Below are 72,089 nucleotides of genomic sequence, written 5' to 3'. Positions count from 1 at the left end.
TCTAGCAAAGATCATAGAAGAGAAAGGAATTCAGAACATCACCAACATGATGTAAAAAAGAAAACCAAAGGGAGTAAATGCTTATAGCTCAAAATGGAATAAGTAGCCCAAGGCAACCAGGGATAATCCTCTAACTATAGGGGACGGTCTCCAAACTATCCGGAGACGATCACCGTGTGGTTAGGGAGCTTTCCCTCAGGTAGGGTGGATAAGTGACATAAAATATGGAGGTCTCCAACACTTTTTATTTCAGAGCCCCCCTAGTGTCGACCGAACACAAGCCCGATCCCTAAATCCTATCCTCGACTATAAAGCTCCCTAAGTCTTCACATTGACTATCCCTTTTAGCTTCCTAACAAGTCTGACAACCAAACTCATACCTTGTGGGCTTGCCTCCAACCCTTTATCCTCTACAAGATAGGGGATTCACGTGAGAATATAGAGACAAAACTACTAAAACAAACAATCCAGTCCACAAGGGGAAGCAAAAAGGGGAAAGAACTCATATGAGACTAGGTGAATATGTAAAAACCTCCTATAACACCCTACGAAAATCTCACATCGACAAAGTACACAAGAAATATTAGATTTATAAGAGGTGATCCACACCTTAATTAGCAAGACGCATTTTAGGGTGTCTGGGAGCCCTAGGAACAAAACCATGTTGGCCTTTTTAAGGCCTAAAGTGGATAATATTTTGCCAAGTCTGGGTTGGGTCATGATAGATGGTATATGATAACTCTATGAAATGAGAGTTATTATGGCAATTGTAGACTTAAATCAAGATTACTTAGAGAGAGTGTATGTTCATAATGGCATACCTTAGGTGGAATAACAATTGGTAAGTCTAACAAGCGACAGCTGAGGATGCAAAATAATTCTACCCAGTGCTTTAGGAATTATTGTAGCAACTAGTGTTGATTTAACAAAACAGTCAGCCCATAAAGAGAGTTTGATCATTCAGCTACCTCATTCCTATTAAATTCTTTTTACGCAATTAATTTAATTTACTTCAGTACTGCATTTATTTCTTTTTTGAAATAAAGAAAGTTTACACTATCATGGTTGTTGTAGCCTTTCTAGTAACATCAGTCCCTGTGGAAATGATCTTGAATATTCATCATTTTATTACTTGTTGTGTACACTTGCACATTAACATCAATAGCAATTGAGAAAAAAATAACCAACAGTACACAAGCAGTTCCACGTGTTCTCTTGAACAATGGTGGGACAAACCTCTGCGAGGACGCTGAATCCCTAAAGCGGGGTGCATGTAACACCTTAGGCAAATCTCACATCGACAAATAACAAGATAGATGTTAGGCTTATACGGGGTGATCCACACCTTAATTTGCAAGATGCATTTTGGGGTGTATAAGCGACCCAGGAACAAAACCTTGCTATCTTTTTTAAGGTCCAAAGTGGACAATATCTTGCCAGGTCTGGGTTGAGTCATGATAGATGGTATTAGAGCGGCTCCATGTGTCCTCTTAAACGATAGTGGGGCAAACCCCAGTGAGGATGCTGAGTCCCTAAGGGGAGTGCATATAACACCCTAGGCAAATCCCACATCAACAAAGTATGGGAGAGATATTGGGTTTATAAGGGGTGATCCACACCTTAATTGGCAAGACGCATTTTGGGTGTATAGGCACCGTAGGAACAAGACTGTGCTAGTCTTATTAAGGCACAAAGCGAACAATATCTTAGCAGGTCTAGGTTAGGTTATGACACCTCCTGACCCAAAAATGAACGTCACCTCCAATCACTGATTGTGTCAAACCAGTGGTGATCCCAAGAGTAGTCGAATGTGGCAATCCTAAATATATTGACATCCTTGCTGCAGGTCATTAAATAAGCCACGTCACCATCACAACAACCTCATTTCTAGAACATCCACAACAATAACCATGTCGAATGTTCTCTACCAAACTGCTTTCTCCAGAGTACATACACAAAAATCAACTCAATAAATAATGCCTAGACAACTGAACTAGGGCTACATAAAAAACATAACACACTATCTTAGCACGTCTAGGTTGGGTCATAACACCTCCTGACCTAAAAATGAACATCACCTCCAATCACTGATTGTGTCAAACCAGTTGTGATCCCAAGAGTAGTAGGATGTGCCAATCCTAAATATATTGACATCCTTACTGCAGGTCATTAAATAAGCCACGTCACCATCAAAACAACCTCATTTCTAGAACATCCACAACAATAACCATGTCAAATGTTCTCTACCAAACTGCTTTCTCCAGAGTACATACACGAAAATCAACTCAATAAATAATGCCTAGACAACTGAACTAGGGCTAAATAAAAAACATAACACACTATCTTAGCACGTCTAGGTTGGGTCATGACACCTCCTGACCCAAAAATGAGCGTCACCTCCAATCACTGATTGTGTCAAACTAGTTGATTAGTATTAAAAATTGTTTAATTATCAAGCGATAATATGTTATTTTATGCTTATGTTATAATTTATATTTGTGTTTATGTAATATATTATGAATTATTAATTATGTTTTAAATATATTTAATTTTGTGTATTTTTATGTGTTTATTAGGAAAATTATTAATTTCACGTACTTCGAGGCTCCAAACAGATAAACGGAGGTCAAATTTGGATTCCGGAGGTCCGAAAACCTTAAGATCAATCAAGATCGGCTTAAAATTGGGCTTGTGTAAAAAAAGTTGACTTTTCCTGTTGACCGAGCACTGATTGGATGATGAAATGAGCTTACAATAGATATGAGTGCATGGGATAATTGGCAATCTTGACTAAATCTCAACCGTTCATGATTCAATGGCCATGATTGTGCCACGTGGCAATGGTTGGTGAAGCAAGTTGGAGGATCCGAATCTTTGTATTCGGGTCGACCCGATCCACCCATTAACCCGCCAAATCTCAACCGTTCTTTGGGTAAATCGGACGAGTCAAATGATGCCATGTGTGATGTTGACTTTTGAAGTTTGACCAGCCATTGGATCTTGATCTAAGGGTTGTGAGGAGCACATGCATGAAGCCTATGATGGACCGCAAAGCACTGGATTATGAATTTATTTTTCTATAAATAGAGCCTCATTTTTATGTTTTAATCATCTCTCTACAACTCTCTTCTTCTCAAATTCTCTCCATCTCCTTGTAATCTTGATTTCCAGGTGTGTTTTTAATATTTTGTATAATTATTTTCATTAATAAAATTAGTTTTATTTCCAATTTTAGTTGTTTTTATTTCTTTTAATTATAAGTAATTCAATTTTACTACTTCTTTTTATTTTAATTATGCTTAACTAAATAATATTAGTTAGGGGAAGGTGAAACTCTTAAGAAATAAATATGATTTAATCAAATTCTATGTTTAATTTTATAAATTAAATTATTTTCTATTTAATTTTATACATGTTTTATATTTTGAAAATTTGATTTATTGTAGACAAACAAATGAATTTGGCACAATAAATTCTTAAGATCTTAATATAAGGCATGGTGAAATGGTATTTTGACTTATTGTAGACAAATTAAATTTTGGCACAATAAATACTTAATCCATCATAAAATTAAAGGGAAAATAATAATAATTTGTATAATTAATCTTTTGAGTAATAAATCTAAAACAAATTGGCAAAAAGAATTTATTAAGTTTTATTTATTTCTAAGAGTGGATCCATAACCCTAACTAGTTCAATTCCATAGTTTCATTTAAATTAAGTTGTTTATATTCAAGTTTTAATTTCAATTTTTAGATAAAATAAAATAAACTAATTAAATCTTTTCTCTGTGGATCGACCTCGGACTCACCGAGTTATAATACAACAAGACACTCTTATACTTGGGAGTTAAAATTTACTTTTAAGTTGTGTCAAGTTTTTGGCGCCGTTGCCGGGGAAAAGTTTTTTATTTGGTTTGTTTTTCCGTTTTTATTTTTCTCTTATATGTAAAATTTCGTTTGCCCCCTTTTCCTTTTCTTAAATTCTCTTTTGTCCCCATATCTTTCATAATTCTCGTTTCACCCCAACAGTTTCCGTTTCTAGCCCAATCTTCTGGTAATTACGTTCGGACCCCGATATCTTTCAATTGTTTCACTTTCATCCCAAATTGCTAATTCTAAACTTCTAAAAATTATAGTTTGACCATAAAATTAAAAATAATTTGCAATAGAATCCCTAGACGAAATTCCTCAACATAATCAAGACTTGGACATATTTGGACATACTTTGGACATATTTGGACATACTTTGAACATATTTGGACTTATTTTGGACCAAACTAACTTTAACTACTAACTCTAATTACTAACTCTTAACTTACTAACTGCTAACTCCTAACTTTTATTTAATTTCAGTTATTTAATTTTCTGCATTTATTTTATTTCGTATTTATTTTTTTATTTTTTTATTTTTTTGCTTTATTGGTGGGTTTAACCACCAAACTAACTACTAACCCTTAACTTTTATTTTCAGTTATTTAATTTTCAGTATTTATTTAATTTTGCATTTTTTATTTTTTTAATTGGTGGGTTCAACCACCATTTTTGTTATTTAATTTTCTTTTGTATACTTATATTATTTGCTTATTTATTTATTTTATTTTATTTTGTTATCAATTTGTGTAAATATTATCTTTATAACATAACCCTTGCATGAGACATTGGTCTCGATCTTCAAGTGGCAGGTTAATTCGTAGATCTCAATCTCCACCACCAATCATGGATGAGAATCAAGGCGAAAACGTTTTGGGCGAACCTAATCCTCAAATTGATCAGGGAGACAACCAATCTCAACATGGGCATGATCAGAATCAACCAAGGACTCTGAGAGACTACATGAATCCAACCAGAACCGGAGCACCGTCGTGTATAGTATTTCCTCCAGAAGCATCTCGATTCAATTTTAAACCAGGTATTATCCAACTTTTACCAACATTTCATGGTTTAGAATCTGAGAATCCGTACTTGCATCTAAGAGATTTTGAGGAAGTTTGTAATACATACACGGACCAAAATTGTAGCATGAACATAATTAGATTAAAGCTTTTTCCTTTTTCATTAAAAGATAAAGCTAAAACTTGGCTACAAAACCTTAGATCTGGATCAGTAAGAACTTGGAATAACATGCAAGAACAGTTTTTGAAAAAATTCTTTCCACCTCATAGAACAAATTCTTTTAAAAGGCAAATCACTTCTTTCACTCAAAAAAATGGAGAAACATTATACCAATGTTGGGATAGGTTTAAAGAGTTGCTTAACATATGCCCACATCATGGTTTTGAAACTTGGCGATTGGTCACTTATTTCTACGAAGGCTTAATACCCCAAAGTAGACAGGTTGTTGAAATGATGTGTAATGGTGAATTTAGGGATAAAAATCCTGAAGATGCACTAGATTACCTTGACCAATTAGCTGAAAATGCACAACATTGGGATACTGTTGGAACTTTTGAATTGACAAATAAGCAACAATCATCTCCATCTAGTGGAGGAATCCATAACCTTAGGGAAGATCATGATTTACAAGCAAAATTTGCATCCCTAGTTAGGAAAGTTGAAGCTTTGGAGCATAAAAAGAGTGATCAAGTAAAATCTGTTCAAGAAATTGCATGTAACATATGTAATTCGAATGATCATTTCACTCAAGAGTGTCCCACTTTGCCTGCACTTAAAGAATGTCTAAATGATCAAGCTAATGTTATTAACACTTTCAATAAACCAAACCCATATTCACAGACTTATAATCCTGGTTGGAAAAATCATCCGAATTTCAGTTGGAGGAATAATAATAATGCACAATCTTCACAAGCACCACCTCCACAAAATTTTCAAAATCCTCAGCCTTATGCACCATATGTTCCACCACCTTGGAAAAATCTGGAGGACACAATGCATTCATTCATCAGAAAGCAAGATGTTATTAACAATCAAAATGCACAAACTTTTTCTGATTTGAAAGATACTCTTGCTAAAATTGCTTCTGCACTCACCATTCAAGAAAAAGGAAAATTTCCAGCCCAACCACAACCAAATCCTAAAATTCAACAAAATCCACCCACAGACCAAGTCAAGTCAGTTATAACTCTTCGTAGTGGTAAGGTTGTTGATAGACCTATGCCTGAACCTTATGAAAATGATGAAAATTCAAAGGGTAAGGAAGGACTAAATGAACTTACACCTAGTGAAGAAATAACTAGTGTTCCACCTGAACCACCATTTCCGCATGCATTGAATAAACCAAAGAAATCAAACCACTCTTCTGAAATTTATGAAATCTTTAAGCAAGTGAAAGTTAACATTCCTCTATTAGATGCAATCAAGCAGGTTCCTTCATATGCCAAATTTTTAAAGGACTTGTGCACTGTTAAGAGGAAATTGAAGGTAAGAAAGAGTGCTTTCATGGCCGAACAGGTAAGTACAATTCTGTCTACTAATAATAAGTTGAAATATAAAGATCCTGGTTGTCCTACCATTTCTTGTATTATTGGTAACCACAGAATTGAGCATGCTTTACTAGATCTTGGTGCTAGTGTTAATTTGCTTCCATATTCAGTTTATCTTCAACTTAATCTTGGTGAGTTAAAATCAACTTCAACTACACTTTTGCTTGCCGATAGATCAGTTAAAGTACCAAAAGGAATAGTGGAAGATGTTTTAGTACAAGTTGATAAATTTATTTATCCTGTGGATTTTATTGTCTTGGAAACTGAACCTGTTGTGAATAATTACAAACCAATTCCTGTAATTTTAGGTCGACCATTTTTAGCAACTGCTAATGCTTTGATTAATTGTAGGAATGGTTTAATGAATTTATCCTTTGGGAATATGACTTTGGAATTGAATGTTTTCAACATGTGCAGGCAACCTAATGAAGAAAATGAGAATGAAGATGATACTGATGAACAAAAGGAATTGTTTGAATCTTGTATCGAGGAAAATATTCAAAAAGGGGATTTTTCTGAACTTTCTAATGTTTGTTTAGTTAATTCAATTGAGTCAAATAAGCAACTTAAACTTGATATTTCTAATATAAATTCGTTGCTTGATTCTATGCAGACTTCGCAAAATTATGATGACGAGCCAAAATTTGAGGAGCTTGGAAGTATTGAAAAGACAGAACAACAAGAAGCACCTAAAATGGAATTGAAACCTTTGCCTGAAGGATTGAAATATGCTTTTCTTGGAGAAGAACAAACTTATCCTGTTGTGATTTCTTCTACTTTAACAAGCGACCAAGAAGGTAAGTTACTAATTGTTCTTAAAAAGCATAAAAATGCAATAGGATGGACTTTAAATGACATTAAAGGCATTAATCCCTTAATCTGCACACATAGAATTAATTTGGAAGAAAATGCTAAAATATGTCAACAACCTCAAAGAAGATTAAACCCACACATGAAAGAGGTAGTCAAAACAGAAGTCCTTAAATTACTTGATGTGGGAATTATCTACCCTATTTCTGATAGTAAGTGGGTAAGTCCTACACAAGTAGTGCCTAAAAAATCTGGAATCACTGTTGTTAAAAATGAAAAAGGTGAATTAATTCCAACACGAATTACATCTAGTTGGCGCATGTGCATTGATTATAGAAAATTAAATGAAGCCACTAGAAAAGATCATTTTCCATTACCATTCCTTGACCAAATCTTAGAAAGAGTAGCAGGACATCCCTACTATTGTTTTTTAGATGGATATTCAGGTTATTATCAAATTCCTATAGCACTTGAGGACCAAGAAAAGACCACATTCACATGTCCTTTTGGAACATTTGCATTTAAAAGAATGCCATTCGGGCTTTGTAATGCTCCTGCAACATTTCAAAGATGTATGTTAAGCATTTTTTGTGATATGGTTGAACATTGTTTAGAGGTCTTTATGGATGATTTGACTGTGTTTGGGAATTCTTTTGATGATTGCCTTGATAATTTGGAGAAAGTTTTAAAAAGATGTGTTGAAAAAGAACTCGTGTTGAATTGGGAAAAATGTCACTACATGGTTACTTCTGGAATTGTTTTGGGTCATGTTGTTTCTATTAAAGGAATTGAAGTTGACAAAGCAAAAATCGAAGTCATATCTAAATTGCCACAACCAAAAACAGTTAGAGATGTGCGATCCTTTTTAGGACATGCAGGATTTTATAGGAGGTTTATAAAAAACTTTAGTGCCATATCTAAACCACTTTGTAACCTCTTATTAAAAGATGCACCGTTTGAATGGAATGATGATTGCCAAAAATCTTTTGAAAAAATAATTTGTCTTTTAACATCTGCACCTATTATGCAATCTCCTGATTGGTCTTTGCCATTTGAATTAATGTGTGATGCAAGTGATTTTGCTGTTGGTGCTGTTTTAGGACAAAGAAGGGATGGTAAGCCTTTTGTGATTTATTATGCGAGCAAGACTTTGGATAGTGCTCAAATGAATTATTCTACAACTGAAAAAGAATTACTTGCTGTGGTATTTGCATTAAACAAATTCCGTTCATATTTGCTTGGCTCTAAATCTGTTGTGTTTACTGACCATGCTGCTGTGAGATATTTGATGAGTAAACAGGATGCCAAACCGAGACTAATTCGTTGGATTTTGTTACTACAAGAATTTGACCTTACCATCAAAGATAAAAAGGGTGCTGAAAATGTTGTTGCTGATCATCTATCAAGACTCACATCCGAATTCTGCAATGATATAACACCCATAAATGATTCTTTCCCTGATGAATTTTTATTTTCTGTTACTTCAATGCCATGGTATGCTAATATTGTTAATTTTCTTGTTACAGGTAAAATGCCTTTGCAATGGAATGCTCAAGAGAAGAAGAAATTTTTTGTTGAAGTAAAGAAATTTTATTGGGATGATCCTTATTTGTTCAAATATTGCCCAGATCAAATTTTTCGGCGATGTATTCCTGATAATGAGGTAAGTAGTGTCATTAATTTTTGTCATTCTGAAGCATGTGGTGGTCACTTTTCTTCAAGAAAAACTACTGCTAAAATTTTGCAGTGTGGATTTTATTGGCCTACCATGTTTAAAGACACATATGAATTTTGCAAAAGTTGTGAAAAATGTCAAAAATTGGGATCAATTACAAAAAGAAACATGATGCCCTTAAATCCCATACTTGAAATTGAAATATTTGACTGTTGGGGAATTGATTTCATGGGTCCATTTCCATCATCTTTTGGATTTGTGTATATATTAGTTGCAGTTGATTATGTCTCAAAATGGATTGAAGCAATTTCTTGTCGAAATAATGACAGTAAAACTGTGATTAAATTTTTAAGAGAAAACATTTTAAGTCGATTTGGAATCCCTCGAGCCATTATCAGTGATGGAGGTAAGCATTTTTGTAATAAGTCATTTGAGTCTTTAATGAAGAAATATGGAATTACACATAAAATTGCTACCCCTTATCATCCTCAAACAAATGGTCAAGTTGAATTAGCAAATAGGGAGATAAAACGAATTTTGGAAAAAACGGTTAACCCAAACCGAAAAGATTGGTCTCTTAGACTTAATGATGCACTTTGGGCTTACCGCACTGCATTTAAAACATCATTAGGAATGTCACCCTATCGGTTAATTTATGGTAAACCTTGTCATTTACCTGTTGAACTTGAACATAAATCACTTTGGGCTATTAAAGCTTTTAATTCAAATTTGGTTGATGCTGGTAATGTGCGAAAATTGCAATTGAATGAACTTGAGGAATTAAGGAATGATGCATATGAAAATTCAAGAATTATTAAGGCAAGAACAAAAGCATTTCATGATAAAAGAATTTTTCGAAAAACATTTGAGATTGGTCAAAAAGTGTTGCTTTATAATTCTCGTCTTCATTTATTTCCAGGAAAGTTAAAGTCAAAATGGAGTGGCCCATTTGTTGTAAAAAATGTATATTCATATGGGGCCATAGAAATTGAGAATCCAAATAATGGTGTCACATTTAAAGTTAATGGTCAAAGATTAAAACCATATCTGGAACATCACCCACGTGACGAGGACACCGAAATTAATTTGGATGACCCACCAATTCTTGATTAAGTTTTTAATGATTTTTTTTTTTGTTTTACTATTATTTTACCGTTTCATTGTTTGACTTTTTTTTTCCTTAGATTGATGCACTGTACATAGTTTTTTTTTTTTTAACATTGTTTTTCTTGTGTAAGCGTGTTTGTTTGACAGTTGTACATTCTCTCATCAATTTTCATTTTACATCATGAGCACCTCAATGAGAAAATACCTGTTCGCACATCTTAAAAGATTTCGGCGTATAAAATTTCACTTAAGAGGCCTGATACAAAGCTGTAAATCACATCCACTTTGGGATCTGCAACCACCAGAATTCGTGTCCTATGTTGAGGATCTAGAGGGACAACTCAGAACAGTAGAGAGTGGCATATATGAATTTCAAATGGAGCTTGAGGTTAACTCAATGAGAGGACGAATGTAAGTTCATTTTCCTTTTATATTGTGTGCTTCTTTTTGCTTGCTTTCACGCTTGATTTGATTTTGCAGATTTGATTTTGGTGTGTTTTGATTTATTTTCCCGTATAAATGGCGGATAACGGTACTCCGTGACTTCTTAAGTCGGTATCTTCAGTTTCCCACAATAACTGAAACCCCAAAATCATACATGGAAGAAATACAACATAAACTCCATAAGCATTTTCCCTCTCTCCCTCAGAATGCCCTCAGGAAAATTTACAAAGCTCGTTGTGAACGACTGCGTTTGTTAATGATCAATGGCATTCCTTCTGACATTCGTTGGTTAATTGAAGCAAAGGTCCGATTAGCAGGTGAGTTTTCTGGTCAATTTGTTTCTTACATGCCTGGTTTTGGTAAAAGTACGTTTGCTAAGAAAAGGAGAGCTAAACGACTTGGCTCAAAATGTCATAACTGTGTGAGACTTGGTTGCAAACGACCAGATTGTAAATCTTTAGGAATGGTTTCTGATACTCGTGAAGATAAAATTAAATTCGTTAAAGATGGCATGAGTAAAGAATCGTTGGATGATATCTTACGATCTCTTGAGACGCATCGAAGCGGAATTGTGCAACGTGAGATTTACAATTTGTGGATACTATTCCAAAAACAAAGTGCACAGTTAAGTCTTGGGAATCTGACTCAAAAAGACCCTGTTTGCCAGTTTATAAGAAAACTGGATGGGAAGCCGATCCTCGACCCATAGAGGGCGTTCAAGCCGTTACTGGACGTAAAACCAGAGGAAGATGTGAGCCACAATCACAACTACTAGTAAATATCCTTTCACTTCACTGTTATTTTACTTTACTGTTATTTTATCATTTGCATTATTGCATTTAGCGATGTGATTTTGTATTTAATAAATATTTGGTTTTCTTTTACTGTTTGCTTTTTCTAATCATTACTTTCTTTTTACTGTTTGTTTTTGAATTATTGAGCCACGAGCTTTACTCGTCATTTGACAAATATTGCCAACCCATTTACAGCTGTTTCTCATTATTTATGTTACCAAGATCTTTAAATATGAGCTCATTTTTCAAACACTCACAACTTGTTTTTGAAAAATTAGTCCAATGGCATCATCTTCGAGTAAACAATTCAAAAATATTTGTGTGCTTTCTGGGTTTCACTATGGAAAGTACAAAGAGTTCGTTCAGGCAGCTGTAGATCTTGGTCGTGTCATAGCAGAGAGGAAACTGCATCTTGTATATGGAGGAGGTGAACGAGGGTTATCAAGACTTGTCTCAGAAGCTGTTTTTACCAGAGGAAGCCAAGTACTCGGCATTATCCCAAAACCCATGAAACCGCTAGTGTGCATGTCTGGCCCACCAATTGGAGAAGAATTAGTGGTATCAAGTATGCAAGAGAGAATATCTGAAATGATGAATCATGCTGATGCTTTTATTTTCTTGCCAGGAGATCTTGCAACTTTTGAGGCACTAATTACATTTGCATCTTGGGCCCACTTGAACATTCATCAAAAACCCATCGGTTTGTTAAATGTTAATAATTTTTATGACGGCTTGCTAACTTTTATTAACCATGCAATAAAGAATCATTTTGTTCCACATTCTGTAAAAAAACTCTTTATCTCTGCTTCTACTGCTAATGAGTTACTTGATCTTTTGCAAGCTTATACACCAGAGCCAGATCCACAGACTGTTGCACTGAATTGGTCGACTAATGACGGTAACGGTAACAGTAGCAGTAATAAGAAGTGCGATTTAGATTTAACTCTCCGTTTGTAAATATTTTCTGTTGTAGTGTTCATGTGATGTCTTCTACACTCTTTCTCTTTCCTTTTAAAACATTGAGGACAATGTCTTTTTCAGGTTGGGGGGAGGGAATAGTTGATAATTGTGGAATGTCTTAGTCCTGGTTATGTGTTTACAAAAAAAAAAAAAAAACAAAAAACAAAAAAAAATTTTTTTTTTTCTGTAAAGACTAACTTAGGACAAATTTGAGTCGAAGATGGCAGGATATAGAGAATGTAGTCTCTCTAGAAACGCATCTTCTTAATCTTAAGGGTGTTGTTAAAAAAAAAAATTGACTCTTTCTTCATCTTTGTTATTTGCTTTTAAGCTTCTGCATCCAGTTCAGGTGAGATCTCTTCTTCTTCTTCTTTTATTATTTTCTTTTATTTTTATTTTTTTGCATATCTGTAAAATTATAAAATGTTAAGATAATGTTTAGATTAGGTTGTGGGGTGGGGATAATTGACGTATATTTTAAATATGTGTGTTGTTTTTCTCTTTTCTCTTTTCTTTTCTTTGTTAAAAAAAAACCAAAAAAAAAAAAAATTTTGTTTTTTGTCTAGGATGGCCGTGTAAAGAGTCACGACTTTTGAGACGCATCCTAATAGTCTTGTTGTATTATATTTTGATTTTGAGATTCATAGTAAGTTGTTTTTGTTCCCTTTTCTTTGAATTACTCAAATTTGTGAACTCTCCACTTGGTTATTAAGTTATTTAATTGTTTACTCATTTAACAGGTATTATTGAATCATTCTTCACACACACACTATGACACATACTAGTGGGTTGTAAGTTAAAGTTTTACAGCATTTAGTTCTTTTGATTTATTAGGAATAGTATCTAAGGTAGTAGAAAGTGTATATTTCCAAAAACAAAAAAACAAAAAAACCAAAAAAAAAAAATCAAAAAAAAAGAAGAAGAAAAAATGTTTTTAATTTTGTTATATCTAGAAACCCGAGTAATTAAGTCCGTAGGGGTGTTTCAACACCTAGTGCCCTAAGGTCAACTGGTCTGGGAGTCACTGGCATAAAGCTCGCTACATGGGTAATAGATATATTGTTTGTTTATTAGAAACCCGAGTAATTAAGTCCGTAGGGGTGCTTCAACACCTAGTGCCCTAAGGCCAACTGGTCTGGGAGTCATTGACCTAAAGCTCGCTACACGGGTTAGAAATGTAATATAAAAAAAAAAATGTGTGAATAATCTATTGCCTAAAGATATAATTTCTAATGAATTTTAGAACGAAAATGTTGTTTTTCTTTTAATGAAGCCCCATAAGTATTGTGTTAATTACTTGAGCACAAAAGAAGGTTTGATGATATTCTGGATAATGAGTGAACATCAATGTGGTAAAGGAATTTGGGAGAGTTCATTTATTTGGTAATTTAGAGGATAGATGAACAACTATTAACTTGCATGTGAATTTTATAAATCTTAATATAACGCTTTAAATTGCTAGAGGGCTAGCAATAAGCTGGTTGGGGGGTGTGATTAGTATTAAAAATTGTTTAATTATCAAGCGATAATATGTTATTTTATGCTTATGTTATAATTTATATTTGTGTTTATGTAATATATTATGAATTATTAATTATGTTTTAAATATATTTAATTTTGTGTATTTTTATGTGTTTATTAGGAAAATTATTAATTTCACGTACTTCGAGGCTCCAAACAGATAAACGGAGGTCAAATTTGGATTCCGGAGGTCCGAAAACCTTAAGATCAATCAAGATCGGCTTAAAATTGGGCTTGTGTAAAAAAAGTTGACTTTTCCTGTTGACCGAGCACTGATTGGATGATGAAATGAGCTTACAATAGATATGAGTGCATGGGATAATTGGCAATCTTGACTAAATCTCAACCGTTCATGATTCAATGGCCATGATTGTGCCACGTGGCAATGGTTGGTGAAGCAAGTTGGAGGATCCGAATCTTTGTATTCGGGTCGACCCGATCCACCCATTAACCCGCCAAATCTCAACCGTTCTTTGGGTAAATCGGACGAGTCAAATGATGCCATGTGTGATGTTGACTTTTGAAGTTTGACCAGCCATTGGATCTTGATCTAAGGGTTGTGAGGAGCACATGCATGAAGCCTATGATGGACCGCAAAGCACTGGATTATGAATTTATTTTTCTATAAATAGAGCCTCATTTTTATGTTTTAATCATCTCTCTACAACTCTCTTCTTCTCAAATTCTCTCCATCTCCTTGTAATCTTGATTTCCAGGTGTGTTTTTAATATTTTGTATAATTATTTTCATTAATAAAATTAGTTTTATTTCCAATTTTAGTTGTTTTTATTTCTTTTAATTATAAGTAATTCAATTTTACTACTTCTTTTTATTTTAATTATGCTTAACTAAATAATATTAGTTAGGGGAAGGTGAAACTCTTAAGAAATAAATATGATTTAATCAAATTCTATGTTTAATTTTATAAATTAAATTATTTTCTATTTAATTTTATACATGTTTTATATTTTGAAAATTTGATTTATTGTAGACAAACAAATGAATTTGGCACAATAAATTCTTAAGATCTTAATATAAGGCATGGTGAAATGGTATTTTGACTTATTGTAGACAAATTAAATTTTGGCACAATAAATACTTAATCCATCATAAAATTAAAGGGAAAATAATAATAATTTGTATAATTAATCTTTTGAGTAATAAATCTAAAACAAATTGGCAAAAAGAATTTATTAAGTTTTATTTATTTCTAAGAGTGGATCCATAACCCTAACTAGTTCAATTCCATAGTTTCATTTAAATTAAGTTGTTTATATTCAAGTTTTAATTTCAATTTTTAGATAAAATAAAATAAACTAATTAAATCTTTTCTCTGTGGATCGACCTCGGACTCACCGAGTTATAATACAACAAGACACTCTTATACTTGGGAGTTAAAATTTACTTTTAAGTTGTGTCACTAGTGGTGATCCCAAGAGTAGTGGGATGTGGTAATCCTAAATATATTGACATCCTTGCTGCGGGTCATTAAATAAGCCACGTCACCATCACAACAACCTCATTTCTAGAACATCCACAATAATAACCATGTCGAATGTTCTGTACCAAACTGCTTTCTCCAGAGTACGTACACGAAAATCAACTCAATAAATAATGCCTAGACAACTGAACTAGGGCTACATAAAAAACATAACACACTCTCTTAAAAAATCCTTTAAGAGGTAATTAGAGCCCCATAAAAAGTGACTCGACTGTAATTGCAACCCCTCTACCATCCATCGGATTAGCCCTATCCTCGCCATTAAAAGGTCATCTTATTTGTAAACTCGCTAGAAGGTTGAGAAAATCTATAAAATTACACATTTTATCTAAATCAGCCTCATTTTTTAGAACCTAAAATATTGTATTTTTATAAACAAAATGTGTTGTCTTACATTACTTACTAATAATGATAATTTTAAAATAGATATTTTATTAAAATGGCAACTGATAAAAGCTAGCAAGCTAGAACTTTTAAACCTTCGTCTTACTATGATTCTTATTGTGTTAAGTGCTGGAGTTGGTGTTGCTACCTCTTTGGTTGTTCCTCATGCAAAAAAACTTGAGAAATTCACTAGCCAGGTTTAAAAGGTAACAACATGAAATGTTCTTTCACTTGACCATATTGAATCTTGTAAGTTCTTAAAGAAAGATGCTCCAATACTTAGAAAAAGTGAAGCTGACATCAAAATAATCAATGCAATTGATGTCTGAAATCATTCTAATTTCCTTTGTAAAAATTATAAGTTGAATGACTTCAATGATTCTTTGTACAATGTATATGCTAGAAAAAAGATAACTAATGAACTGTAGGAGTCATTAGAATATAAATATAAAATAGAGGATGATGACACTAAGAAATTTATCATAGGTCACTTCCAAGTTTATAAGATAGTGGACTATAAAACTGTTATGAGTCATGTTCAAGATTTGCAGATAACTTTGTTGGCAATTTATGCCGAGAGGATGGATTTGAGTGAAAATTTTCAAGTGGCTATTATCATTGAGAAGCTGCCTTCAACATGGAAAGGTTTCAAGAGTTATCTGCAGCATAAGAGAAAGGAAATGAATCTTGAAGATCTGATTATTAAAATTCAAGTTGAAGAAAACAATAAAATAATTATAAGAAATGCATCATTTTTATGGCTAAGACAAATATTATGGACTATAGTCAGAGTAACAAGAATAAGAAGGCCAACAAGAATAAGTTGGGTACAACAAGAGGAAAGCTAACAAGGACAAGCTAGTTCAAAAGGAGGAATATCTAAGAAACAAACCAAATTTCAAGAGAAATGCATCAACTGTGATAAAATGTGTTATAAAGCTTCATAATGCAGATTGCCGAAGAAGAGACTCTAATAAGCTAATTTGCTAAAGGGCATCCCACAAGATGTTTTAGACATTAATCTTTCTATGGTGTTTCTCGAAATGAATCTAATGGGTTCCAATCCAAGAGAATTGTGGATTCATATTAGTGCAACTAGACATGTATGCTCAGATAAGGAAATGCTCAGATAAGGAAATGTTTATTTTGTCTGAACCTGTCAGAAATGGTGAAAACGCTATATGTGGGAAATTCAGCCATGTTTAAGATAAAGCCCAAAGAAGGTGATTTTAAAGATGAATTCTGGAAAAGAGCTGACTCTAAACAATATTTTTTACATGCCAGAAATTAACAAGAATCTTGAGTCTATATTTTTAAACAAGAATGGATTCTAGATGGTGTTTGAGTTTAATAAAGTATTTTTGCCTCAGAATGGGATGTATATGGGAAAGAGATATGTATTAGATAGGTTGATAAAGCTTGATTTAATGGTTATGAAGCCAAAGAATAATAAAGCTAGTTCTTCTGCTTATTTTCATGAGTCTTTTAATCTATGGCCTAGTCAACTAGGACATGTTAATTATATAATGCCTTATGTAAGTTAACTAACATAAATTATATACCCATTTTCTAAGTTAATATGAAATATAATTATGAATCTTGTGTTGAGGTAAAACTAACAAAGTCATCATAATTCCTTGGTCGAGATCCATCATAATTTTTCCCATAGGTTTAAATTTAAGTGATCTCAATGACTTGTTTTTTAATGTGGTATATAATTCAATTATTCTAGTTTCTAACTTTGAGCAAATCGCCTTGATCAGAACAAGTCAAGTATTCCAACTATGCTAGTTTCTGACCTTGAGTAAATCATCTTAATTGGGATAAGTCAGGTGCTCCACCTATGTTTTTTATGTGTTCAAATAGTATAAATCTCTAACGTTGTATTCAATTGAATCAAATATCTTAAAATTCTACAAATGACAAATAATTTATGACAATAAAACACTAATTCATATGGTGATAACAGACCAATCATCCATGTAGGACAAGCTAAATCATTTAATCACTTTAAAAAGAGGATTTATGATAAGTAATCTATCCTCATGCTTTCTAAGGAGATAATGAAATCTTTTAAAAGGATAACTTACTAGGGTGTAACTCTAAGGTCCCTAGAAAATAGTCACACAATATTTACAGACATATAAGATAAGATTACAAGCAAGCAAAGTAAGTTAGAACAAAGTTCTTGATAGCATGCTTCAGGTGATATTTCTTGAGCATTGACGTATTCCATGTGAATTTGCAGGTCTATCCATAAAAATCAATTCTTGCTGCTCAAGATCTCTTTCATGCATTTCCTCGCTCAGCTCTTTAGGGCTCCATTCCCTTGAGTCATTGACGTCAGATATGGAGTCGGTGATGACCTCAATCTAGTTAGTTTGAGATGAAATTTTTTCATCATCTTAAGTATGTTTTAGTGACAAAAAAATCTTTCGCAGAAAAAATTAATAATTATTTCAGGTTTTTAGCAATGACTTTTTCATTGTTAAAGAGGCAATTTAGAGATAAAGTTCATTTTTGTCTCGAAAACATTAACTTTTTGCGACGAAATTTAGTACTATTGCAATGATTATCTTTGTCGCCATAAGTTATTTTTTTGCGACGACGTTGTTCTATGTAGCTACAAGATATTTGTCATCAAATCCTAATTTTTGCAACTAAACAACTTTCGCCATTGAAGATTTAGTGGTAAATGATTTCATCACTATAAAATGTCCAATTTCGCCAGATATACTTATAGCAATGAAATTATTAGTTCATTACTAAATGTGTATTTTTAGCAACAAACTTGAGAGTTCATAGCTAAATGTTTATTTTCAGTGACCAAATTATATGTTCGTTGCTAAAAATATTCCTTTGAAAATTCAACATAAAGTCCAAATTTTAGACCTTTTGTGACGAAATGTAAATTTCATCACTAAATGTGTAGCGATGAAATTAAAAATTCATCAGTAAATGGGTTTTTTTACTAATGAAAATTATAAATTCATCGTTGAAAATATTCGTTTAAAGATTTAAAGCAATTAACTTTTCACCAAAGTTTTAGACCTTTAGTGACTAAATTTAGTTTTCGTTGTCAAATGTGTATTTTAGCTATGAAATTATGAGTTCATTGCTAAAAGTTATTGGTTTAAGATCTAAAACAATTAAATTTCCACCAAAATTTTAGACCTTTAGTGATATTTATAATTTCATCACTAAATGTGTATTTTTAGCTACAAATTTTAAAATTTATCCTGAATAACATGAAATTTTAAAAAATAAAAGGCAAATTATTTTCTGTCAAAATTAAGCGTTTTTAGCAACAAATTATTCATCGCTAAAAGTTATATTTGCAACACATAAATTATGAACTCTTTATGCTTTAGGCGAGGATTGTATTTGTCGTTAAAAAAGAGACATTTAGCGACGAAATTAATTTTGAGCTAAAAACCATTTCGTCGCTAAAAACCAATAATGACGCTCATGTTGTGACAAAATAGCGACGAAAATTGTTTCGTTGCTATAGCCTTTAACGATGAAAAATTTATGTTTTAGAAACAATTTTTTTCCTCTTGAAAACCCTTTTTTGTTGTAGTGCTTCAAATTTCTCTTGTATGCTCTTTTAAATACCCCAAAAGTTCTCATTAATTACTTATATTACTTTCAAAACCGAAAATTTGAAGAGAAATTTTAAATTTAACAAATGCGTATTCAAAGTAATAAAATTGTTCAAAATAGATTTTAGAATTTTGTTGAACAAATTTTATTTTACTCACAAGTGCACGAATCTATCATAGAATAGATTTATGGTAACGATTATCGATACCACGAGAAGATAAATTTAGTTATGCGTAGGGTTAATTTTCTAAGTTGTAAGTGACTTGGCTATAGATGATTTTTCTTTTTTGTGTAGTACTAAGATTTAAAATAAAAAGATGAAAATAATTCAAATAAAACGATTGAGTCTCTAGATTCACCATGGGCTTAATATTTTTTTTTAGTTCCAATTAATTTATGAGGGGATATTTACACTCCTTATAAGCCCCACTCCAATAAATATAGTATCAAGCGCTTAGTACACTAAAGGGTAATGATTTTCTGCTAAGTATAATGTCAATAACATATTGTGTCAGATGATAATAATCTTTCTGTTGACAACGTGAAAAAATTATGCACTAAATAACTTAGATGTACTCTCTGTTAATACTAAGTCAAGACGATCCATAAATACTAAATCAGGTTTTCTTTCTAATAGATATGATATAAAGTGCTCATTGTGCCAGATAGTAATGATCTTTCACTAGGGAGTCAGTATACCGTGCAAAATTTAGACAAAATACACTGTCTGTCAACAATGAGTCAAAACAACAACATAAATTAGGGAGAAAAAAAATTACCAAAATACACTATCTATCAACAATGAGTCAAAACAACCACATAAATCAGAGAGAGAGAAAATAAACTTACCAAATTAAGCACATGGATCATGTTGAGGCTTCACCTTTAACCTAGACTTGAAATTAAATTGACCACTTATATTTGAACTAGGGGTAAAATGGTAATTTTATTAAAGTATGTAGAAAATATATGATAGAGTGAGAATTACACAAGTCGAGCTCAAATTTGGATTCAAAGATGTCAAATTAAGGGGAGCCCCCTATTTATAGATACAATGAGTAAATTATTGCCATCGGATGAAAACAATTCGGCGCTTAAGATTGCGTCTCATGACAAGCTCTGATTGGCTGGAACACATCATCTGGTCCAATAATATGCTACCACATCATCGCCCAATGCCAAGTTAGCATTCTTGGTACAATAGGATACTGCCACGTTATCGGTCAATACCACATCAGCATTTTTTGGTCCAATAGGATGTTGCCATGTTATCAGTCAATGCCACATTATCAATCAATGCCACTTCAGTTGGTCCACCAAATCATAAAATTATGATTTTGCCCTTTATGCCCTTCCTAAGGTTTTTAGCTATTATCAGTGCAAAAATTTTATTGGTTTTGCTATCCGATTTCTTGTTAATTATGAAATGACCAAAATACCCATAAAATACTCAAATTATAACAAAATACACACAATCAAAGTTTAAAGGATTTAAATACATGAAAGTGAAAATATTAGTGAGATTTGGACCGTAAAATAATAATTTTTCCCTTTGTAAATATGTATTCTTCAGCACTCAACAAATGTAAATAGTCACACTCACAAGAAAAGTAATAAAAGCATAAAATGAGTGTGAATAAATTATGGAAAAACTAAGGATTTATTTGAAAGGGTAGGGCTATTTAAATCTATCAAATTCCTCTCTAAATCAATTTTTAAAAAATATATTCATTATTGAAATTTAAAAATTTTAAAATCTCAACTAATCACGTTCTCTTTCTACTCTCAATTGCATATTCTCTTTCTACTCTCAATTATGCAAACTAAACACTTCACTCTCTTTTAATTTTTTTTCTTTGTTTGGAACCTTTATTTGTACATCCTGAACTGTATTTATGCTTTCTATGTACACGAATTTTTTTCTTGACATTCATTAACTTTGTGTTTGATAAAAAATAATTTCTTGATATTTGTTATCTTTTATGAATTATAAAAATTTATTGATATTCATTTTTAAATGGTGGGTTTTATTCCTCGTAGTTAACAATACTGATTTTTTGCAGCAAAAGTATATATGTAAATGAATTGATAAAAATTTGTGAAATTGAGAAGAGAGAAAAGATAAGATTAATTAAGTAATTTATAAAAAATTATTTAGATAATAAAATTTTTAATTAATGGAGAATGTGCAGAAGAAATTGATGGGTTGAACACCCACCACCCTATTTAAAAATGGGTTAATTACCTCTAAATGACACATGTTTTGACAATTTTTTTTTAAAAAAAGGACACTTGTTTTGAAAATACTTGAACGAGTGACATTTCGTTAACTTTTACCATTAACTTTAATCGGTCTAGGGTAAAATTGAAAATAAATAATTTTCTTTTTCATAAAGTTAAAGAGATAAGAAAAATGTTAGATTTATATAATACTTTATAATTCATAAGAGATTGTTTTTTTATGTTCACAAATCAACGTAATTCAACAAGAAAATTTGTTTTAGAAAAAATTATTTGATTTAACCCAAAAATGCCTTGTTAATTGGACTTAGATTTAATTTTTTTATATATTTTTTATTTAAAAAATTAAAAATAAGTAAGTAGGAGCAGAAATATTATTTTATAATTAATTTACTATTTTTACTAAAATTAATGGCAGAAATTAAGAGAATGTCACTTGGTCAAATATTTTTAAAAATATCATCTTTTTAAATTTTGTCAAAACACGCGTCACTTATACTAATTCACCCTTTAAAAATTAGCGCAAAACAAGAAAAATATAAAAGGGCGATAAGACGAGTTAAAACACTTGCTACAGCTACTCCAACGTTTTCTTCTTTTCAAGTTGAGGGGACTATCCCCAAATCCAATACAACGCGACAAACACTGCTCCGTTTCAATTCTCTGTCTTGTTGGGTCCTTTGCGTTAAGATTCTGGTACGTTTTTAATTATTTAGCTAGTTAAATTAGATTATGCATATGGGTTTTTATGATCATTGTATTTTGTCATTTATTTACTATCAAGAATCCTACGTGTTTTTTTAGATTATCTCTAAACGTGACATAACTTTATTTTTGTTGGTGGGTTTTGAATTTTGATCAGTTCGAACCAGTTATTATGAATTGATGAGACGACGATGATGGGTTTTGGGCCTTACGGTAATGGAGGAGGATCTTCATCCTCATCATCCAATTTATCTGCTTTGGCTCCACCTTTTACGGTTGATCGTTCTGTATCGAAACCACTTGTTGATTTGACTGAACCACCCTTGAATTGGCTTAATACTCACCCTTTAAATTTCGATTCTGTACATTCCTCAAATGCTTATGGTTACTCTTTTAACCCACCATCTACTGCACATATACCGCCTCCTGAGAACCCTATCCCTATTACTTCGGCAAGTTCTTTCTTGTATGGTCAGAGTTCTGATGCCATACCTAGTGCTAATCTTGTTGAAGCAAATCCTTATTATCCATCTTATGTTTCACCCACTAAATATACCTATGATGACTATGCACAAAGCTTGTCTAGTTTGTGGGATTCGAGAGAGTGGGAATTCAGTAGAAAGCTTGAACTTGGTGAGAGTTTCTGCTCCAAGGAGATGAATGTGCCTGATTTATCCATTTACCAGGATTATGCTGATCAAGGTCATCTCTTCCATCCTACTTAAACATATAATTACATTCATAGATGTCGTAGCTGTTCTTGTGTGTGTTATTTATGATAGTTTTTCTTATTGTTTTTTGTATTATGTCTTCGAGTATAACTTTTATTTGGTCCTCTCTTGGCACAATTATTATGATTTGATGGATATGGTTTGGGTCAAAACTCCTGAATTAGTGACTGGTTGAGTTTATTTGTTTGAGTAGCAGTTTTGCGGCTAGATTTTGTGCGGTTCCAAATTCGTGGTCACCTCTCATCTCTGATCAGAGGGTTACAGTAAAGATAGAAACCTTATGCTACTTCAATCGCATGTGCTGAGGTTTCTGTAGTCAAGGAGATTTTATGCTGCTGTTAAATGAGCTAATTTGCATTCACCGTCTTTTCCCCCTTAATGAATTTTTGATGAATTATGGTGGCTAGAGTATACCAATTTATTTCTGTAAAACCCTACAAGATTTTTAAGGCCGGACACCATGGTAGATACAGTACATCTTATGTCATACTCATTTATATGCAGTAGCTCTATGTCCCTTTTTATGCGTACGTATTCTATACAAGTCCCCTCCCAATGAGGGACCCCTCATTGGAAAATTAATATATATATATATAATATAATATATATATATATATATATGTTGATTATATTAGGCTGGATTATTAATTACTTTTTCATTCTTCATTACTTGGAAAATTATGGGTTAATATTTCCTCTTTTTCCATTCTTCAATTTCGTTGCAGTGCTGCATACTTTATGTGTTTGACATTTTCTGGAATTAATGTTAGTTCTTGAATTGTTAAAATTGGAGGAAACTAGTAACGAAATGGAGGGTTTCACTATTCTGAGGTTTTTATTTTTTAATTTGTGGAAATATTGGCAGGAGCTCATTCATCCAAGGGCCTCAACACATTTGAACAAAAGAACAATAACCTTGATATGCTTGGCAGTGAACAGCACCAGGGATCCATTAACAGAGAACAGTTAGATTATAAATCCTTCACAGGACAAATTTCAGAGTTCATGCCTGTTGAGTATTCAAGAAAATCAGTTCATGGATCCACTTCCTTGTTTCCCGAAACCTATTCTCTGACATCCTATGAACAAGGTCGATCTTGGAGCCATCAGACACCATATGGTGCTTCATGTGAGAAAGGTGCGAAACAACATGGTATTAGTCCAAATGATATATCCTCAGTCAAGAAGTCTTCTCCGGTGCACGTCGTTAAATCACAAGCTGTTTTTACCAGTCTGTCACCTCCAAGTACAGTTTCATTTAACAATCTGGAAAACAGCAGTGGTGTAATTGCCAGCAATGATAATCTCTCTAACATGAAGGAATTTTATCCCCTCCACAGCTCTGAGGGCAAAGTTCACTTTGATGCTGGCCAAGTCAGCTTCCATCTGGAGAGAGGTAGTCATATCTTTCCAAAGTTACCCTTTGAAAAGAAAGAAAAACTTTCAAGCAATGTAAGTGTGATTAAGGATCCGTTGAAGGAAAAGCCTGGACTTCAAATTCCTGATATTGGTCCTGGTAGCGTCAGTTTGATGCTTGCAAATAATAGAGCCATTAACTGTTCTGAGGGTTCTTCTGAGAGTTTAGATCACTATAACCCTGCTGTGGATTCGCCGTGCTGGAAAGGAGCACCTGATTATCATTCTCCAGTCGAAAGTTCTGGGCCAGTTACTCTGCAGCATATAAATAAAATAGAAGCATGCAGTGGTTCCAACTCCATTGGACCTACTGATAACTCTGGAAAAGTCTCCCCTCAGAAACCAAGTGATTATTCATTTTACCAGGAACATGGCTATCTGGAAAATGATCCAGAATCTTCTCCAAAGAGATCTTCCCGTGCTAATTTGTTATTTGAGGAACACGGATATGATCGTGATTTGAAAACTGGATTCTATCAAATGAAATCGAGTTATGGCCTTGGGGTTCAGTTTTCTGATTGCATAGACAAACCAAGACAAGACTATGTCCATGCCAACAATTCGGCAGATGAGTTCAAGTTTAGGCCTTTTCACCAAGTGCAATATGACAGTGTAGAAAATAAACTGACTTTTGAGAGAAAGTGTGAATTGGGTTCTGGTGTTGCAGACGTTGGGTTAAGTATCAACGGTACCTCTGAAGGTTGTTCATCTCATGTGCCGCTCCATGCTACAGAGCATGTCTTGAGTTCACCTTCTTCTGTAGAAGCTGTGCCTGCTAGGCTTAACAAATTGCATGGTGAACAATTAGCACCACAGATGTGTGTCCGGACATTGATTAGCACAATGCATAACCTATCAGAATTACTTCTGTTTCATTGTTCAAATGACATGTGTGGACTGAAGGAACATGACTTTGAGGCCCTTAAGCTAGTGGTCAATAATCTTGATAAGTGTATATCAAAGAGAATGGGACCTGAGGCTCCAATACAAGAATCATTGTTAACCCAGAAAAGTTCTGAGTTCATCAGAGAGTTTCCTGAGCTTCATGAGGTATGCTGTTTTTTCAGTTAAGTTTTGTTTTTTTATTATCAAAACTAGTTTAGACTTCTGATAAGTAGTATCAGTTGCAAATTCAGTGGATTATTTTTGTTTCTTACGGGTAATTTTTATGGTGAGACATGAGGGCTTGCTCGGCTTGCAGAAACACCGCAGCACGAGTATAAGCAGGAACCACAAAGCATTTGCCCAAACTATAACAGAAGTTTGAATATAACCAATTAGAAGTTGTCTTGCCCTAATATTATGATGCCTCATTATAAAAATGACTTGCGGAAATGTGAAAATGGTCCAAACCATTTTATCCATTTGAGAAATCAGAAACTGTTTTAGACCTCAGCGTTTTAGATCAAGCCATCTGGTTTTTTCAACATCTTAGACCTGAAACATTTGCCTGAGTAAGCTTCTACATTTTTCCCCTGCCAGTATCATTAAACAATCATCCTGTAGCCACAGAAACGTAGTGAAAATGCCCACTGAAAGGCAGTGGATAACATGTATGAGTTATACTATTCGCTTGAGAGATTTAAATGCCATACTCTTAGTGGTGTATATGTATCTATTCTCAGAATTTCTTGATCCTTACTGCATGAATTAGGTCATCTTTACTTTTGTGTATGCACACATAGACATACATATTTCAATGCTTTTTGGTGTGTGTACATATGTGTACTTTTGTATTCTGTTTTTCAAGTTGAACTACCATTAGGATAGTCTTTAATAAGTTCATGTTTCTTGAATTAATGATGTGCAAAAATGTGTCTTTGATTGAGAGCTCGTTTCAAATTTGGAAAAATTCCCTTTTTATTAATTAAATAACAGCATCAGTTAGATTGACTTATGTTTGAATACATGCAACAAGATGATTATATTTGGCTACTCATGATGCGGCATAAAAGAATTTAGGTACCATTGTTGGCTTTTCTCTGTAAGCTTAAATTATTGGGGTTACTAGTAGTTCAACAATGAAAGCTGAATAAGCTGTTTTTCAGGGTGTGACTGTGAGCAGCCCCAAAGAGACAAAGGCGGCATTTTCTGTTTTGAATCAGCCCAACTATCAGCATGTGCAGGAACAAAGGAGTCCTGATATTGCGGCTGGTAAGAAAAGTGAGAAATGTTCAGACTTCACTTCTCAAGGGGGTCATGCAGAGAGAGTGAAAGATGATGACATGACACAGGTACACAAGGATGATGCAGAGAGAGTGAAAGATGATAACATGACCCAGGTATTTATTATTACTTGTTCTTGTTCTTCTTTTGGACCATTATTTGTCAAGCTTAATAATTTTTTCTTCAGCGGATGAATGAACAGAAAATAAGAAAGATTAAAGAGTAGTCATGCTTTGTTTTTGTCATGGATTTAATGGTTTATGGTTTTTAGGCCATAAAGAAGGTTCTTAGTGATAATTTTGTTGAAGAGGAAGATGAGAAGCTACAAGTACTCCTGTATAGGAATCTGTGGCTTGAGGCAGAAGCTGCATTGTGTTCCATCAATTACAAGGCTCGCTTTAATCGAATGAAAATTGAGTTGGAGAATTGCAAGTTGCTTAAAGCTAAAGGTTGAATCTCTCTTAACTTTACTGAATCAATCAATTGCTCTTGCCCTTACAATAATTTGTTTGCTTCAGATTTCTCAGAAAATACCTCTGAGCTGGAGAAATTATCACAGACCACATTTTCTCCTGATCTACATGCAGTTAACAAATTGCCACCTCAGGTTAAGGATGATTCAACACAAGATGTTTCTGTTCATGATTTTCCTATTGCAAACATAAGCAGTCATCCAGATGATGTTGTGGCGAGATCTCAGATTCTAAAATGCCAGGAGTCTGAATCTCATGCAAACCAAAGGCCTACTGCAGACGAGGTTGACAATTTTTTATTTGAAGCTAGAAATGATCAAACACCTCCTACATCCACCTGTAGTTTGTCTAATGCAACCTCTACCAGCAAAGCTGATGATGTTGAGGCTTCGGTCATTGCTAGATTTCATATTCTCAAAAACCGGATTGAGAATTCAAGTTGCTCCAATATGGGAGATCAAATACTTCCTCAAGTTGCATTCAAGTTGTTTGAAAATGGAACTTCGGATGTAAACACGGGACCTGAGTTGCACCGAAACTCTTCTAACCATATGCAAGATAAATTAACAGTGAAGGAGTTCCATCTAAATGATGCCGTGATTCAATCTCCTAGGTTGAACAAGCTAGGGAATCAGCTTCCTGCATCGTGTTATGATAGCTCATCCTTGGACTGGGAACATGTGTCGAAGGAGGAGCTGCCGGCACAAAACTGTTAAACCTTGCATATGATCAGAAACCTTAAGTAGATCGTTATTATATGTAGTTCATGTTTGCTGCCCTATTATGTGTGGATTTGTTGTTAATCTTTGAGAATTTGGATGCTGCCGAACTTCTGAACTTATGGTAATCTGGTCGATCTGTGCATTTGGCTGTCTTTTTGTTTTATTTTTTGTGCCAACTGTGGAACAGCGGGTGCTCGTACATCATCAGGATATTCAACTTAGTCAACCAACTTTTTTGTGGATATTTCCGTAGGCATTCCCAAATGTTGTCCTAGAATCGATGATGCCCTCACGTTCCTCAATTTTAACCTCCAATATCCTCTTAATCGTCAATGTCACACTAAATAGTAAATTCCCTCAGAAGTGAGGTGAGAACAAGACATAAAATTGGACAAAATTTTCCATAGATCATAGTACTTTTGCACTACATGGTACATGCTTATTTGCATTAATTCATTGTCCTGCCGTAAATCATGTCATTGCGCTAATTTCTTTTGAAAATAATACGTGATTCCAAAATAAATGTCTAGAGCATGAACATGGAGACATACTGCTGACATAGCATTAAATTAGCAAAAAGTAAAAGGACATTGTTTTGCCTCTTTTCTTTTAGTTTTCTAAAAAGAAACAAAGATAATGACGTTGTTTTTACTTTTGTATATGTAAGGTTATATCAATGATATGTCTCCATATTATTAGTAGAAAATTTATTGTACATTATTAGGGGTGGGCATTGGGTTTGATTTAGGCATATTTGGAGTACTGATATAGAGACATACCGCTGAAGTAACTTAGAAGAAAATGCAGCAACATGACATCAATAAGACAATAACTTCATTATTTTAACTCTGCAAGTCGGAGTTATGTCAAATGTGCGTTGACCTAAAGCGCGCAACACTACCTTGTATTTTCTGTTGTATAAAAATGGGTTGCTACAAATAAATTGAAATGTGCAGCGATACAATGGTTTGCATCTTTTATTATAATTATATTTCTTCAATTACAATTTGACGTAGCTTCTATTCAAAGTGGTCACATTTTTAATTTTAGCGACAATCTAATCCCCTTCCCAACTATGTGAATAGAATTTAAATTACAGACCTCTTATTTTATAAGAGATTTTACCAACTCAACTAGTTGGTACCCACTTAATAAAAGTGATATTTTTATCAACACAAGAAATTTCACCAACCAATTGACCCACCTAGTAAAAGTAATTTTGAGTTACAGTTTGTACTAATCTCACACCCGTCAAATAAAAAGTGATTTTTTTATTACCTTTTTAAGAAGTAGGAGAGTAGGCAAAATTCAAATGATTCAAAATTAGGTGACCGGTTAAATAAAATTGCATGAAAACCACTTAGTTAAACGCCCTTAAAGCAAATAAGAGGTGATTTTAATTACAATGACATAAACTTGTATCATATGTATATATTACTTTCCCCAATCATAATTAAATGGCTCTATATATTTCGACGTTATATTTCAACCGTTTCAAGTTTATATAGTACACAATATAGTATCTACCCTGCAGCGCATTTTGTATCCAAGCTTTTCCCTAGATGGACCAAAAGGGAACATATACGAATTAATCACACCATGTAAATTGCTAACCAATTACCAATTACGAACATATAGAAATTATCTCTAACTGGAAAATATCATTGGATTTCTCTTTTTCAAATCAATTAAAGAATTTTTTTTAATATTATTATATACTATGTAAATTACATATAAGTTTATAAAAATAGAACATTTTACCTTAGAATTAAGAAGAGGGGGCGTCAACCAACCCAACCAAAGATTATTAATAAATCACTTGAGATTGATTTATTTCATATTATTACAATTATTTTTTCAATTTTATTTTCATCTAACTAAATAAATGCAAATATGTGGAAGTAAACACCGTAAATTGTCTTGATCACAATGATAATACTGGTTATATACAAGCTTCCAATTAAATTTTTCATGTCTGTTAGACTTAACTTAAATACTAATAATAGATCCGTAATTTACTATCGTAGTTATTTGATAAGTAGGTTTTTTGTTCAAAAATCAATGCCCATGCACCTTACAACTTATATTAATTTTTTTTTTGTTACATAAATCAATTAACAAATACTACATACTATATGTTTCGTTCTCATACGTGAATGTGTCAAACAGTTAACTAAGAGAATTGCTTTTTGTGATGCACTGAACATGACTATCACATCATAACATTTTGATTTCTATCAATCACTTACAAATATCTAGGCCAAATATTATTCTAGTCCTTAGAATTTGAGCAAATTATTGAGTTACTCTATGTATTAAAAAATGTATATCCAGAAGCTATTTATCTTCATTAAAATCTACTTAACTATGTATCATCTATTTTTTACTAATTGCATTCATTTTTTTAATTTTAAATTATATAAGACATAATTCTTTATTTTATTATTGAAAAATTAGTTTAATAGCTAGAGGCAGATCCAAGATCTTATATAAAACTGAGCCAAACCAAATTTTTAGCATATATAATATGAATGAGAAAATATACACTTACGATTAAGAGGTTAGACGCTAGGAGAAGATTCCCATCAAAATGTATTACACATGAGTTAAAATTGATAGGAGTTTATTTAAAAAATAAGAGAGAGCCTATAATAAATTACGGGCTATTCTGTAATTTTTAGACTGACAGGTACATAAATATTTTATATAACGTTAGAAACTCTTTTGCAAAATATTGAAGGTGTTTCAGTTAATTTTTATAGATAAAAGGGCTTAAATGTGAAGGACTAAGCATTTTCCCAATTATCTCTATATATTTATGTTAATTACAAGCATTAAGCTTAACAAACATTAGAGAAATGGGTCCAATACAAGTATTCATTATATTAGTAATGGTTTTGCTTTGCGCAACTAGTGTAGTGTCTTAGCTTCAAATTGGCTTTTATAGATATTCATGTGGCCCAGCCGAGTTTACTGTTAAAGATGATGTTAGAAAAGCGTTCATGAAAGATAAAGGAGTAGCTGCCGGCCTCTGGAGAATGCATTTTCGTGATTGCTTTGTTAGGGCAAGTATATATACATACAAATTAAAATTATCTTGTCTTCCCTCGTTTTGGTTAATTAAATTAATTATTTTGTTCTCTATTGATAATGTGAGTGCAGAGTGGAGGACTTGGTTATGATGTTCCCGCAGGAAGAAGAGATGGGAGAGCTTCAAAGGCCTCCGAGGCAACAACGAATTTACCTTCGCCAGCATTTAATGCGAAACAACTCACTCAAAGCTTTGCAGCTAAGGGCTTAACACAAGAAGATATGGTTGTACTATCCCGGTAATTGTTAATTTTTTATTCTTATTAATTAAATGCTAATTAATTATTTTCGAAGTAAATTGAGCATTTTAAAAACGATACACGTATTGCATGCACGAGCACACACCATAGGGCGCTCTCAGTGCAGTTCCTTCACTGACAGCTTATACAATTTCAATGGAAACCCATGTGTGCAGTTGACTTGAAGAGGAAGTGTCCAAAAGGTAACAATAACTCAAACTTGGTGGTACCAATGAACCCAGCTAGTCCAAGCATCAAGACAACCATGTCAGTCACCATGTTGATATTCTATGCAACCGAGGGCTCTTTACTTCAGACCAAACTCTGCTTACTGACGCAGCAACATCGTATCGAATTAAAAACAATATGGGGAAACAAATTTGCTGCTGCTATGGTCAGGATGGGCCCAATAGGTGTTGTAACTGGTCAAGCTGGAGAAATTCGAGCCAATTGTAGGGTTATCAACAGCAAGAACGCATAGCCTAACACACGCATATCTATAGCGAAAAATAAAGATTGGATTACAATATTTATTAATAGCAAGATCAATTTGTGATGATAAATCGTCTCATCTCAGATGCTTACAGCCTGATTAGGATGATGATGGAGTGGGTATTTAAATCTAAATGGATCGCTGAAATGGCTTTCTAGCCCACTAAAATGTTATCAAATTTATATATATACTGGAAAAATCAAGGTTCGGTTACAGTATTATAATAGCTAGATCAATTAGTAATCTTAAATCGTCTCATCTATATATGTTGCTCACAAAACGTCCATGGATCTAATCATATAAAAATTAGTCTTCTAATTGGCATTTTGTATTTTGATGAGAATCGGTTGGTATATAACAAAATTGTAACCATAAGGCATGCAAGAATTTTTCTTTTTTCTAATTTTTTTCTAATAAATGCGTGAGTTTAATTAAAAGACATGCCAACTTGTTGTTTCAATATCTTTTTCTCTCTATTTTCCAAAAAAAAAAAAAAAATTTCTTTCACACTACTTTCTTCAAATATTCTACCAAACATTAAATTCAATTTTATTTCATAATTCTTTTTTTTTTCAAAAATTAAATAGGTGGTCAAAGTCTAAATCAAATCATTTTTTTATTCCCCAACTTTCTCAATATTTGAACTAAGATAACCAACTAACTAAAATTACTAAAAACTACTCAACCAAAGCTATGGATGTAATTTTATAGTTCTAAAATGCACTGCTAGAAAGTGATAATTTTTTAGAATGCAGCTATGTTAAATACTTATTGAGAGAGTTTTACCGTCTTAGTGGTCCTTCCCGACTTGAATCTGAATTAGTTAAGACCCAATATGATCTTTCGAATACCAAATGATTTAATATACCGAAAAAAAAAGTGATCATTTTCGAACAATATATAAGAGAAACCACAATTATTCACCCTATGACACTGGGATTTAATTTGATCAACGTTATAGGGATTACTTCACATAATACCACTACGGTTTACCTACCAACACCTATAAGCAGAGGCCATTATTCGCTGTTACTATAACAACTTTCATGCCATTCGAAAACCCCAATAGATTTGCTGCAATTACTTTCAAACAACAGCCATTCACCACAATTATTCAATTTTGATAAAGAAAAGTTCTTTCTTGATTAAGCTTGTCATAAAACCTTATCTTCACCCACAACTAGCTCGAAACGGCCTCCGTTATGTTAACATGAATATGTTAATAATATTGATTTTGATGATAACAAATTTTATATGGTTTTTGACAAAAATATTGGAGCTATTTCTTAATAAACGAGAGCCCTTTTAATCATTGCCTTATTTCTTCATCAAAGATGGATTTTCAAATTAGAAAGAGATTCTCTACAAAAACTCGTTTAAAATTGCAATTCTGGTTATAAACGGTGAACCGTTTATTTAAAACGGTTAACCGATTAAAGGCAGAGAGCAACACATTTCCTAAACCTCTAACCGTTTATGAAAAACGGAAAACACAAAAGATGGGAAGGTTACTGGAAATTAACGGTAAACCGTTTTCTTTTAAACGGTTAACCGATTAGCACCAGAGAGCAACATATTGCCTAAGCTCTAGCCGTTTATGAATAACGGAAAACACCAAAGATGGGAAGGCTACTGGAACCTAACGGTGAACCGTTTATTTTAAAACGGTTAACCGATAACGTCCAGAATCACTGATTAACCAAAACTGATAAGGTTAAATTGTTTTGCAGGTTACTAGAGACAAACGGCGAACCGTTTATTGTAAACGGTCAACCGATAATATCTAGAGAAGCCACTTCACGCAAGTCCTTAACCGTTTAGTGTAAACGGATAACCAATGTTTATCTTGCAGGTCTCTGGAAGTTAACGGCGAAAGGTTAATCCTAAACGGCAAACCGTTTATTTGAAAATTGGTCCAACGGTAACTTTGACCAGCCTAAACGGTTAACCGTTAATGGTTAACGGCGAACCGTTTTCTGTCCGACAGTTTGTAACGACTAGATTTTCAGCTCCAAGTATAAGTAAGCTCATTCAAATTCAAAGAAGCTTGATCACAACACAACCATTTGAGCTAATATTCGAGAATACAATCTTCATAGAGTTTAGAACACATTCTTGCTTCATCTATTCACATATTAAGCATCATTGTGTAATCTTATATATTGTGAGAGGCAAAATAGTTTGTAATCTTTTACGTTGAGTGATTGTAAGTGTTGGGATACACTTGGGTTAAGAGATTGGGGATAATCTCTTGTTGTAAAGGTCCATTGACACCTTGGAAGTCAAGTGTAAGCATTTGAAGCCTTGGAGGCTTGCTTAGTGGAATCCTCAAGCCTGGAAAGCTTGGAGGCGTGGACGTAGGCGAGGTTGGCCGAACCACGTAAAAATCTCGGTGTTTGAATCCCTCTTCCCTTATCTTTTTATATTGTGATCATCTTAATTGTCATTGCTTTGAATTTGATTTATAATTGCATTAAGATTTTCTTTAATAAATTGAATAATTTTTTAGAATCCCAATTCATCCCCCCTCTTGGGTTGCATACTTGTATTTCACGTTATGTCCCTACCATAATCATAGCATCCTTCTTATTAATTCATTAAGAGAAAACTAGGAGTAGACGATGAAAAAAGACTATCATAGAGGGAGATGGATGACAATTTCATGCCACACTAATGATTGGATACACACGTTAATCTTATTCTTGAATTACAAATAAAAATACAGATCTACAGACCTGACGAAGCCCAAGTCACAAACTCAGCTTGTTAGGCGTATTCCTAGAACATTCAGGAATGTAACACAGTGGCAGCTCCGCAGCAGCTCAACAGATTGTAGCTGAAGCTCGGCAAGCACAAATAGTTAGTTATCATTAACGTCTTTGAGTGTAAGGCAGCATGGCGTTTGTTTTAAATTGCACAGTTGTCACTCTATTATTGGTTAGATGTTAGATTTGTATTAGCTGAGTTAATTTTATCAGTGTAATATAAATACCATACATTATAATCATTTTCAGCACGTTACAAAATACAAAATTTTCCTTCTTGCGTTCAATGTTTTCTTTGTTTTTTTCTATTTGAAGACACATCATTACAAGCTTTAACATGGTATCAGAGCCATACAACATGGTAAGTTCAATATTACAACTTCATCCTGTTTATCCTTTAGCTTTATGCAACCTATCAAGCTGGATCGAATGAACTATCTTGTGTTCAAGACACAAGTTCTTGCATCAATCATCAGGAATGATCTTGAAGGTTTCATTAATGATGATAAGCCTTGTCCTACTCAATTTCTATCAGAATTGATTGGAGAATCAAGCAAATCTGAGGTCATAACTAGAAGGCCAACTGAAAATCCAGAGTATATTGTGTGGAAGAAGACTGATAAGTTGCTTCAGATCTGAATGTGTTAGGAAATTGGTGGGTGAAGCAGACACGCAGCTAAAGTAAAATTGTAAGAAAATAAAGAACAAGCACAAAAGAATGGACACCAGAAATTACGTGGTTCGGCTTTTAGCCTACGTCCACGGGCGAAAACAGAAGGAAATATTTTACTAGTGAAATAAGGATTACAAGTATTGTAATATTTTGGCTCACAACCCAAAACCCCAATACACCCAATCTCTCACTCACTAGACTCTCTGCTCTGCAAGAATTATTTCTCACAACTCTCGACTCTCTCTAAATTACTCTCTGAATAATGGAATTGGATGCTCAATGAAATGGGAAGCTCTCCCTTTTATAGCCAAAAAATGGCTATTAAATTAATAATAATTTTTCCTTGTGAAAACCGTGTTCTTCATTTTCTTCTTTAAACTGCTTCTTTTTCCATTTCCTTTTCAAGCATTTCGCCCAGCCCATTTTTTCTTCTTCAAACCTTCTAGATGCTGCAGCTTCTTCAAACCTTCTAGATGCTGCAGCCAATAATTTTGACATTCTCCCACTTGGAGATTAGATTGAAAAACAATCAATCTCCACACCATCCTATCTGCTTCGCCATAATCATGTTGCCTACGTTTCTGCTAGGCCACAGGAGGATCTACTCCAGACAAACTTATCAGTATTTATCGGCTTGGTCAAAACATCTGCTAGGTTCTCCTTCGTATGGATTTTCTGTAAATCCACACTTCCATCTTCCACTACTTCTCGAACGAAGTGATACTGAACTCCTATGTGCTTTGTCCTGGAATGAAAAGCTGGATTCCTTGCAATGTGCAAGGCACTCTGACTGTCACAAAACACAGGAATTTTCTGTTGTTTGTGCCCGAGCTCCTCCAATAATCTTTGTATCCAGATAGCTTCCTTGCAAGCTTGTGTAGCTGCCATGTATTCTGCTTCTGTTGTAGATAAAGCCACAACGGTCTGCAGTTTCGAAACCCAGCTTACAGCTGCTCCCGCAAGTGTAAACACATAACCAGTAGTGGATTTCCTTTTATCAAGGTCTCCTGCAAAATCTGAATCCACATAGCCTCTGACAGTAAACTCTGATCCTTCATAACATAATGCAACATTTGAGGTTCCTCTGATGTATCTCAGAATCCTCTTCATAGCTATCCAATGCTCTCCACCAGGATTCGCCATGTATCGACTGACTGCTCCCACTGCTTGTGCAATGTCCGGTCTTGTGCATATCATAGCGAACATCAAACTTCCCACTGTTGATGCATACGGTACTCGAGACATCTCCTTCCTCTCCGCTTCATTGCTAGGACACATACTTGAGGATAATTTGAAATTAACAGGAAGTGGGGTAGAAATTGACTTACAATCTTGCATGTTGAAGCGCCGCAAGATTTTCTTCAAGTAATTTTTCTGAGAAAGCCAAATCTTCCTGTTATTTCTGTCTCGGTGAATTTGCATCCCTAGAATCTTGTTTTGCTGGTCCCAAGTCCTTCATTTCAAACTCCCTAGCCAACTGTGCCTTCAATTCTTGGATTCGATCTTTGTTGGGACCTGCTACCAACATGTCATCCACATACAACAGCAAAATGATGAAATCATTATCTTCAAACCTCTTGTAATATGCACAATGGTCTGAACTGAGTCTGTTGTATCCAAGGCTCATAATGAAGGAATCAAATCTCTTATACCAACACCTCGGCGCCTGTTTGAGACCGTATAGAGATTTGTTCAACCTGCAAACCAAGTTCTCCTTTCCTGTTTCTGTAAAACCTTCTGGTTGGAGCATATATATTTCTTCTTCAAGTTCTCCATGAAGAAATGCAGTTTTCACATCTAACTGCTCTAGATGTAAGTCAAATGTAGCACACATTGCCAAGACTACTCTGACTGTTGTGAGTCGAACCACCGGAGAAAATATCTCGTTGAAGTCAATACCTTCTTTCTGAGCATATCCTTTCACTACCAGTCTCGCACGATACCGCTCCACTTGGTCATTGCCATCACGTTTGATCTTGTAGACCCATTTGTTTCCAATGGCTTTTCTTCCACGTGGTAGTGGTACAAGTTCCCATGTCTTGTTCTTGTGTAGAGCTTCAATTTCTTCTTGCATTGCTGTCATCCACAAAGCAACATCTGAGCTGTTTAAAGCTTCATGAAAAGTTGAAGGCTCTCCATCCTCTGTTAGAAGACAGTATGCAACGTTGATCTCTGTGACATACTCCGAGTGCCACGTTGGCGGTCGTCTCTCACGAGTTGACCGACGAACTTCTGGAGCCTCGGACTCAACTGGTTCTTGTTCCTCGTGCTCTGATGCTACTTCAGAAGAATCTGAATCTTCTGGATTATTTTCGACATATACCGGCACAGTCTCTGACTTTTCTTTTACAGTGCCATCATCTTCATCTTTTCTTTGCAGTTGATCTTCTACAAAAATAACATCTCTGCTGATGACGATCTTGTGGGCAGTGGGGTCCCACAGACGATACCCCTTTACTCCATCAGCATACCCCAAGAAGATACATCTTCTAGATTTTGCATCCAGCTTTGTTCTTTCTTGGGCATTGTACATCACGTACACAGGACATCCAAATGCATGTAGGTAGGAATAATCAGCTGGCTTTCCAGTCCACATCTCCATCGCTGTCTTCAACCCAATAGCTGTAGATGGCGACCGATTTACTATATAACAGGCAGTTTTGGCTGCTTCTGCCCAGAATGAATTGGGTAGACCAGCAGTCCTCAACATAGCTCTTATTCTTTCTGTAAGAGTTCTGTTCATCCGTTCTGCCACTCCATTTTGTTGAGGAGTGTATGCCACCGTGAACTGTCTCTGAATACCTTCTTGCTTACAGAAAGCAAGAAACTCGCCGTCTGTATATTCTCCACCATTATCTGTCCTCAAGCACTTGATCTTTTTACCAGATTCAAGTTCCACCCGCGCTTTGTATTCTTTAAACACTGGAAATACATCTGACTTTTTCTTAATTGGATACACCCAACATCTTCTGGAATAATCATCAATGAAAGTCACCATGTACTTTGCACCTCCCATGGATATATCCGGTGATTCCCAGACATCAGAATGAATCAAGTCTAGAATATATTTACTTCTAGCAATAGATCTACTGAATTTTAATCTATGCTGCTTACTTGTAACACAATGCTCGCAAAATGGTAAACTTACCGATTTGAGCCCCGGAAGTAATTTTCGCTCAGAGAGAATCTTCAAACCTTGTTCCGACATGTGGCCAAGTTTGAGATGCCACATCATCGTTGACTCTTCTCCATTTGATGCGACACACGCATCAGCCTCCTGTAGTGTTTCTCCTTTAAGCATAAATAGATTAGCACTGATCTTTTCTGCCTTCATCAATACAAGCGCGCCTTTAACAATCTTCATAATTCCATTCTCCACATGAGTTTTGCACCCATGATTGTCTATTTGTCCCAAAGACAATAGATTTTTCTTTAGGCCGTTGACATGTCGTACCTCCCCAATTGTGCGAATTGTACCATCAAACATTTTTATTTTGATAGTACCAATACCAGCGATCTCCAAGGCATGATCGTTACCCATATATACAGATCCTCCTGAGATAGGTTCATATGTGTGGAACCATTCTCTCCTAGAGGTCATGTGCCAGGTAGCTCCTGAGTCTATAAGCCAGACATCAGAAAGTCGTTTTCTGCCTTCTGAAACAGTTGTTGCCTCACTGTAGAGAATTTCGCCATCATCCGAGGTACTTGCTACACACCCCTGAGCATTTGATGACTCAGGTTCTTTGCCCTCTCTTTTCTTCTGGTTACTCCAACACTCCTTTTTGACGTGCCCTTTCTTGCCACAGTTGTAGCATTTAACATTCTTCTTACTTCTGGATTTTGATCTACCATGATTTTGACTCCCACTGGGGCCACGTTCTGTTGATCTTCCTCTCGTCACCGATAGCGCCTCCGCTTGCTGCGAACTTGCTTGTCTGTTTTCCTTGTTTTTTCACCTGCTCTCCTCATTTAATACGGAGGCTGCAACATCGTCGAAAACTAGACCCTCCACTGGATTGTTGTTCGTCAGGTTGATGATGAGTTGATCATACGAATCTGGTAGACTTTGAAGTAGAAGCTCTGCACGTTCATTTTCCTCTATATTATGACCCAACGTTGTGAGTTGTGAAAATAGAGTCTTCAATGTGTTGATGTGGTCGGTCACCATTGTAGATTCCGCCATTCGAAGAGTATAGAGTTTCCTCTTCAAGAAGATTTTATTGTGTAGTGACTTGGCCTCGTACAATTTTGTGAGAGTATCCCATATTTCCTTCGCCGTATTTTTCTCTGCCACACTAGATAATACTCCATCCGCAAGTGCCAAGTGTAGATCAGAAATGGCGTTACCGTCTACCTCGTTCCACTTGTCATCAGTTATCTCCATGGGCCTTTCTCCAATTGCTACCAAGCAATTATTTTTCCTCAATACAGCTTTCATCTTCATTTTCCACAACGAAAAATTATTTCCGTTAAACTTCTCAATTTCATACTTTGCCGCCATTTTATTGATAAATACTGTACACAAGCTAGTGTACCACCTTGAATAGTTGTGAGTATGTGTGAGAATGCACACCAGGAAAGTTCCCAGGAAAGACTGGAGGGGTTACAATGGTCCCACTTAAAACCCAGACTCCTTAAGCTCTTATCGCCTTTGTGACAGAACTTTCCTAGACATGTACAGAATCACACAGTTGCTTTACTCACACCACTATTCCCTGCTTTGCACCGCAAAATTCTTGGATCGCTTCCACCGTTTCACGTGAATAGTACCGTATACATGAATAGTACCGTACACCGTATACGTGAATAGTGTCGTACTCCGTATACGTGAATAGTGCCGTACTCCGTATACGTGAATAGTATCGTATGCCGTATACGTGCATAGTGCCGTACACCGTATACGTGAATACGTGAACAATTCCTGACTCCAAAAATACAACCAATAGCTCTGATACCACTGTTAGGAAATTGGTGGGTGAAGCAGACACGCAGCTAAAGTAAAATTGTAAGAAAATAAAGAACAAGCACAAAAGAATGGACACCAGAAATTACGTGGTTCGGCTTTTAGCCTACGTCCACGGGCGAAAACAGAAGGAAATATTTTACTAGTGAAATAAGGATTACAAGTATTGTAATATTTTGGCTCACAACCCAAAACCCCAATACACCCAATCTCTCACTCACTAGACTCTCTGCTCTGCAAGAATTATTTCTCACAACTCTCGACTCTCTCTAAATTACTCTCTGAATAATGGAATTGGATGCTCAATGAAATGGGAAGCTCTCCCTTTTATAGCCAAAAAATGGCTATTAAATTAATAATAATTTTTCCTTGTGAAAACCGTGTTCTTCATTTTCTTCTTTAAACTGCTTCTTTTTCCATTTCCTTTTCAAGCATTTCGGCCAGCCCATTTTTTCTTCTTCAAACCTTCTAGATGCTGCAGCTTCTTCAAACCTTCTAGATGCTGCAGCCAATAATTTTGACAGAATGTTTTCATCAATGGTGGACAATGTGCTGATGATGGTGATAAGCTATTAGACTTCACAGGATCTTTGGAAAAGACTTGCAGAAATCTTCATGTCTCAATTCAAAGCTCATTACATGCCTCTGATGTTGCAGATTCAAACTATAAAAAAAGGATCACTCTGGATTGTGGTTACGTCAATAAGATGAAGAAGATTTTAGATAGCTTAGACATTAGAGGTAATGAATTTTCATCAAATAAATTTATTATGCACATTCTTGCTAAATTGGATGATTCCTATATGTCATTTGTTACAAATTATTAACTAGGCTTGGGAAGGAAAAAAAAAATTACTATTGAGGAATTGTTTTCTATGCTGCCAAGTCATGAAATTAGACTTGAAATGAGCAAAGAAAAAATTTGATAATGCATGACATTAGTGCAAATTATGCACAGAAAGCACAGAACTACAATAAGCATTAGTAGAAAAATGGCCTTTGCTGAAACTATTTTGGTGTCGGGAACATGTTTTATTGACATTAAATTTTAGTGTTAGGATACCTAAGCCAATGTCATACCGACACTAGAAAAAATCTGAGCTTCTACGTTACTATGGTATCAAAAAAATTTTGATTCTTGAACATCACACACATAATGATTATAAGAAATTGAATGAATTTTGGCTCTACGGCGTCAACCAAGTACTGATGCTATAGTATTACACTAATAACAATACTATGGTGTCAATGTTTATTGGAGATATATATATAATAAAATGAAAATTACAAAATTTGCAATTGGCATTTGATTTGAAATATTTATTGAATAATATAAAAGCTTGTTACGTTGTTTAGAACTACACCATTGAAACATAAAGCCAAATAATTATTTTAGACTTATAAGAAGCTTATAATTTACAGCAGAAGCTAAAAGCATCAATCGTCAGCATTACAAGTCTTTGAAGTTTGCAACTAACTGTCTAACTTTGACTGCACAACCTTTGCAAGCATTCCGTGACCAACAAATTCCATGAGGTACAAATAAGTATAAGCTTACGAGGCTGCATTAAGAAGAATTAAGTGAGCATCTTGTGTTTTGAAAAGTAAACTAAAAATGAAGAAAATTAAATACCTAAAGTCAATCTTGGGGCAATGTCTAAAACAATTTAAATTTGGCATTAAGAAAATAATAGAAAATTTAAAGTACCTTTAGTCAAAAGACTCAAGAATTTACAGAGTGATTTGAGTTCTGAGAATGGCCAATATCACCTACATAAATAATAAATTTTTAGCCGAAGAGTAATCATGCATTTGCACAAGTGTTTTCAAACAAACTTAAAATGTATCCAACAGCCGATCATCGTATGCACTATATCGTGCACTTCTTTGTAACTTCACCATCTGGAACAATGGAAAGAGCTGATTAAGTGTTCATGGATTGATTAAAGCAACGTGAATGGCATGATGATTAAATAATTAATTATGTAAGCCTCATCAGCAAGACAGACAGCTAAGTTCGCTTGAGCATCAGCTTAGAGTTCAGGTTCTTCCAAATGTGCGAAGAAAATGTTAGAAACTTGTGCAGAAAAAGGAAAAAGCAGCAGCAAGAACCTTTATAACTAATACATGTGAATCTATCAGAGGAATAAAGACATTATCTTGTACTAATCGATAAGAACCATTAGGCACAAAAACTATAGTCATCCTTAGAACATGAGCCATCTGGATGGAAAGAAATTTATTAGCATCTTAGTCTTGGCCTCTCCACATAGTTCAGCCATGCCGTGGTGTTTGGTCTTCCATAAACCAACAACTTGCATCAAGAAGCAACCTGTTTAAGAAAGGCTAGGAAAAAAAGAAAAGAACAACTAGATAACAGTCAGGATATGATGAAATGTTGCCATCAATGATCCAATCATAAAGTCCAATTTTTTTAAAAACTTTTTATGAAGGAAAAAAAACTGCATACAGACAAGTTTGGAGTCTCCTCGGACATGGATATTGAAAAATCCTTTTTCAAGAGCATATTTTAATCCCAAAATCAAGCCTCGATATTCAGCAACATTATGTGTTACTTTGCCCACACCCTCTCGCAATTTACAAATCTGTTCAAAAAAGCAAGTTAAATAAATAAATATGTTAAAGAAATGAACTGGTTCACAATAATAACCTGACTGCATACCAAACTTCCATCATCAGCACGCAGTACAGCAGCTACACCAACCGGTCCAGGATTTCCATTTGATGTTCATCAAATTCAATAACACAGGAACACTGCAAATAAATAACCAATGTAACTAGATACTGTATTGGACAGCCCTCCATCAAAGGAATCGTCATAACGCAAGCATCAACTTGGTACAAAAAATAAAAGACATTTTCAAAAATACTCCACATTTTAGCTAAATTTACTCTAGCAACTGTAGGATGGTAACACCCAGTTGAGTACAAAGAATGGGCCAGCAGCTAGAAAAGGACTTGCAATAAAGTCACTCTAGCAAATGTAATATATTTAACTTTATGTAAAAATGAAATAATACTTACACGACAAGATGTCAAGATGTTGCTTGGGCCTCAGCATCATGATCCAACCTAACATGCTTTCTCAAAGAATCAGCTAAAACGGACATTGAATCAAATTCATGTTGCATCATATTTAGAATAATATGAAAGAAAAATAAATAAATATGTCTAAGAAAAAGCTCACCAATATGTTCTCCAAAGCATGAAAAGGTTATTCACCAGTATTGGGTAAATGCAGGATGAAGGTGTGTTTTAGGATATAGTCTTACACTTTAGCATTTAACATAAAGTGGCTACTTTTGCAAGTAGAGAAAGATGGCCAAGCAATTACACTCATCTATCCAATAGTCTTTTCATAAGACTAGCCAATGGTATCTATATTTTATTCTGAGGCATAAGATGTAACTACAGATTGCAGGCATAAGAAAAACAGCAAACAGAGCAAGGATATTACTGTATGTTTTGCATTATAAACCATGAGCAATTCACGACAACATTTAGATAAAACTCAATCATTCAAAGAAAAAAAGGAGATACAGCTGAAATATTTACCAAGCCTCTACCTACATAAGCAATTGATTGTGCTATTCTTCAACAAGGATGTACTAGTTCAGAAAATACTAGTGTCTACCAGCTTACCCCAATCTCTGGTCCGATCGTATCCTGTGGTCTCTTTTTAGTTATTGGGTCCTAAAACAAAAAAGTTTCAGTCACCAATCTCAATATTCTTTGATGCTACAAGATTGACAGGAAGTTCTTAACTGAGAAAATGAAGTTGTTAGATGCAGAAACAAAGGGAATATTAGCCTAGTAACAAAAAATAAGAGATAACATGTTTATGACAGAAAACCAAAATAATGTTCATGAGAGGAGAAGATAAAATATCTAAAGTTTAAAAATATTTATTAGCAAATCAAAGAAAATACAGTAAAATCATGTGTTACCTCTTTAAAAAGTTCAAGTTACAATACAATAATGAGATAGAAATAAAATAAATTCAAGAAACCCCGTAAAGACAACAAATTTCCAATAATCATTCAATCTTAAAAGATATTCAAATATTACAAAAAGCTAAGTAGAGAGTTACTATTATGGAAAAGATGGATCATTCGGACAAATAATGTCTAACTACAGCAGTCACACAAAGAAATTAAGGTCTCTTTTTTAATAAAGTGGGAATTCTCAGAAGCCTCTCTTTAACAATCAAATTTTCAGAAGAAAAAAGGGGAAAAAACTTACAAGAAATGAAATCTAGTTGGAAAACACAAAAACTCTATTATTATAGGCACCATTTTACACACACTAACTACATCCCATATCCCATTTGCAGAAACGGAAAATATAAAATGAAAAGTGCAATCTGGGTTTAAGTACCAAAGCGTTAAAGGCTTCCACATGATTCACACTGGTACAACTTTGCATGTGCCACGTCGTTCGCAACGTGCTGTCAAGAGGAACTCAAAATATCATGCATGAGGTCACGTTTGCATGCATGCATGGAGTCACGTTCGCATGCAAGCATGCAATGCCCACGTAGCTAAGTTCTTGTTCCATTATGGCCAAGCAATCGGGAGTGATAATAACCACGTGCAGGAACGTGTCACGGTTTATGTTGTTTTTTTCTTTCCTTTATGGTAGTATATAGACCATTAATTTCGGTTATAGTTGCTGAAGTTGGGTAGTGGAATGATTTGTATTTATGCTCTTTGAAATCAATTAAAGAAATATGTTGAATATTTCCAATTGAATTTTCAGTGTGGTTTGTTCTCACCCTAAGAGAATATTTTTGCTATCCTTTGCTATCGTTAACGAACCTTTGACTAGGACCCATCAGTGGTATCAGAGCTTCGTTACAATGACATCCAACAAAGAAAGAATCGAGGCTTTAGAGGCTAGACTTGGTGAAGTTCAAGATGGAATGCTACGACTTGAATTTGGTATCAATGATAGGATGCAGCATTTGGACGAAGATATCAAAAAACTATCTGAGGTTTTGCTTTCAACAAAAGAGTAAGCTCAAGGGGCCCCTTACAACAACAATAATGGACGAGAAGGATCCTCTCATTTATACCATGAGGACAATGACAGTCTCAAACAAGTTTTCTCTTCCAAAATGGCAAAATTGGAATTCCCATGATACTCTGGAGAAGATCCGACTGAATGGTTCAACCGAGTAGCTCAATTCTTTGAATTTCAAGGCACAACAGATAACCAAAAGGTACCTCTCGCTACTTTCCACCTTGAAGGAGAAGCTAACGAATAGTGGCAATGGTTGTGTCGAGCTTATCGGGAGGAAAGCTGCGTGGTGACATGGGAATTATTTAAAGAGGAGTTGTGGGCTTGTTTTGGACCCACAGACTGTGAAGATTTTGATGAAGCTCTATCAAAGATTAGACAAATCGAATCCCTTCGTGATTACCAAAAAGAGTTCAAGAGGCTGGGTAATTGGGTTGATAGTTGGTTGCAGAAGGCACTCGTAGGATCATTCATGGGTGGTTTACAGTCAGAAATTTCAGAAGCTATTCGTATGTTTAAGCCTAAGACTTCGAAGGAGGCAATTAGCTTGGCTCGAATGAAAGATGAACAACTACAGCAGGAAAATAGGTTCTTATGGCCATCGCCATCCCCTCGTACCCCACCGGCTCTACCAACACCAACAGCTTTGCCCATGAAGAGACTGGCGTGGGAGGAGATGCAAAGAAGACACGCGCAAGGACTTTGTTTTAATTGCAATGACAAATTTACTACAGGACATAAGTGCCAAGTCCCACGATTACTATTGCTGGAGGGCCATATAGAAACCAATGAAGAAGTTACGGTTGAAAATTTGATAAAGAACCAACAGGAGGAGTGGAATGCACCAGAAATTTCTTTACATGCGCTCACTAGTTGGTCTACCCCACGTACCATCCGGATTAAGGCTCAGATTGGCCATCACCAATTAAAAGTGCTCATTGACAGTGGTTCCACACACAATTTCCTCAGTGAGAAAATGGCAGAGATACTACAGCTACCAATTACTCCAACGAAACCGTTTGTTGTAAGAGTTGCTAATGGCAATAATCTCAAGTGCCAAGGAAGGTTCGAGCATGTGCGGGCTTCTCTTTACATTAACCATTTACTCTCTACCCCTTACAGGGCTTGATCTCGTGCTCGGAATAGAGTGGCTTGAAAAACTTGAGCCTGTGATATGTAATTGGCAAAAGATGACCATGGACTTTCAATGGAAAAACAAAGGACGTATGCTGCAAGGGTCAGATTGTCAAGCCATCCAATCTGCATCATTAAAGACAATTTCAAATGAAGTCAGACAAGGAAGTTCAACATTTGGTATCTATTTATAATCTATAAATGGGGTGGCCATGCACATCATGCAATCGGATATGCAGAGGGTACTGGAAGCTTATGAAGATATTTTTAAAGAAACCACAACACTATTTTCATTTCGTGAAGTGGATTATTGTATTCCCCTCAAGGATGGAATTGAGCCCATCAATGTAAGGCCCTACAGGTATGCCCATTTTCAAAAGAATGAGATTGAAAAACAAGTTCAAGATATGCTTAAATTGGGGCTTATTAAACCTAGCAATGGTACTTTCTCTTCACCTGTTTTACTAGTTAAAAACAAAATAGATGGCACTCGGCAATTTTGTATTGATTATAGGGCACTAAATGATGTGACTATTAAAGATTGATTTCCTATTCCCACTATTGATGATATGCTTGATGAGCTCTTTTGGGATACTTACTTTACTAAATTATATTTAAGGGTAGGATACCATCAAGGGTGAACCCAAGTGACATTCACAAAATGGCATTTCGTACACATAATGGACATTATGAATATACGTTAATGCCTTTTAGCCTTTGTAATGCCCCTTCCACTTTTCAGGCTATTATGAATTACATTTTTTGCCCATACCTTCGAAAATTCATATTAGTATTCTTTGATGACATATTGGTTTATAGTCCCAATTGGAGCATACATGTTGAACATGTTATATATGAAGACTTTTGAAATATTACGAGAGCACAAGTTGTTTATTAAAGGTATCAAGTGTGTTTTTGGGCAATAAGAACCGAAGTATCTTAGCCATGTAGTGACTAGCCGAGGGGTCAAGGTGGATTAAGAAAAAATTGTTGTAATGATTTAATTGGCCACAACCTAATGATTTTTCAAAATTACACGGGTTCTTGGGTCTTACAAGCTACTATTGAAAGTTCGTACGAGATTATGGGCTCATTACACATTCTCTCATTAACTTGCTAAAAAGGGGACAGTTCAGCTAGAACAATGAAACCAAAGATGCCTTTCTCAAGCTCAAGCATGCCATGACCACCACTTCCATTTTGGCAATGCCAAATGTCAACGAGCCATTTATAATAGAAACTAACGCCTCTGGAGATGGAATTAGTGTAGTACTCACCCAACAAGGTCACCCAATTGCCTTTATGAGTCAGGCCCTAAGAATTACTAAACGCTCTTGGTCTATTTATGCTAAAGAAATGTTAGCAAATTTTCAAGCAGTGCGTACTTGGTGGCCATATTTACTTCGTAGGAAGTTTTTCATTTAGACAGACCAACGTAGTCTCAAGTATTTAATGGAGCAACGGATTGGGACCACAAAGCAACAAAAGTGGGTGGCCAAGCTCTTGGGGTGTGACTATGAGATCGTGTACTGCCCAGGACGTGAAATTTAGCAGCTGATGCATTGTCTAGGGATCCAGGAAGTCCTGTTCTTAATGCTTTGTTTGTGCCGTAGGTTGGATTGTGGGAAGACATTAAGTCAGCAGCTAAAGCTCATCCATATATGGATCATATATATCAATTAGCTCTCATCAATCCAGAAAAGCTTTACTCTTGGCGGAATGGATTAATCTTTTACAAGACTCAAGTGGTGGTGCCACCAAACAGGCCATTGATTCAATAACTGCTTAAGGAATTCCATGATACAAGAATAGAGGGTCATTCAGGGTTTTACGGACATTCAAGAGGCTAGCACAACAGTTCTATTGGCCTTTCATACATCGCACTGTCAAGGAGTATGTTCAATCTTTTGAAGTTTCTAAAGAAACAAAGCTGACAATCTATCTCCAGTAGGACTTCTCCAGCCATTGCCTATTCGTTGTCAGGTGTGGGGTGATATTACAATAGATTTCAATGACGGGTTACCATCCTCTCATGGGCGAAACACCATTTTTTGTAGTCGTTGATCATCTCAATAAATATACCAATTTTATGCCTTTATCTCATCCATATACAACAAAGGTCGTGGCGGAAAAATTTGTTGAGGGTGTCATGATGCTTCACGGGATGCCGCGATCTATTGTCAGTGATAGGGACCCCATATTTGTCAACACATTATGGTAAGAATTCTTCAAATTGTCAGATACTCAACTTAAGATGATCTCTGCTTACCATCCTCAAATCGATAGCCAGTCTGAAGTTGTCAACCGTTGTGTGGAACAGTATCTACGATGCTTCACAAGTCAGCAACTGCGCGAATAGAGTACTTTTCTGCCTTGGGCTGAGTTGTGGTACAATATTGCCTATCACTCTTCAATAGGCATAACCCCATTCCAAGTCCTATATGGGAGACTTCCCCCCAGTATTCCTTTTATATTCAATAAGGTCTACACATGTTGCTAAAGTTGATCATAGTCTGGCCACTAAAGATGTATTATTGAAGAACCTCAAAGCAAACTTGGAAGTAGCTTGCAATAAAATGAAGCAAATGGCAGATTGAGGTCACAGAGATGTTACATTTCAAGAAGGCGAGATGGTTTTCCTCAAATTGTAACCTTATTGTCAACAATCAGCTTTCCTATAAGTTTATCAAAAACTTGCGAGCAAATATTTTGGGCCATATCCAATTGAAGAATGTGTAGGGGCAGTCGCATATAAATTTAAGCTTCCCAATGGTGTACGACTGCACCTAATTTTTCATGTTTCACAGTTACGAAAGAAGCTTTGAGAAGATTCTTTGACCAATTCAAAACTTCTGCCATTTTCTGATGAGGGCGGAATTGTGGTTGAACCTGAGGCCATATTAGACATACATTGATGAAACATTGGGCTAGGTTTCGAGAAGAAAGGCTAGTCAAGTGGCGTATGCTGGATGCCGCAGATACTACATGGAAAAGTACGGCCGAGCTGTCGAAGCGATTTCCTGACTTGGACCTTGAGGACAAGAGTCCACTTGAAGGGGGGAATAATGATACAACTTTGCATGTGCCACGTCGTTCGCAAAGTATTGTCAAGAGGAACTCAAAATATCATGCATGAGGTCACGTTTGCATGCATGCATGGAGTCACGTTCGCATGCAAGCATGCAATGCCCACGTAGCTAAGTTCTTGTTCCATTATGGCCAAGCAATCGGGAGTGATAATAACCACGTGCAGGAACGTGTCACGGTTTATGTTGTTTTTTTCTTTCCTTTATGGTAGTATATAGACCATTAATTTCGGTTATAGTTGCTGAAGTTGGGTAGTGGAATGATTTGTATTTATGCTCTTTGAAATCAATTAAAGAAATATGTTGAATATTTCCAATTGAATTTTCAGTGTGGTTTGTTCTCACCCTAAGAGAATATTTTTGCTATCCTTTGCTATCGTTAACGAACCTTTGACTGGGACCTATCACACGCTCATTTGCTTCAACCACCCAAACTAAACAAGTAAAAGAACATTGGACAAGTAACCAAATGTTTGAAAGAAAGACAAGATGAAGAGGGAAGAATTGTTTTGCCAAAACATTTCAAGAACTGTTTAATTTAACTACCCTAACTTAAAGTAAGAAAAATTAAAAATATATATTTGAGTATCAGTCAAGATTTATGACACTATAATATCAATAAGCTCTGACACTAGTTTGTTAAAAGCGCTTAAAACAGTTTAGGTAAATATCGTTACTTTTTAAATGGTACAACGGTTTAGCATAAGTGAAACTCTTTTTTTATTAACAAAGCCTAATATTGGTAATAATATGCCTAATAATGAGGATCTGGTAGCTTTTTGTGGAGATAAGAATGATGTTTCTCATATTTGTTTCAAACTTGGTCATAGAGTCTTATCACTCTAGAAACAAATTTAATTATGAATTTAGTCCTAGACAAGAAAGGGGTAAACCGAGTGATTTCATATCTAGAGGTGGTTAATTCTTTGGTGGAAATTATGGAAGAGGTTCTAAGAGAGGATACATTGGTTTTCTTAGGACTGGAGTTTTTCCATTCAACTTGGTGGTATAGTAGTTGCAAATACACTCACCACTAAACATACACCATTAAACATATCTACCTTATAAATATCTTACATGTACCTAATATCACTAAGAATTTACCTAGTGCTTCCAAATTATTGGTTGATAATAATGCAATTATTAAATTGCAATCATTTGTTTGTTTTGTTAAGGACAAGAGTATACAGATCATATTGCTCAAAGGGATTGCTAGAGATAGACAACTATTCTCACCTTAAAACATACTTTGAGTTGTAATTTCACAAGAAATCCAACTATTTAGAATATTTGGTTGTTCTTGTTATCTTAACCTAAGGCCATATAATCATCATAAGCTTGATTATAGAAATACTAGGTGTATATTTTTGGGGCATAGTTCATTACACAAAGGATATCAGTGTTTATACTCCTATGGGATGATCTATATTAGTAACAATGTCATCTTTGATGAATCTTCTTCTCCTTATCAGTCTGAAGTTGACTTCTCTTTAGTGTCAAACACTTGTCATTAGTCTTCGTCTAGTCCAACTTCAATTCCAATTCTTCATTTCATCAGACTATAGTACAATTTGATCTTTCTTTCTCTCAATCTCCACAAACTGCAGATATGATCCACTGATAATTTTGCTGATATGTTCACTAAAGATTTGCATACATCAGTATTTGAGAAATTAGCCCACAATATTGGGATGCATTGTCTCAATAAATTATCGAATTGATACATGAGGAGCACCTCATTAGGGGGAGCATATTTTTAAAGAGAAGAACTTTTGCAGCTATATAAAACAAATGTGCATTGTACTCTTTTACTTCGATAAGATTTTATTCCATCAAGTTTCACTGGTAAGGTTTTAACGAGACAGTATTGAAGCACGTCTAGCTCCACTTATTAACATGAGAATTGTATGTAACTAATGTTGTGAATTTAAGGGGGAGTGTCATAAACTATGGCGATTTCACTACTTTTCTAAAGTCCCATATCAAATTCTTGTTAGGTTAGTGGCTTACAGTCTTAAGTATATAGATATTAAAATCTAACATATGAAATCCCACTTAACCCATTAACTAGGGGTGTTCGCGGATCGAATTTTTCAGATTGGATAGCAATCCATATCCGATCCACAATTTTACGGATTATAAATTTTTAATCCAATTCAATCCACGGATGGGTGAAATTTAATTAAAATCCAATCCATACATTTGCAGATCGGATGCGGATTTGACCTAATTCATATCCAATCCACCATTTTACGGATTAGTTTTCAGATTAAAAATTTTTAATCATGTCCTATCAATGAACTAACTAAATAAAAGAATTAATATATAAATAATTTTACTACTGATCAAATTCAAAATTAAATAATATTTAAATAAATTAATTGTTGAAATAAAACTAGAAAATACATTCAAAGTTTCAAAATATAAGATAATAAAAAAGAAAAAAAATCTCATTTGTTTAGATCAGTACATGAAAATTAACGGTTTAGGAAGCTATATTTTTTTATTTAATTATTTTTATTTTATATTATTATCGGATAAGATATAATATGGTGTTAATGTAATTATATTTTAACTTATTTATTTATTAGTAAGTATAATGTCATATTTACAAGTTTAATTTTTTTATTAAACAAATATTTTTTTTTACAGATTTGTGGATTTTTACAAATTTACAGAAGTAAATTTATATCCAATCCATTGACTATGGATTTTCAAAATTTCAATCCAATCCACCAATCAAAGGATTAGATTTTTACGGATCGAATTTCTACGGATCAAATGAATTGAGCGGATTGGATTAAATTCTGAACACCCCTACCAGTAACTACTATATGTGTGTTTGTCTGTGTGTATGGGTTCCTCTTGCAATAAGGTATCAATTAACAAAAACTTAACAATAATAAACTATTAATAACAATGTATTTGAAATACTTTATTTTTAATTTAAAATTTTTTTCTTTATCTATTTTATTTACAACATAGTTTATCACAATATAAGCATGATTTACCTACAAAAACTTATAAATAGAGGCCATTACTCTTTATTACATAACAACTTTCACACCATTACAAAAACCTTAAGAGATTTCTTGTATTTACCTTCAAACAACAACCATTCACACACAAGTAGCTCTAAGTAGGCTCTATTATCACCCTACTATAATCACAACATCTTTTTTATTAATTATTATAAGAAAATTGACAATAGATGACCGAAAAAGACAATCATAAAGGGGGATAGATGAAAGAAAATATATCTGTTAATATTGTTATATATGCGCCTGTTACTCAATTATGACAAATCCCTCAAGAAGTTATGATATTACAAGTCACAAGTCTGTCACACCACAATTTAGTAAAAAATTCACTTTTTATTGAATTTTCAAAATATTTTTTGATTTTTTGTGGGAAAATTGTATTATTTCAATTAATATTATTGGTATTTTGAATTCTAGTATTGTTATTATTATTTTGCAAATTCTGTAACATTGTTTTAAAAAATAAAATCTGTACAACTTAGATAAATAATAATTAAAAATCCAATAAATATTTTGTGCTCAAACTACAATATCTATTTAATCATACAAACTACAACATCAACTATTCAAATATTCAAACCGCAGCCACAACTCCAACCACGAGCAACTTTTTCCTCCAATTCTTCATTATTTTCTTTGAAATTAGCCTCCTCTAAGTAATTCAATTCCTTCACTTCATCAACCTCATCCATTTGTTTCAAATTTTCCGTTACTACAGCAAAGTAACATATTCAAAATATTATTAATTAATTATCCCAAAATTATTAAATGTATAGGGGGCTATAAACCTAGGCAGGTTTGCAACCTAGTCAAGTTCGCATAAATTGCATAACATTTGTAGAAAAGGGTTTGGGCATTCCAATTAATAATAAATTCAATCATAAAATTCCATATCATAATCTCTTGGAACCAACTCCAACCCACATGGGTAAAATTTACAAACAAATTCAAGTTTTGAAAATAATCTACTGCCAAAAAAATCGAAAAAACAGTACCTTACCTTATGGCAAGGGCCACGTAGTATTAAAATCTTTCTCAAATGATGAAACTCATTTTTTAGGGACTAACCAAATCTTCCGCCAAGAAAAGTTCGTAGCCACTACAATTTGAGGATAGATCTTTATTCAAACTTCTGCTTTTGCTTTTTTGTATTTATTTAAGCTAACTCGTGTAGTCTAGAAGAAAGATAAGAGTGAAGAGGGTCTATAGTTGGGAAGCAAAGGGAAACGAAAATAAAAATGCAAAAGTTAAAACTTTAAATTAAAAAAATAAGAATTAATCTAAATAGCATCATTGTTGGAATCCTCACGATTTGACTTAGGGTAAATGTCTGCTCTCTCTTTTTATTGTTGTTGTTGTTATCATCATCATCATTATTATTATTATTATTGTTGTTATTGTTGTTTTAATAATTATTATTATTTTCATTATTATTGTTATAATTGTTAATAATAATATTTTTTTAATAATAATAATCTCAATTATTATAATAAATAATAATAAAAGTGACAACAATTAACTAAAGGTGTTTTAGTAACTTAAAATCATCCATTTTAATTCCTAGACAATAAAAACACATTCGAAATATAGTTAATTTTAATTTCAATTTCTACAACTCAACTAAACAACTTATTTTCATTTTAATTCTCAACTAAACAATTTATTTTCATTTTAATTCCACCCTATTTTGATTTTGTCCACCCCAATTATCAATTGATAAACACACCACATAAATCCAAATTGTTAAATTGTTTAAACTGTAACTTTCTCCTTGCACGACATGAGCCCTTCACCACGAGTCTGAGTAATAATGAGTTTGCATACAGTCTGAGATTTTTAGTCACTATCCTAACCTTTCAAATAAATAATTAAATAAATTTGTACTGCATTTGACATTCGACTAATATGATGTTTCTCATCAGAATTGACTAAAGGTGACCACAAAAAAGAAAAAAAATGAAAAAAAAATGTCTGCACCAAGATAATATGGATGGAAAGATCAACTACTAACCATTAAAACAACTAGCGAGGAGGATTCTCATCCCCACTGCAAAAGAAATTGTATCTGCAACAGAAATTGCATTAAGTGCACAAAAATAGAGTAGTAATTCAGTCATCTCACCGACTACAATAACTAAATTCATCGACAGAAAAATACTGCATGGAAGCAAATCTACTCAAGTAGTAAGCTCCATGATAGCACTAACAATGTCTCCATTATGTGTCTTCAGAGCTTTGACAGCCTTGCTTCTTGAGACACCGGCCTGTGTCATGACCAAATCAATGTCCCGAGGCTCAACTGCCGTCTCATCAACTTCCTCCTCTTCCTCATCTTGTTGTGCACCAGCAGCAGCAGAAGAGGCATCTGGTTTCGCCATCACCGATCCCATGTCAGGCATCCTGAACTGCTGGGCAGCCTGTGTCTGCAGCTGGGAGCTCAAATCCTCTATTTTGGCTTCCCCAAATATGACGTACGTTTCAGAATTTGGGCTCTTGAAAACATCAGGCTTTGAGATGAAAAATAGTATCTGCAAACTCAGAAAAAAGAGAGAAAAAAAGGAAAAAAGAAAAAATTGATAACCATCCATCAACTAAGCAAAATAACTTCTTAACAAATATAATAACATAAAAAGCCTTACATTTTTGGTTCTCTTGATGGTTACCCTGCTAACTCCTGTTACAGGTTTCATGCCCAACTTCAGCATTGCCTTGCGGCTCTTTTTCTCACTTCTGCTCTGCTTTGAACTCCCTCCTGCAACTCAGTAACCAATCAAGACTACTTAAATCACTGTAGAAACTACATCCATTGCATTTCAACCTTCAAACAAAAATGACAACATAATTCCATATAAATGGCAATAGCTAAACCCGACACTTAAAGACATCGAACCCACATATTATGTAGATTAAAAGCAGTCAAATACCTATACAAGTTGCAATAGCTAATAATAAGATTGTAGAAAAATAAAGTACTATATAATATGGTTAAGCAATGCACATCCAGGAAACAACGGGAAAAATCAGCGTACAACATGATTGAAAAAACTTGGAATTGTGAAAAGGGTAAAAGCATGGTGAGTCATAATGAAATACACTACATTAAAAAGGAAAAGACCTCTATCCAAAGCCTTTTGGGTCGCACAGTCATGCAGAAGGCCTTGGAATCATCTAGAGTCTAGAAAATGTGCCCTTTGATTTATCCAATCAGCAATTTTAATTGATGGAAATTGTATGTTGCTTGCCAGGGAACCAACAAACAAAAGTAACATCAAAACATCCAGCTAGTTTTCTACTAAATTGGGGAACAAAAAAGTACCAAGTTACCTACATCAAGGTAATTTAATGAGCAAAAACAAGTTTTCAATTCAGTATTCAGAATTCACAAGAAGGGTTCATGCCATCATTAAAAATAAGAAAAAGAAGGTTTAACATGGAATAACTCTTTACCCCAGCTGCCAATCCCTAACTCTATTAAAAATGTTAATTGTAATCCCACACCAACCCTACCTCAACATATTCATAAACACCATTCATGTCAGTGGCTAAAACCATAAAAGAACTTTCTAATTCTTCAAATTCTCTTTCAATAACCAAGTTATTGTCCACAACAAACAAATTCCAATGCAGGTAAAGTTTGCAAAGGAGACGGAAAAAGGAACAGGACCAATTCATTGAATATCTTTCTTTTTTACTTCCAACCAAAAGCAAACGAATTTAGATTTGTTAATGTATTCAATGGTCTCCATTGGATAAAAATTTTAGTTCCTGCGACACTGAGTAACAATATATATGCTTATTATTGATCCTATTGGTTTAATGTAAAATCAAGCAATGAGAAACGCCCTGCAATTCAGTAAGCAACCCAAACTATATCGGTTTACACATAATAACACAACCTAATTTCCAAAATCATCCTCTAAGACCAAAATCGAACTCTTCCAAACGAATAACATATAGTATAACAGAAGATGAAATTCATTCAGAAAAAGAAATGCAATAAAACCAAGTAAAGCAAATATAAGCTCTCACAGGAGTGCAAAAACATTCAAAATAAAAATAGGAAACCCAGAATATAAAAAAATAAAATAAAATAGAACAAACAACCTTGAGCTCCATCGTCTTTGTTGTCATCGTCGTCCTCGTCATCATCGTCATTGTCGTGGTCATCATCTTCTTCCTCATCGTCCTTAACATCTTCAACTACAGGCTCATCCTCATCCTGCAACATTTAAACATTTAGATTTAAAGAAATATAAACAAGCTAAAAACCCAAAAAAGGAAAAAAGAAAAAAGGAAGACCTGAGGCTTAATTTTTTCAGGTTCCTCGACTGGTGTCTCAACGATGGGAGCTGGTGGCGACATTTTGATAAAATTGATAAGCTTTCTCTAGTTTAGCCTCGATAGATAGGGATAACTTTGTTCTGTTAGGTTTGGTTGCCGCTGCTTCTTTATTTGCTTGCCATTTTTAGATTTGGACGAGAGGTTTCTGCGTTGGATTATCAAGACTAAAGAGGGGTTCCCACGTTATGGGCCACCTCCAAGCTCATTTTGGTAAGCCCACTTCTATCTTCTTTCTTTAATGTTACATATTTATTTTGTATATAGAGTCATAGTCATTGTTCACGTTCCAGACAATTAAATTAAAATTATTCCAAACCAAACTAAAGATAAAAAATAATACGTTATGATGTGTGTTTTTCTTTTCTATATTTTTCGGATGTCTACAATCCTAGACTTTATTAAAGTTTGAAAAATTATTAAATCATAAGACTTAATAACTTTTCTACACTTTAATAAATTTAAAACCATGGATTGGAATGTGAATACATATACACACATTATGATATATCTATATATATATAGAGAGAGAAAAAGAAATGTTCCAGTCAGGATTTTTAAAGTGCAAAAAACCTTTAAAACCGCATGGTTTTAAAACAATAAGCTTTTAAAGCCGTGTAGTTTTAAAGTTTTCCCTAACTTTCCCGCACTTTAAAATCCCTGACCAGAAAACTATTATATATATATATATAGCACTGATTCAATCTAAAATAATGAATTTTTTAAAGTCCGTGAAAACTAATAAGCCATATCATTTAATAGTTTTTTCAAACTTAATAAAGTTTAAAATCCTAAACCAGTCAGGACTATACATACATATAGGGGACAAATTTAGAGAAATACTTATAAAATTAATGAATTACAAAGATAAGTTTTCACAAAATGTTTTTGAAAGGACTTTGACGATAAATTCACCCTCTAATGGTCCATTTCACAAATCCTTTTAAAATCAAAAGATAAAATGGTCACTAGATTTTGAAACCGAATCCATGCATTTGCTGGTTTTCAGTTTCACTTACACAAAACAGACTGAAGATGTCAAGATTTTCACTTACATTGATGATTGAACACAATGATGATGGAGCTACAAACACGTTGACTGGAAAGATCGTAAACACTAATAGCACACAATAACTCAACCATTTCTACTTCAAAAGGCTTACAGTTACTGCTACCTACCACAATTTTGCCAGCAGGAGTCTACAATAGTACTGCTGATTCAAATACTTGCCCTTCTATAAAAAGAGCATAAGAAAGCCATGTAAAGCCATATATGCTAAGGGCGTTCCCTGCCTACTGTTGTGGTGCCTAACTTAACAATTAGCTGTAGATCAGGTAACTAATTAGTCAGCAATCGGGCTCACTTATCAGCGAGCAGCAACATTGCTAACCCTATCAGTGACTATTATTTTGATCGTAGTCACATTGTAAATAAACATCCTAAAGAAAAATCCTCCACAAAAGCTTAATTAAAGCAAAGTTCTCAATTCTCTGTTTGCTGAAACAGAGATGTATGCATCAGCAACAAAGCATCATAATACAAATTGTACACGCACTCTCCTTCTCCTCCTCCTTCCCATCAAATATAGGAGGAAACAACTTCCAAGTACGACCTTATATGAAAAATAAAAAATGAAAACAAGGAATTATAAAAAAGCCTCCATATCATAACATAAATACATAGATTGGATGTATTTCACTTACATTAAGTTCAACTAAGACCGTGGAGATTGTTTAACAGATTGTTAAAGAAGAAGACTGATTGTTCAAACCAAAATAATAAGTGACAAAAGAAAAAGGTACTTCTATTGTATCAATAAACGCAACATAAGCTTCCTTTTGGGAAATTCAAAAAACTGATATTAATCATCTACAAGAAAAGTAATATACATGTAAAGAGAAATAAAATTCATATTTAAAAGTACAAAAGGACTGACAGTAATCATGAACTTTCTTTGAACATGGGAACACCTTCCGGTCTTAGAACAATATAAAGCAAAAGCGTAGAAATGCTTTCAAGAATCAAGAGCTACATAGAATTACTAAATTCATAGCATTGAACCTTCTCCTATATCAATATGCACAACAATACCTATGTACACATCAAAGTATCAGATATAATTTCTTTCTAACAGTAACTAAGAATACTTAGATTCATTTGCATACTAGATAACCATTTCTACTGCTTAACAATCAAATTCTAATAATGAATTTGACTGTAAAGAAGCAAAAAAAGGCACTTTTCCCATTTATGCACCATCAACTGCAATTGAGATACAATAAAAAGTTTCCAGGACCAAAAGTAATGGTATCAAGCAATTGTTCATTTATTAATGGTCTGTTTTGTCATTGATCTCTTCCTCTTCCAATCACCAATATGCTCAGCATGGCAATGCGCCGGTTCAGGTTCAGTCCAGAAAATGCATGGTGCAGCCGAATCACAAACATAGCAGTAACACTGCATATAAATAAATAAATAAAAAATTGCAGAACTAAATTCTGTGTTTATGTAGAAAGAATCTTATACAATTAATAAATTTAATGAAGAACAAAACTTTCTTACCAGTTCACAGTAGCTCTCATGAGATGTTGCGTCAAATGGGAATTTCACACAGAGATGCCTTGAATGTGGATAATCTCTGCAGGCCACCTATTAAATCAATCAAAATCCTTAATATTTCAAGGGAAATAAATAACGACAACAACAATAATAATAATGAGGCCTTAGTTCATTTACAGAAATAATCAGGAAATTAAGCCCAAGAAAGAAGAAAAAAGGAAAATAGAAAAAGCACAAACCTGGCCTTTTTCGGCAATGACAGAGATGTCATTGTTAGCATCATCGGCAGAATCAAGAGTCTTGGACACGGAGAGCTTGCTAATATCAACAGACTCAAATGGGTCAAAATCAAGAATAAAGCAATCCTCAGTTTCTTCAAAATGCTTCAAGTCTGTATTTCTTTTGAGGCAAAATACAGGTCTAACTGGAGTCCCATCTTCATCTTCCTCTTTAGAACCACTCATCTTCAAAGAAATTGGCGATATCTCTATCACCTCCAACTCACTTTCCCCCATTCTGGATCAAAACCCTAGACAGGCAGAGAAAGGTCTCAATTTCGAATGCGAAAAGACCGTTAGGATTTCTCAGATTTACACAGTACACACGGAATGAAAGGATGTATAAATAACATCGAGTGGGGTGGGTTAGTAATAAATAAATAAACCCCAATTTAATACCCTCATAGTTATAAAAACCTCCTTTCCATTTATAGGTGGGAGTATTTGAACCACTTAATTATTCATTAAATTCATTTCTCGAATAAACATATTTTTAAAATTTAAAATATATAATTTTACTTTACTAGCCCATATTAATATCTAAAATACCATTATTAAGTTAAATTATCACAATTTCTCTTATCATTTTCTTTCCACTGTCGTTTCTTTATTTCCTCGTTCTTTTCTTCTTTATTTTTGGACTTTGTCCCATCACTATTTTATCTCAAATTCTTAAACTTTTTATTTTTAATTTTTAGTAGATGTTTTCCTCTTGATATTTCATGCATTTGGAACAATACACATAAAAAATTTTAAATAAACAACTGGTAACAAAATTACTATTACATTTATAATAGATAAAAAAATTCAAGTAATTGCAACAGTTCTTGCATTTTTTTTTTCATTTTGTTACATAGAAGAAAGCTTACTAAATGGGAAGAGGATTCGTTGTCCTTTTCAAAGAAATTGGAAATGATGAAATTAGATGGTGAAAGTCAAGAGGAATTGTACCAGCAATAATCTTTTATCCAAATATATTAAAAATTCAATGAAACTTCATTCCACTAAGAAAAGTCAAAAGTGTAAATAAGAAAAAAAAAATTTAATATGTGGGTTAAAAAAATCATAGACAGCATGAAAACAGTACATCGAATAATAAAGAATATGGGAGAAAAGTTGTAAAATTTTTTATTTAATTTAATTATATAGTCTTGTCTATTATAGTAATTTTTTGTGTGGACATTTTAGTAATTAAAATTTTTATTAAATATTAAGTTTAATGAGTATTTTAGTAGGTTCAAATAGTCTCACCCTCGATTTAAACTCGGAAAATTATCCACCGACCATTTTTTTCTTTCATACATTTTTAAAAATAAACATATCTTATTTTTTAGCTCAATTTCTCCTAAAGTTACATTTTCTTATACTAGTTCACTTCCGTCTACACACAGTTAGGATAACTAACTAAAAATTAGATAAATAACTTTTTTGTTCCCAAATATAAAATTACAATTGTATCCTAAATAAATGCCAAAAAAGTCTGATCTAATACTTTAGTTTCAATTATCATCTTTCTCCAATAAAACTAATTCCTTTGAGCCGATTCTCCCCAAATCTATTTGAGGGAACGAACCTTTTAATTTATTCACATGTTTTGAATTAACATCATTCAATGTCTTCTTCAATTTCTAGGATTTCTATGGAAGAAAATGCAACCCTTGCTGTGCTGGAGAAATGACAATTTTAATAGCATGTAGACGGAAGTGGACCGGTGCAAGAAAATGTAACTTCAGATGAAATTGAGACAAAAAAAAAAAGATATGTGTATTTTTGAAAAAATAACATGAAAAAACGAGTGGTCGATGTATAATTGCCCTTTAAACTCCACTTAAAAGATAATTAAATAATGGTTAGAAGGAGTGCAATTGAGAAACACCAATATGCAAAATTTATAAAAATGACCAAACAATTTTAGTATCTTTTAAAGGAAAATTATTTTTGCGCCACCTTTATTTTTTCACATGCACATTTAACAACTATAAAATTTTGATATATTTTTTTCACCACACCTTTGTTTCTAAATTTGTATCAATTAAATACTTTGACACTAAAAATAATCATTTTATCCCTAAATGAATTAAAAGACTATTTTATTTTATAAAATTTTAAAAAATAAAAAAAATTATATTATAAGAATACCTCTAAATTCAATAAAACAAATAAATCTCAAAATCTAAGATGATAATTTTTAAATGAAATTATAATTATAAAAAAATAACATCTTGTAATTATAATTTCATTTAATTTCTATAATTAGATTAAGTATAGAGAAGTTTACAAAAATTAACATGGAGAGAAAAGTTCCCTATAATCGTTGTGAACTTCCCTATAACTAATATTAAGAAACTTCTCTATATAAATTAAATGAAATTATAATTAGAAAAAAATTAACATGATAATTTTTAAAGGAAATTATAATTATAAAAAATTAACATATTGGATTTGACATTTATTTATTTTATTAAATCCAGGGGTATTCTTGTAATATTATTTTAATTTTCTAAAATTTTATAAAATAAAATGGTCTTTTAATTCATTTAGAGGTAAAATGATCATTTTCTAGTGTCAAAGTGATTTATTGATACAAACTTAAAAACAAAGGTGGTGCAAAGAGCATGTCAAATTTTTGAAGTGGTTAGATATACATATGACAAAATAAATAATTTCTCTTTTTTTAGAATTAGTCATCATAACTTTTTCTATCATATCTAGCCAAAATCGAATTTTTAGACCTAAATATCCTCAAATCCATCAACAAAATGCCAAAAAAAATAATGCTCTCAACAAAATATCACCAAAACTCATCACTCTTTATTCACCATATTTATTAAACGAATATAGTTATATAAATAAAATCATCTGTTGGAAAGTAAGAAGTTAAGCTTAGTATTTGTTTTTCGCCATGTGGAATTTTTTTTTTAATTTCAATTGTTTGAAATTCATGTGGGTATCCTGAGTAAAACGACTTAGGAGACAAATCCATAAAACGACTTAGGAGACAAATCCATAAAATGTGTTTGTCAAACCTAAGTACATAACTTATTTTTTCACTATGTAATATTTTTTTTTGGTTCTTTTCTTATTTATTCAGGCTTAATAATGGAGTTGATTTTTTTTTAATTCTGTTTTCATGGATCATGGAAAAAGTTGGCAGATGGTTGTTTTAAACACATGAATGGCTAAATAGAGCTTTTTTTTTTCTCGGAAAGAATGTACATTTAATGAATTTCTTGCAAGAATATATAAAGTTTTGCATATAAATCCGAATGGTTATAGCATTATAGTAAATACAAGCTTAAGGTCAAGTTGTTCTACCCAACCTGCATCTTTACTGGCTATAGACATACTTGATGACGAAATGGTAAGTGTAGTTTTATATATAGGCTCTAATCTGGTGAACTATGGGTCTAGCCATATTTCTGTTACCAAATACCCTAAAGTACTAAATCAAGAGCCTGTGATATGGGAAATTCAAGTTTCGTATAGAGCAAGTGTCTCCCTTGTTGATATTCATAAAGAGATTTTATTAGTAACGACATCATTAAAGTAACATCACTCTCCAATTTGTTACAATAATGATCTTATTTATGAGAATAGCATTGCATTGGCAACTATTGAAGAAGAGGTGTTACGACTGACGACGTTGCTGCAATAAGGTTACTCTTTTTTCCAATACAATGATGGTCTCCTCGATGACATGAATAATATATACTAGCAGATAGCACTAATGTTGAATCGTACCATAGTCGTATTGATGATGGGGATGAAAGTCTTTCCAATAGTGTTGTGCAAAATTTTAAAATACTTGCAAGCGCACGAATCTTTAAAAATAGAATAGTGATAGCTATGTCAAACCCACAGAGATTGCTATAAGTTGAAAAGTTTAGTTTAAATCTAAAATTAATATTAATCCTAACCTAGTTGAGCAAATTAAGTTTTAAGGGAATTATACTAAGAAAACAATTGAAGTAAAGGAAATTTCAATAGGGGAAAGGTTACGAAGGTTTTAGAATTCGCTACTATTGAACTAGCAATTATCTAATTATTATTAATTCCCAAATTTAGAGTGATAACTTGAAACCAATCTATGTCATCTCATAAACATAAAAATTAATCCCAAGTAATTAAATCTATTGTAGGTTCTTTTTCGCTTTAAGGTGGGATTTCTAAGCATTATATGCATCCTATAGAAATATTTAAGTCAAAGTTTCCTAACCATTCTATGGAGTTAATTTATTGAAAAATAAATAATTAAAGAGAATCACAATAAGATTTTAGCAAGCTTAGATTTAATCAAATAATTTCTTAACTACAAAAAAAAAAGATATTAAAGATGGAATGGTAATTATTCAATTAATCATGTGAAACAAGAACTATAATAATCAAAGAACACATGTAGGGAACTAATTAAATAAAATGATAATTATTTCATTGAATATGGTTTTATCTTTAACATTAGTACAACAAAATTAACTAGATATACTTGAATGGAGAGCAACAAAGTAAATAAAATTAGCCATGGAAAGCTTTGAAGATTGCTACTCTTTTCTATCATGTGTCTAGCTTGTTTTCTTCATCTCTTTAATATAACTTACTTTATACAATGCCAAACATGCACTATTGGCCTAATCCAATTTGGATTCTAATTATAATTTAAAGCAATTAATTTCCTGTTATAATTTACTGTTATAATTTACTACAACCGCCACTTTAAAAGAATAAAAATCTTTATGTTAGTTGTAATGTCACAAGCTGCCCTCAAAGCTAAGAATTTGATTTTTTATTTTTGATCTCCACAAGCTTGCTGGCTTAGGATTCCATTAATTCTTGGCTTTATTTCCTTTGTCTTCCAATAATCTCTAATTTAATCTTTATTGCTTCCCAGATTGAACTTTTTTATGTACTTTCTATCCATATTTTCCAATTATTTTTCTAATTCAATTATCTAAAAATAATAAAAACAACTAACAAATATATAATCAAAGATAATAAATATATATATTATCTTTGATTATATATTTGTTAGTTGTTTTTATTATTTTTAGATAATTTCTAAAGACGTGTGTGTGGACTGAAATGGAGAATATGAAAAAGTTAAGAGTTGTTGTGCAGATTGACTCTAGTTGATGGGGTTTGATAGATATTGTCTGCTAACGTGGCATAAATTCGTTATAATATGTTATAACGTATTCAGTATATCAGTATAAAAATTGTTGATGGTTAGTGCCTGTATCAGAGTCTTTTTCATCTTTATTTGTTCATCTTTTTTCACAAAATTTGTTCTATTGTGATATGTGTAAAATCTTTTGTAAATCCACTTACGATTGGATTAGTTCATGATCAATAACAAAGAGTAAATTTTCCTTCAAGTGTGCAGGTCTGTGCCCTTGTTTTTTGTTCTAATATTGTTTCTTTGTTCTGGCATTTTTGTTTCGATTGTGTTCTTGGTGTTTCTACTCATCAAGATTCGTGAGTCTTGTTAAGATTAAAAACTTAATAGTCTTAACAAGTGGTATCAAAGCCTAGTGAATCTCAGCCATGTCTCTTCCAAAGCATGAAATTGAAAAATTCACCATTGGTGGAGATTTCTCGCTTTGGAAACTGAAAATGAGGGCTCTCCTTGTGCATCAGGGGCTTGAATCTGCTTTGGAAGAAGAAGATCCAGAGGCTGCTACAAGTTCTGTGACTGATGATAAGAAGAGACAAATACAAAATCGAGCTTATAGCACTCTAATTTTGAGTCTTGGTGACTCAATCTTGAGAGAGATTTCTAAAGAGAAGACAACCTTAAGGATTTGGAACAAGGTAGAAGCCTTGTGTATGAAGAAGTCCTTGGCTCACAGACTGTTCTTGAAGAAAAAGTTGTACACATTCTCAATGAGAGGAGGGGTTGCAATTCAAGATCACATTGATACTTTTAACAAGATTATTCTTGATCTTGAAGGGGTGGAAAATGTGAAAATAAGTGATGAAGATAAAGCCTTTTTCTTACTGAGTTCCTTACCAAAAGTCTTATGAAGGCTTTGTAGATACAATGCTTTATGGCATAACAACATTGACTCTTGAAGATGTTAAAGCATCTCTGAGTTCAAAAGAGATTCAGAAGAACAATGGGCTTGAAACAAGTAATGGTGATGGGCTGATTGCCAGATCAGAAAAGAAGAAAGATCATAATAACAAAAATCAGGGAAAAGGGCATGGAAAGAATCAAGAAAATGCAGACAAGAAGAAAAAGAAGAGGAAATGCTTCTACTGCAGGAAGGAATGGCATTACATCAGGGATTGTCTTAAGAAGAAAAAAAAGGAAAGTCAAGAGAAGTTAGGGGATGCAGCTGTAGCCTCTGATGGATATCACAATGCTGATTTACTTATGGCCTCAAATAGCAATACTAAAGGTCAGTGGGTCATAGACTCTAGGTGCTCTTTTCACTTGTGTCCCGATAAAACCCTATTTTACAAATATGAAGCTGTTGATGGTGGTAGAGTCTTAATGGGAAACAATAATGTGTGTAAAATTATTGGTATTGGTTCTGTGAAGATAAAGACGTTTGATGGAACTGTAAGAGCTCTACATGAGGTGAGGCATGCTCCTAGGTTAAAGAGAAATTTAATCTCTTTAGGCATGCTAGATGATAAATCTAGGAAATGAGAGTTATTACATCAATTCTAGACTTGAATCAAGATCACTTAGAGTACAAATAAGGTGTTTTTATTACATTTTGGTTACATTTTGCATAAACATTCATTTTAGTTGAGTTTTAATAAGTTTTGCTTGAATCAAAGTAATTTGTGCTAAAAATAGGTGCATAATTGTAGGTTCTCAGAAAGTCTTAATTCATGAGAGGATGTTGAGACATTAGAGGAGCAAGAGGAGGAAAGATGATGGCCACAAAAGAAGAAAAGCTTAATCGAGAATAATACGGTGCTGTTGCGGATGTTAGAGTAACCCATGCTGTAGTAATCTGGGAGCAATATAGGAGAAAACTTAGGCATGGGTTAGCGCATGTTTCCTAATTTAATGCATGCACACTCATGGGCTTTTGTTTACCCTAATTTACAATATAAAAAAGGAGGCGTGAATCACATAGAAAGACGGTAAGGGAATTATCGTTAGAATAATTGCAAGGAAAAAAAGAAGGAGATCAGAATTGAAGAGTGTTGTTTTGGCAACATTGGAGAATCGTGCAGAATTATTTGGATTTGTCTTTCACCGTGCTCAACTTATATTTATCTTTTTCCTTTAATTGTTTTGATGTATTCCGAGATCAATATATTTATGTTTATTTTTCTCTTTCAGATTATGAACTAAATTTACTTGTAGTTGAGTGACAAATAATCCAATGGGTTCTTGACTGATTTTATATGTTGTTATGGCACTGCTGTAGCATTTTACTCTAGTAGTTTTTATGAATATAACTGGTATTTCGGTTGACCACCCATTTAATAGTTTCAGTTAAGATAGAGCAGCAAAAGGACATGTCTTAGCGGATATTATTAGAGTATTACTTGATCTTAAGTTGAGTTTCCTGGATTAGCTTATCTTGAATCCCGTAAGGGCAATACTTGAAATAAGATATGTGACACACTAGACATAGGTGTTCACCTTGTAGGGTAGAGAGACTAAAAGTTATAATGCCATACCGTAAGTATATCAGCAATTGGTCATTGTTAATAGATTTTAGGGTATGAGATTTCCAATATGCGATAGCTGAGGATGCATATTTATTCTGCCCAGTGCTGCAGCATTTGCTATAACAACTGGTGCTCACTTGATAAACAACAGTCATCCCATAAGGAGAATTTAATCGTTCAACTACTATGATCTCAATTGAATCTTAGACACATTTAATCTAGTTTATTTCATTACAGTATTATTTTATTTAATTCTTTCACAATCCTTGATTACGTTAGAAATCACTTTACAATTGATTGTTTCGGTCCTAAGTTAATTTGCACTATTGTGATTGCTTTAACATTTTGAGTAACATTAATCCCTGTGGAGACGATCTTGAATACTCATCACTTTATTACTTGTTGTGTATACTTGCACATGGGCATTGGTAGTAATTGCTTATTAAAAATAACTAACACGTTTTTGGCGCCGTTGCCGGGGATTGATTGTATATTTTTGAAGTGTGAAGTAAATTTTGATAACGCCAAATTTGATTTGATTTATTCTATTTATTGGCAGATCGGTACATGCATGCGCAAAGACAGATCTATGATATTCCAATTCGATCCTTAGATTGAAAGGACTGTCAGGAGATTACAAAGGGAACAAAGGAATTCAAAAACTGCTTCAAGCATGAATAATTTACAGAATGCGGAAAATCTGAATCCTCATGGGCCCTTACAACCAGTCAACATTCAAGAAGAGCAGAATGAACATGCTAACGGGAGACAACTAGGCAATAACAATATTATTTACATGGCTGATGACAGAGACAGAGCTATAAGAGATTATGTTGTGTTAACTCCCCAAGTTGTACACCCTGGCATCATTAGACCTGAAGTAGAAGCTGTAAAATTTGAGTTGAAGCCAGTGATGTTTCAAATGTTGCAAATAGTTGGTCAATTCAATGGATTGCCAAGTGAAGATCCTCATCTCCATCTTAAATTGTTCTTGGAAGTAATTGATGCTTTCAAGATTGCTGGAGTAACACAAGATGCCTTAAGGCTGAGGCTATTTCTTTATTCCTTAAGAGATCGAGCAAGAGCATGGTTAAATTCGTTACCATCTGATTCCATCACTACATGGAACGAATTAGCTGATAAATTCCTAATAAAATATTTCCCACCGATAAAAAATGCAAAGCTGCAGAATGAGATTACTTTCTTCCATCAACTTGAAGATGAGAGTTTGTACGAGGCTTGGAAGAGATTCAAAGAATTGCTCAGAAGGTGTCCTTATCATGGTATTCCTTGCTGCATTCAATTGGAAACTTTTTACAATGGGTTGAATCTGAGTACAAGGTTAATGATGGATGCTTCAGCAAATGGAGCCCTGTTATCCAAATCTTACACTGAAGCTTATGAAATTCTAGAGAGAATTGCCAATAATAATTATCAATGGCCTTCAGCCAGGCAACCAGCAGCAAGAGTATCAGTAGGGGTACATAACATAGATGCAATTACAGCCTTATCAGCACAAGTAACCTCATTGACTAACATGGTAAAAGCTATGACATCTGCTCCAGCAACAATAAAGCAAGTTGCTGAACTTTCTTGTGTATACTGTGGTGAAGAACACGATTTTGATAATTGTCCTGGAAATCCAGCTTCAGTAAACTATGTGGGTAATTTCAATCGGCAACCTCAGAACAACCCATATTCTAATACTTACAATCCTGGCTGGAAACAACACCCAAATTTCTCATGGAGCGATCAGAATCGAAATACTCCAGCATTAAATGGACAAAATAGAAACACACAACTACCTGGTTTTCATTAGCAAAGTCAAGGGCAAAAGCATATCAGTCAGGATCCAATAATTTCACTGGAAGCGCTGATTAAGGAGTACATTGTAAAGAATGAAGCAATTGTGCAGAGTCAAGCTATATCCTTGAGAAACCTGGAAAACCAAATAGGACAACTAGCCACAGCAATGAGCAACAGAACTCAAGGAAGCCTACCTAGCAACACAGAAGACCCTAGAAGAGAAAGTACAGAACATTACAAAGTAATTAATTTCAGATCTGGAAAGAATGTTGATACCCCAGTTGATGTGACAAAGAATGAGATGAAATTCAATTCAGCACAAAAACCACCTCAAAATGGAAGCATGTTACATAAAGCCCTCCATCAAGACACTGGTTACATGAGCCAAGCTACAGCAACTATAGAGGAAATTCAACCAGAACATGCTGGAAAAGAAGTTGCAACACCAATAGCCACAACCTGTACCAAACTAAACAAACAAAGTTTGATATCTTATGAAGCTACTCAGCAGTTTAGACATCCACCACCTTTCCCACAAAGGTTCCAGAAGCAAAAACAAGACAAGCAGTTCAGCAAATTCCTAGAAGTGCTGAAGCAATTACACATAAATATACCTTTTGTGGAAGCTTTGAAATAAATGCCAAATTATGTGAAATTTCTAAAAGATATCTTGGTACAAAAAGAAGGCTAGGAGAGTTTGAAACTATTGCTTTAACACAAAAAAGTAGTCATATGCTCCAAAGCAAGATTCCTACAAAAGTGAAAGATCAAGGAAATTTTAAAATACCCTGCTCTATAGGAACTAGGTATGCTGGCAGAGCACTTTGTGACTTGGGAGCTAGTATTAATTTAATGCCATTATCTGTATTTAAGCAGTTGGGAATAGGGGAATGCAGACCAATAACAGTCACTCTGCAATTAGCTGACAAATCTCATGCATATCCTGAAGGAAAAATAGAGGATGTACTGGTGAAGGTTGAGAAATTCATCTTTCCAGTGGATTTCATTGTACTGGACTTTAAAGCTAATAAAGAGGTACCCATTATACTTGGAAGACCTTTTCTAGCAACTGGAAAAACTCTGATAGATGTACAGAAATGAGAGCTCACCATGAGAGTGAATGATCAGCAAGTTACATTTAATGTGCTAGAGGCTATGAGGAAGCCTGATGAAGTAGAAGATTGTAATTTCCTAAGTGTAGTGGATTTTATTGTAGTAGACAAAATGGACAGATGCTGCAGTAATGCACTTGACAAAGTCACCACCTTTGAGGATGTCGAAGATGAAGATGTTGCAGTAATTCAGACTGATTGGATAGACAAACAACAATCTGATAGGCACAACAGGTTTATTGAACACCTGAATCTTTCAGACAGGGAAGTAAAAACAACTTTACCATCTATTGAATCACCTCCTAGTCTTGAATTAAAACTGTTACCTTCACATTTGAAGTATGCTTATCTTGGTCAAAATAACACACTACTTGTAATCATTTCTTCTACTTTGGATGCAGGTCAAGAACAAAGTCTAGTAGATTTGCTTGGAAAATATAGAAGAGCAATTGGATGGACCATGGCAGATATAAAGGGGATAAGTCCATCAATATGCATGCATAAAATCCTGTTAGAAGATTGCTCCAGCAATTCGGTGGAGCACCAGAGAAGGTTGAACCTTATTATGAAAGAAGTTGTGAAGAAGGAAATCATCAAATGGTTGGATATTGGAATCATATACCTAATATCAGACAGTTCATGGGTGAGCCCAGTTTAATGTGTTCCAAAGAAGTGAGGGATAATAATAATAGCTAATGAGAAGAATGAACTTATTCTTACGAGGACATTGACCGGATGGAGAGTATGTATGGATTACAGAAAGCTCAACAAAGCCACAAGGAAAGACCATTTCCCACTTCCATTCATAGATCAAATGTTGGACAGACTTGCTGGAAAACAATACTATTGTTTCTTAGATGGATATTCAGGCTACAACCAGATTGCTATAGCTTTAGAAGATCAGGAAAAGATTACATTTACCTGTCCTTATGGAACATTTGCCTTCAGAAGAATGTCGTTTGGGTTATGCAATGCTCCAACAACCTTTCAGAGATACATGATGTCTATATTTTCTGATATGGTAGAGCAGACTTTAGAAATTTTCATGGATGACTTCTTAGTTTTTGGAGAAACATACAATGATTGTTTACACAACTTGGAAGGAGTTCTTAAAAGATGTAAGATGACCAACTTAGTACTCAATTAGGAAAAGTGTCATTTCATGGTGCAAGAATGAATAGTGTTGGGACACAAGGTATCCAAGAATAGCATTGAAGTGGACAAAGCCAAGATAGAGGTAATTGATAAACTGTCACCTCCAACTTCAGTACAGGGTATTAGGAGTTTTTTGGGTTATGCTGGATTTTACAGAAAATTCATTAAGGATTTTTCCAAAGTAGCTAAACCACTATGCTCATTGCTGGAACATGACAAAGCTTTTCACTTTGACAAAGAGTGCCTTTAAGCATTTGAAGTATTAAAGAAAGCCTTGATCACTACTCTAGTAATTATATCTCCAGACTGGACTTTACTATTTGAACTGATGTGGGATGCTAGTGATTATTCTGTGGGAGCAGTACTAGGGCAAAGAAAGGATAAAGTTTTCATTCCATATACTATGCAAGTAAAACTTTCACTCCAACTCAGATCAATTACACCACTACAGAGAAAGAGTTGCTAGCAGTAGTATTTGCTTTTGACAAATTCAGAGCTTACCTGGTGAGTATTAAAGTGACTATTTACACAGACCATGCAGCCATCAAATATTTAATTTCAAAGAGGGATGCCAAACCAAGATTAATCAGATGGATCTTATTGCTTCAAGAATTTGATCTGGAAATTAAAGATAGAAAGGGGACTGAGAATCAAGTGGCAGACCACTTGTCATAGCTGGAAGCAGACACTAGTACATTGACAAGGAAGGGCATCATTGAAACATTTCCTGATGAACAACTGTTGGTAATACAGCAAGCACAGATGCTGCAGCAGTCAGGACCCTCATGGTATGCAGATTTTGCTAACTACTTAGTAAGTGGAATGCTACCACCTGAACTGAAATTTCAAGAGAAGAAGAAATTTCTTCATAATGTGAGAAGTTATCAGTGGGATGATTCACATTTATATAAGTTAGGCTTAGATCAAGTAATACGAAGATGTGCTTCCGAAGGAGAAATACACCACATACTAGAGTCATGCCATGC

General features: G+C 34.0%; 5 protein-coding genes, 2 non-coding genes and 1 pseudogene across 7 annotated transcripts; 4 read left to right on the top strand and 4 right to left on the bottom strand.

Moving 5' to 3' along the window:
• Positions 1-5,169: 5,169 nt before the first annotated feature.
• On the bottom strand, positions 5,170-5,278 carry LOC127901581 (small nucleolar RNA R71). Its single transcript, XR_008053825.1, has one exon. It is a non-coding gene; the product is annotated as a small nucleolar RNA R71 (small nucleolar RNA).
• A 5,351-nt stretch (positions 5,279-10,629) lies between these two features.
• Positions 10,630-11,205, top strand: LOC127901059 (uncharacterized). Its single transcript, XM_052436976.1, has one exon. It carries the CDS (start codon positions 10,633-10,635, stop codon positions 11,185-11,187), a length of 555 nt encoding a protein of 184 aa, XP_052292936.1. The 5' UTR covers positions 10,630-10,632; the 3' UTR covers positions 11,188-11,205.
• A 96-nt stretch (positions 11,206-11,301) lies between these two features.
• On the top strand, positions 11,302-14,521 carry LOC127901058 (probable cytokinin riboside 5'-monophosphate phosphoribohydrolase LOGL10). Its single transcript, XM_052436975.1, has one exon. It carries the CDS (start codon positions 11,555-11,557, stop codon positions 12,227-12,229), a length of 675 nt encoding a protein of 224 aa, XP_052292935.1. The 5' UTR covers positions 11,302-11,554; the 3' UTR covers positions 12,230-14,521.
• A 7,513-nt stretch (positions 14,522-22,034) lies between these two features.
• Positions 22,035-27,837, top strand: LOC102628429 (uncharacterized). Its single transcript, XM_006478024.4, has 6 exons — positions 22,035-22,178; positions 22,345-22,889; positions 23,784-25,384; positions 26,383-26,616; positions 26,772-26,949; positions 27,019-27,837. Exons 2-6 carry the CDS (start codon positions 22,379-22,381, stop codon positions 27,687-27,689), a joined length of 3,195 nt encoding a protein of 1,064 aa, XP_006478087.2. The 5' UTR covers positions 22,035-22,178; positions 22,345-22,378; the 3' UTR covers positions 27,690-27,837.
• A 2,716-nt stretch (positions 27,838-30,553) lies between these two features.
• LOC112498113 (peroxidase 5-like) lies at positions 30,554-31,505 on the top strand (annotated as a pseudogene).
• A 22,704-nt stretch (positions 31,506-54,209) lies between these two features.
• Positions 54,210-56,744, bottom strand: LOC102628734 (nascent polypeptide-associated complex subunit alpha-like protein 2). Its single transcript, XM_006478025.3, has 4 exons — positions 56,522-56,744; positions 56,327-56,441; positions 54,862-54,974; positions 54,210-54,750 (listed from the first exon to the last, which is right to left on the bottom strand). The coding sequence occupies exons 1-4, from the start codon at positions 56,582-56,584 to the stop codon at positions 54,400-54,402; spliced, it is 642 nt and encodes a 213-aa protein (XP_006478088.2). The 5' UTR covers positions 56,585-56,744; the 3' UTR covers positions 54,210-54,399.
• A 1,703-nt stretch (positions 56,745-58,447) lies between these two features.
• On the bottom strand, positions 58,448-59,758 carry LOC102629006 (RPM1 interacting protein 13-like). Its single transcript, XM_006478026.4, has 3 exons — positions 59,360-59,758; positions 59,124-59,210; positions 58,448-59,018 (listed from the first exon to the last, which is right to left on the bottom strand). Exons 1-3 carry the CDS (start codon positions 59,633-59,635, stop codon positions 58,884-58,886), a joined length of 498 nt encoding a protein of 165 aa, XP_006478089.2. The 5' UTR covers positions 59,636-59,758; the 3' UTR covers positions 58,448-58,883.
• Positions 59,759-68,210: 8,452 nt separating this feature from the next.
• On the bottom strand, positions 68,211-68,317 carry LOC127901540 (small nucleolar RNA R71). Its single transcript, XR_008053780.1, has one exon. It is a non-coding gene; the product is annotated as a small nucleolar RNA R71 (small nucleolar RNA).
• Between the last annotated feature and the right edge of the window lie 3,772 nt (positions 68,318-72,089).

The sequence above is a fragment of the Citrus sinensis genome, chromosome 3 (assembly GCF_022201045.2).
Source record: "Citrus sinensis cultivar Valencia sweet orange chromosome 3, DVS_A1.0, whole genome shotgun sequence".
Lineage (NCBI taxonomy): Eukaryota > Viridiplantae > Streptophyta > Magnoliopsida > Sapindales > Rutaceae > Citrus > Citrus sinensis.
This window is presented reverse-complemented; position numbering and strand designations above follow the sequence as displayed.

Excerpts from the sequence above, each read along its gene's own strand:
- LOC127901059 (XM_052436976.1), top strand. The coding sequence starts at position 10,633 with ATGGAAGAAATACAACATAAACTCCATAAGCATTTTCCCTCTCTCCCT.
- LOC127901058 (XM_052436975.1), top strand. The coding sequence starts at position 11,555 with ATGGCATCATCTTCGAGTAAACAATTCAAAAATATTTGTGTGCTTTCT.
- LOC102628429 (XM_006478024.4), top strand. The coding sequence starts at position 22,379 with ATGATGGGTTTTGGGCCTTACGGTAATGGAGGAGGATCTTCATCCTCA. Across the intron at positions 22,890-23,783 it reads CCAGGATTATGCTGATCAAG|GAGCTCATTCATCCAAGGGC; the intron begins GTCATCTCTTCC and ends AAATATTGGCAG. Across the intron at positions 25,385-26,382 it reads AGTTTCCTGAGCTTCATGAG|GGTGTGACTGTGAGCAGCCC; the intron begins GTATGCTGTTTT and ends GCTGTTTTTCAG.
- LOC102628734 (XM_006478025.3), bottom strand. The coding sequence starts at position 56,584 with ATGTCGCCACCAGCTCCCATCGTTGAGACACCAGTCGAGGAACCTGAA. Across the intron at positions 56,442-56,521 it reads CTGAAAAAATTAAGCCTCAG|GATGAGGATGAGCCTGTAGT; the intron begins GTCTTCCTTTTT and ends TAAATGTTGCAG. Across the intron at positions 54,751-54,861 it reads CCATCAAGAGAACCAAAAAT|ATACTATTTTTCATCTCAAA; the intron begins GTAAGGCTTTTT and ends CTGAGTTTGCAG.
- LOC102629006 (XM_006478026.4), bottom strand. The coding sequence starts at position 59,635 with ATGGGGGAAAGTGAGTTGGAGGTGATAGAGATATCGCCAATTTCTTTG. Across the intron at positions 59,211-59,359 it reads TCATTGCCGAAAAAGGCCAG|GTGGCCTGCAGAGATTATCC; the intron begins GTTTGTGCTTTT and ends TTGATTTAATAG. Across the intron at positions 59,019-59,123 it reads ATGAGAGCTACTGTGAACTG|TGTTACTGCTATGTTTGTGA; the intron begins GTAAGAAAGTTT and ends ATTTATATGCAG.